Source organism: Cupressus sempervirens, chromosome 3 (genome assembly GCF_028749045.1).
Source record: "Cupressus sempervirens isolate cs-2001-9-10 chromosome 3, ASM2874904v1, whole genome shotgun sequence".
NCBI classification, from domain to species: Eukaryota; Viridiplantae; Streptophyta; class Pinopsida; order Cupressales; family Cupressaceae; genus Cupressus; species Cupressus sempervirens.
Genome location: NC_143120.1, coordinates 123,095,991 through 123,168,079, shown reverse-complemented (window position 1 = coordinate 123,168,079; position 72,089 = coordinate 123,095,991).

Genomic DNA, 72,089 nt, shown 5'->3' with positions numbered 1-72,089 from the left:
TATTTTATGTTCCATATTTTTCCTCTAACCTTCTCTCTATTTATCAGATTACACACAGTGGGACAGGGAATATAGTTGAGTTTGCATAGGATTTAGTGCACATCAGAGATAGTGGGACAAGAAATATTATTACTATAGGGACTGTTGATCATGCTTCTTGCCTATATTCCTTCTCACATTTTGGTCCACTATCTCCACTATCGAAGACTCACTTTTTTTTTTCATGAGAGTCTACTAAGGTGAAGTTAGGTCACTTGAACTTATGTGTTGTTCCTAAGACCAATGTTGTGACTTCTACACCTCTAGCTCCTATTTAGATTCCATCTCTTGCACATGATTATTCTTCAACATTGCCTACTATTGTAACTCCAGTCATTGAGCTACCTACTATAGTTGTTGAGGATATATCAGAGGAAACTCATCTCCTCTCTGATGACATATTCAACACACTTGTTATCTCACCTTCATTGGAGATTCCATTTTAGTATTCTCATATTTTCTCCTTTGAGCATTAGCTAGGATTTCTAGCTGCACTTTACATACATGGGTCTAATCATCCTTGTCAATTGCCTTTGTTTCATTCAAATTGGAGCCACATTAGTATGTTTATCAACATAGGAGTTCTGCCATTCTGAGGGGGCTATGGAGTCTCAAGCTTCTATCATGGAGGCTTTCATTGCACTTATGGTCTTGAGAGATTCTCTTGAGATGTTTCATTTGTGCATCCTTTTTCTATCTCTTTTTGGAGTAGAGTTTTTCCCACTGGGTTTTCTCTATTTCTCCATTTTATAGAGATTTGGTTGTGATTGGGTATCTCATTAGGCCTTATTGCCGAGACCCAAATTTGCTTTCACATCATATTGTAGTTTCCTTGCTCTTTTTGCATTGTTTGTAGCTACATTGTTGCTCATCTTAAGGGGGGGTGTTAGAGAAAAAGGTTAATTTAATTTAATTCATTAAATTACCTTTTCTCCCTTCTTAAGATTTCACTTTATGCACTTATGCATTGACACTTAATAATTAATTAGTAATTATTAAATGGTTTTTCCCTTCTAGGTTACCCTTTTTTAGGTTTTGATCTCCTTCTATAAAGATTGATCTTTTGTAATTATCTCTTATCTTTTTCATTTCTAAGAATACAATTTGCATATTTTAAAAGTAAAACCCTTTCCTCCTCTTGTCTTTTTCTTCTCTGTGACAGGTTTTTACATGCAGGTATTCTTCAGGCTTTGTGGATTTGTATTGCTCAAATCCTTCACTGACAGTGATCTTGAAGCCATTAAAGCATTGCTCGCAAGGAGATATCCTAATGGAAAAGGAAAATACAAAGGTAAAATTCCTCTAATATATTTTTCTTATGAAGAAGTTGGTCACATTGCTTCAAGGTGTCCAAATAGAGAAGACAAAGATGAAAAGAAGAACGACAAGTATAAAGGCAACAAAGATTTAAAAAGCTATAAGGACTACACAGGCAAAGGTAAGAAGTCTTGTTTTATGGCTAAAGATTTAGATAGTAGTGATGATGAAATGGTCTATATTGTTGTAAAAGATGAATCTAATAATGAAGAAGATAAAATGACACTTATCTCTCATGTTAGCAAAAATGATACATGGATTATTGATTGTGATTGTTCTCATTATATGATTGGTGAAAAAACAAAGTTTGAACACATGGAACACTATGATGGTGGAAGTGTAAGAATTGGAAATAATGAACCATGTTGCATAAAAGGAAAAGGTTGTATTTCTCTAACAAATAAACTCAGATGTGATAATGCTTATTGAGTTGAATGATTGAAACTTAATATACTGAGTGTGGCAAAGTTGAATAACATTGGATTCAAGGTAGAATTCATGAATGGGAAGACCAAGCTTCTAGATGGAAAATGAAATCTAGTAAGGTCTAGTAACCAAACAAAAAGTAACTTATTAAACCTAGATCTTAGTGAAAGTTCATGTTTCATTGCTCAAGTCGAAGAAAGTTGGTCAAGGTTATGTCATGTGAACTTTGATAACTTGATCAAGATAAGCAAAAACAAAAGAGTAATAGGTATTCCTAGTTTGAAGAAACCTGATATGGGCCTATGCAAATATTGTTAAATTGGTAAGATAGGCAAGACAAGTTTCAAGAGAAAGAACTATAATTTTGAAGAAGTCTTGGAGCTGGTTCACACAAACATTTGTGGACCTATTAGCATTGAGAGCTATAGTGGAGATAAGTACTTTATTTTATTTGTTGATGATTACTTTAGAATGATGATAGTAATGTATCTAAAAGATAAATTTGAAGCTTTTCAAAAGTTTTGTTGATGATTACTCTAGAATAATGACAATAATGTATTTGAAAGATAAATCTAAAGCTTTTCAAAAGTTTAAGTGGTCTTTGGCAAGAGTAGAGAAGGAAACAAGAAAGATGTTGAAATGTTTGAGATTAGATAGAGGAGGTGAATTCATTTCTAATGAATTCAATGAGTTTTGCATTGAAAGAGGAATCAAAAGACAAGTATCAGCCCCTGGTACACCCCAACAGAATGGCATAGTAAAAAGAAGGAATAGATCAATCATAGATTGTGCAAGAACTTTGATGATAGAAAAGAATGTTGCAATCAAATACTAGAAGGAAGCAATCAGTACAATAGTTCATACCTTGAACAATGTATAGCAAAAGAAAGACTCAAATAAAACTCCTTATGAACTATGGTATGGCTACAAACCTAATGTAAGTTAATTGAAAATATTTGGTAGCAAATGCTATATTTTGAAGGAGACTAGGAAAGGTAATTTTGATGTCAAAAGTGATGAAATTATATTTCTAGGATACTCCAACATAAGTAAGGCATGCAAATGTTTAAACCTAACCACTCATAAGATTATAGAAAGTTCACATGTGAAGATTGACGAGTTTGCAGAAAAGAGTGAAACAAAGAGCAAGAAAGAACATGAAGATTACAAAGAGTTCATTTACTTTGAACCTGATACATTTTCTAATCTAAGTGGAAGTCAAAAAACTTCACCACTCGAGTCCCCAAAACCTCTAGAAGCACCCAAGTTACAACTAGTGCAACCTAAGTCATAGTTTGAAGGACTCAAGTCACAGTCAAAGGCTACCGAGTTGGAACTAGTGCAACCTAAGTTTGAATCTGAAGGACCTGAGTCACAAATAGTGGGACCTAAGCATAATGCAAAAGATCATGTTGAGGTTAATGGAACAAGTTCTAAATCCAAAGCACATGTATTAGCAAGATATGTCAGAAGGCACCATGCACCTGAGTAGATCATTGGAGATAAGTCAGATGGTACAATGACAAGGAACAAACTAAAAGGTACATGTTTGCTTACTAAATTTGAACCTAGATTAGTTAAAGATTCTTTGGATAATGAAAGTTGGATTGAAGTAATGAATGAAGATATAGAACAAATAGAAAGGAATAATACTTAGACTCTTGTTCCTAGACCCAAGTAAAATAATGTGATTGGCATAAAGTGGATTTTCAAAAATAAGCTGAATGAAGATGGAGAAGTTACAAGAAACAAAGCAAGGTTAGTATGCAAATGTTATTCTCAAGAAAAAGGTATTGACTATGGTGAAACTTTTGCTCCAGTTGCAAGATTAGAAGGTGTTAGGAATTTACTTGCTTTTGCCACATTTAAAGGATTTAAAGTATATTAGATGGATGTTAAATTTGTATTCTTGAATGGAATTCTTGAAAAAGTTTACATAGAACAACCTGAAGGTTTTCTAGATCCTAGGAAAAAGGATATGGTTTGTAAACTGCACAAAGCATTGTATAGTCTCAAGCAAGTACCTAGAGCTTGATATGAAAGACTTCATAATTACTTGAGGAAGATTGGTTTTCAAAGAACAAATGATAACACCAACCTATACATCAAAGAAGGACTAGAAAAGAAGATTGTGTTGGTAGAAATCTTTGTGGATGACACATTGTTTACTAGAAATGATGATTTATGCAAAGTTTTTAAAGAGGAAATGAGAAAACAATTTGAGATGTCAATGTTTGGAGAAATCAAATTCTTTGTTGGCTTACAGATTCAACATAAGAAAGATGGTATCTACATTACTCAATCTAAGTATATCAAGGAGATAATGAAGAAGTTTGGAATGGAGGATTTAAGACTAGTTGGAACACCTATGCCAGCTGAACATAATCTTTCCAAAAATGATGATTCCAAGGGGTAGATCAGACCACATATAGATAAATGATAGACAAACTTCAGTATGTTATACATACTAGGCCTGATATTGCGCTTGCAGTTGGTATGGTGGCAATATTTTCAGCTAATCCTAAAGAAAATCATATGATGGCAATAAAGAGAATCATAAGGTATCTAAAGGGTATTGAAGACTATGGATTATGGTACACGAAATGATGTGTTGAGCATTTGTTTTGCACGAGGTCAATGGTAGGAATCCATTGCATAATTCCTATCTTGCAAAGTAAATCTTTTTAAGGATCCACTCCAAGGTTCAGTATTTGTCTTGAGACATACCAAAATCCGCTCAGTAGAAGATAAATGTGAGTGTTCAGGAGGAGGCCTTTGCTAGTTCTAAAAAACTCTTTTATCTTGGAATTGAAGTAAAATCTGTTTGTTGTCTCAAAATATCACACCAAAAGAACAATATTTTTTGTATTTTTTTTTGTTTTTCAATGTATGCAACTTCAACAATGGAGCTAGTATGAGGTCCTACTCTAACAAGGGGTTAGCAAAGAAAATAATGAAACTGAAAGAAAATAACATGAAATCAAATGAATTTGAAATTGAAATTCCTAAATGGACATAAGCTATAGGACATAACACGCTGTGAGTTAAACCTTCGAAGAAATCAGTAGGAAACCAATGAAAACAAGAGCAACGCTTCCTAGAATCCACTGATGCAATCGTCAGTGAGAATCTTTAACAAATCAAATAATGTTTCACTCTTCATCAAATCACAAGGCCATGGAAAGTGTGCTCATGCGAGACAAAAAACTATGTAGACAAAATCGGGTGATCTCTTCTCAAGCTCGTTACGTCAGTGGAATTCATATATCTGTAGCAAACACCAAAACTAAAAGATCACACATCTAGATACAATGCAATAAACCTTTGGCTCAACCAAAATCTCATGAATAAAATCCACAAAACAATGACACATTCAGGCAAGAATAACTACACTCCGAATGCTAGCACCAAAAGCATAATTTTATTGCATAATAACGACGACCCTTCTTACATTTTACAATGGGGTATTTATAAGAAATCGTCTCCTCAATTTGTGTTGAGAGTGAAAGATATCTTGATGCAATAAAATGCTTTTAAAACATTTAAACAAACTAAATATATACAAATTGATAATCTAACTAGTGCTTAGAGGGACTCTATCCATATTTTACTCATTATTTGGATGCACGAGTCCTCTACATGTCAAAAATAAAGAAGAAGTGAGAGAGAAAGTAGGAGGAGGCCATCAGTCAAAGTGGAAGTGCATGAAGGCATCAAAAATGGAAACTGACCCTTCACTAGGCATGTGTCAGAGTTAACTTGCCATCAAAATGCGCTCTCGATGCATGGAAACTGCTATTTTTCAAACTGACAGTCAATTGTCTGTGCACCTCTGAATTGTGAAGCTGTGGACCTACATAGTTGCAGAGCTAAAAAATGAGGAGCTGTAGACTTGCGTACCTACAAAGCTAAAAAATGTAGAGCTACAGACCTGTGTACCTATGAAGTTGCGCACCTCGATAGCTCAAATCACCAAAAAATCAAATTTGTTAATTTTGAAAATAGTTTCTGGATTTTTCTCAAGTGGGGTTTGAGATCACTTTTTGTATATATTCTTTGCCCATTTTTGATGATTTATACCCTCTTTATAGCCAATCACTTTCATAAACTTGAACTCCGATCTAAAATCCTAAGGCACCTGTGTTGAATCTTGCCATTAATAACTGCATAAGATGAGGAGCCTATTCTACTTCATGTGTCTAACCTTTATATCTTCAACCTTTGTCTTCTCTCCAACTGCCCTATCCTTCCCGACAAGAAACCAAGTGATCCAGATGATCAAATGTTTGAAAATTTTTCATATTTTTTTGCAAATTTTTCTAGGCATTTTTAAATGGCTTTTTCAGAGGTCTTCTGCTCAAAATTTCAAGTTGAAACTTTTATCAGTCCCTAAAACTAGATAACCAAAGGCTCACTATTTTAGGGATGGAAATTAGATCTTCAGTTCTTCTTTCCAATGGTGTAAACAGTTCTGAATTTCGAGCTCTGAGTCAAAAGTAATGACCCTGACAAGTTGAGGATACCTTTTTTACCTACAAAAAGAAGCAAACATTAGTTTGGAGAGATGAAAAAATACTTAATTTAAGGAAAACCTTAATGACACCAGAATTAAAAAAACACTAAAAAACTAGTTGCATGACACATTATGGCATGCATGGTGCATTTGAAGTGCGTGTGTAGCTTGAATGAAGCCCGCGTGGCACTTGGCGCATGTGCACAGCATGAATGAAGTGTATGCAGTGTGTATGAAGCATGCATGCGGCACGTGGGACACATTTTCACATGCACACATTTGAAGTGCGCACAGTGCTTTTTGGGGTGTGCATGCATTTGAAGCGCATGTGGCACCTTTTCATGCGCGCATGACGCATTTTGGCACTCGCGCACATTTGAAGGGTGCATGGCACTTTTTGGTAGTCATGCACATTTGAAGCAAATGTGCACACATTTGAAGCGCATGTGGAACCTTTTCGTGTGTGCAGTGCTTTTTCTCGCACGCGACGCTTTTTGTACTTTTTAATTTTTTTTTTAAAAATAAATTTTTGATTTTTTTTTTTTTTTTCAGTTTTTTGACTCTAAAATTCTAACTTCTAACCAAATTTTCTTCTCCCGACTCCTGATCTATGAGTTCGGGAGTTGAAAAATGTAGGGGGTCCCCATTCCTAGTGAGGAATGGGGCGTGTGTTGTGGGCAACACAACATGAGGCAATTTGGATTTTAAAGCCTTCGCTAATGCAAAATGGGTAGGAAGTGTTGATGATAGGTAGAGCACCAGTGGTGGAGCATTATTTCTTGGTAAGAGACTAGTGTCTTGGAAAAGTAAGAAGAAAAATTTCATTTCTTAGTCTACTGTAGAGGCTGAGTATGTTGTAGCAATAGTTAATTGTTCCAATTTTGTTTGGTTCAAGCAATTATTGGCGAGTATGAAGGTAGAAATCAAGGATCTAGTGGTTATCTTCTGTGATAATAGAAGTGCAATTAATATATCAAAGAATCCTATGATGCATACCAAGACCAAGCACACTGCAATAAAATATCATTTTTTGAGAGAATTGGTGCAAGACAAAGAGGTAAGATTGGAATATGTGAATAGTAAAGAACAAATTGCAAACATATTCACAAAGCCATTACCTAAGGATGCATTTTTGATTCTAAGAGGTAAGTTAGGGTTATTCTCCTATCTAAAGCTCAGTAAATGAAGTTTAGTGATGCATCAACCAGAGCATGTTAAAGATCAGTCAAGTTGATGTAGTAATAAAAGGGTAGATCACATATGAATCCATACATCAAGCACATTAGAAATTCATTGTATACTATCTTTGGTATGAGATGTCAAAGAGGGAGAGTTCGCTGTCATATATCACAAAAATTATCTAAAGAGGGAAAGTATACATATCACATAATTCTTTTTTGAAGATGTCAAAGTGGAAGAACTTGGTCTGATATCAAAGAGGGAGAGTTTGCTATCAAAAGAAGATGTCAAAGACAAAGTTTTCTAATAGAGGGAGAAACTAAATTCAGAGAAAGTTCACACTAATAGAGGGAGTTCTTATGGATAAGGATCAAAATGAAACTAAGTATATTTTCCTTACTTTATTTTTCTCTAAAATTTCATTGTATTATGACATGTTGTGTTGCCATCAATGCCAAAGAGAGAGATTATTGCAAATGTATATTGTCTTTGATGTTACACAAAATGACATATCTTTACCAGTTAGTGTATACTGAGCTCACTTGGGCAATGAAGATAATTTCTTGTGTCTGTCAAGCATTCCAATGTTTTCTAAGTTTAGAAGATAGTGACTACCAAGTTCACTCAGGCGTTGAAGAGAAGTTTGTAGAAGTTGAGTGTTAACTGAGCTCACTCAGGTAATGAAGGAAAGTTGGATGGAACCAGTACTAATTGAGCTCACTAAGTTACCAAAGGAAGTTTATGAATATGCAGTGTTAACTAAGTTCACTTGGTTAACACAAGAAAATCATTTTAGTGGTAGTGTCTATCAAGTAGGTTCAATTAATAAAGGATTTTCTTGTTTTGACATATTAAGTTTAATGGATTTGTTTGTTAGTTATAGCTGACTAAGGAGATGAATATTAATCATTCTAAGTTGTATTCAAGCCAACTTGAAAATGTTAATGATATAAGGTTAAGTTGAGGATTGAATGAGTGAATGAGAGTGTGAAGATAAGAAGATTCTTAGAGGAAGTGAATTGGAAAAAAATAAACATAATATCCTTGAGGAATTGTAAGATACATTTGATCAGGAAGGATCAAGTATTTGAACCAAAATTGAGATCTCAAATCAACAATACAGTTGCATCAGAAATTAGGTCATATAATTGTTGCTCTCTAACCATTGTAGTAGTGTATCAAATCTCTTAACCAAGTTGGCTTAACAACTATTTGACAAATCCTCTAACAAGGTAGCATTTCTAGATTGAAGTGTTTAAAGACCTCTAACAAGGCCACTTCTAACAGGGTGATTAAATCTTCTAATAGGGTCAAACCTAACAGTGTGTTTTGTAACCTTTAGTAGGGTTGGCTCCTAACAGGGCTCACTTCAGAAAAGTGAAAATTAGTAACTAGTTGCAATTGATGGTTTTTCCCAAATTGGGTTTCCATGTTAAATCTTGGCATCACTTGTGTTCGTGCTATTTCTTTTATGTGTATGCAACTAAGTTAATTAAGGTTAATCACATATAATATCTTAAGATCTACATGTTTAATATTTTCCAAATAATAGTTGATATTATAGTGCTTGTCGAGTTACAACATATTGTCAATATTAGCTGAGTGTCCATGTGTTAATCGAGTAACAATAGTTTCAATACAGTTTATGTTTTGTATTGACATCTAAGAGATCTAGGATTTATTTTTGTGGTAACTAATTCACCCCTCCCCTCTCAATTACTCCTCTTATATTTCCAAAATATATTCCATTTCTTGGTGGTATATCCATTAGGTTGTTCCTTTCAAATCACTCTCTAAAATCTGCTATGACATGTGTTACTATTTGATATTCACCATACTTTTCTTCCAGGTTGAGGATTTTGTTGAAATCTCCTCCAATACAGAAGTTGCGCATGTGGTTAATTTCCATAAATGTGTTGATTTCATTCCAAATCTCTTTCTTTTTTGTAGTTTGAATGGGCCCATATACATTAATGAGAGTCAATTGGATATTGTTTCTAATACTTTTGACTCTTCTCCCCATCCAATTATTGTAGAGACTAATTTAATAAAGTCTATTTTTCAAGGGTTCCATACAATACCAATGCCTCCTAACACTCCATTAGATTCTACTTGTTCTAACTTCCAATTACCCATTTTTTCCCTTAGTTTAATTCCTTCTTCTTTGTTTATTTTAGTATCTTGGATTAAGATTATTTCATAATCAAACAGGGATAAATTGTGCTTTAATAAGAACTTCTTTCTAGGGATGTTTAGTCCCATAAAATTATATGTTGTTATCCTCATTGCTATGTGGGAAGGAGCCTCCCCTTCCCTATATTCAAAACATCGCTAATCTTTTTTTGGTTCTTTTCCGTCCCAATGGTAGATTTCAATTGAATAAGAGTCTTTCTTCCTTACTTCATTTTTTGCTTTTCACATCTTGGAGCCTCTAGACCATTGTGGTTGACTAAAATTCCTAATTTTTCAATAAGTTTATTGGTATTGTTGATACTAGTAGATATCAAATCATCCTGTATTGCCTCTTCATCTTCTTCCAATTCTTGCAATATATGGTCCCCTATATTAGTTTCTTCATTCTTTGTTTCCTTTTCTTCTTCATTTTGAGATTCCATACTTTTAATATTTTATCTCTCATTCTTTTCTATAACATCTAGTACCCTAAACTCCTCCCATGAATGTCTTTCCTCTATCTCATTCTGTCTTATTTTTTCCTTTATCCTTATGGTTTCTTTGTTTCGTGGGCTCGCTCCCATAAGCCTGCTCATAAATGTCTCTACCTCTAATAGAATAAGAGATCCCCTATTTTTGTCTGAGTTTCCATTATTATTGATATTTTGAACTCTATCTATCTCCTCAAATGGATCTTCCCTATCTGAGGGGGTTTAATTGAATTCATGCGATTTCCTTTTAGATCTTTTTCTAATGGTGACATTTCCCTACAGTTTTGAAGATGCTGGGGGATGGTAGTTGTTTGAGATTGAATGACTGCTTGTTAGGTTGGTTCATTGTTTCTTTTCCAATTTTTCCATTTATTAGTATTGGAGTTTCAAAGGAATTCTTCCCTTGATTTGAATATTGCCCATTCTTGCTATATGTCCCTTTATAAACCTCTTGGTAGATACTTTTTGTCTTTATTTTAATTTCTCTTTCTTGATCCATGTATTTTATTAATCCACTCTCTTGCTGATGTTCTAGTGATTCTCTGACCTCCTCTAGATCTTGTTGTTTACCATTTTTTGAAGATGTCTTTTCCATGGAATTTCCCATTTTTGACTTCTTGTAAACCCTCGGTGTTATCATATTATTGGAAGTTGGGAGTCTCAATGCTATATTATTCTCTTCTTGAGTTAAGTATGCTTCCATGTTTGCTTCATGAGTTTTTGTTTTGGTTTTTTCTCCAAGTGTGTTCTCTCTTAGGTTTCCATTTGGTGTTTACTTAAATACTGGTATTATTTTAATTGTTATGTTTGTTGCTTCCTCCTATATTCTATCTATTCTCTTGCTCATTTTCCTTATCTACTATCTGTATTTGAATGAGATTGCTATGGAATTCCACATAAGCTTGTTCCCCAAATTCATTTGATCATGTATATCATTCTAAATTAACAAAAGGTTGTGGGTTAACCTATTATGAGACTTAATGTTGTTGCTGATGTCCTCAAATAACAAGTTGTCTTTTTGGCATTGAATGCATTGTTGTAATCTAGATATTTTTCACTGAATGCAAATTTTGAAATCCATGCAATGACCTTCCTCTTGTGAGTTCTCCCTTCTTCCCTGGCCTTCTTCTCTTCTCTTCTACTGATAATAAGATTGAGATGTGGTCTTGTTTTCTTTTTTTTGGTTCTCTGAATTATCCTTCCTTAGGTTTTTCTTCACTATCTCCCATCTTGTTGTTTATTATGATATTATTATGGCCAGTCTCTATTATCTCTTTATATTTTTTACTAACAAGATCCTTTTCTTTTAGATGGATTATCCTGAAAGTGTCTTTAATTTTTGAAGTTTTATGGATGTGGTTTAGGGTTATATTATAGTATTCATTAATGATGCCTTTTATTTTTCCTTCATACTTATAGAAGGATGGTTTATAAATAGATCTATTTATTTATTTATTTTTTGGTGTTGAATTCCTTTTGACCTATTTCTAGGTTAAGGAGGAATTTAATGTTTTTAGATGTATTGAAATTTATTTTGATACCTATAAGATAGCCTAAGTATTTCCCAATTTTATTAAGGATTTGAATTTGGTTGAGTTTAGGAGGTAGGGTTTTACATATTATCCAAATAGGAGAGAAGTATTTATTCACCATTTATTCATTGAAGTTAGGTTCCCATTTTAGAAATTTTAGAGAGTAACCCTTTTATAAACAATAAGATACTGAAAGAAATTCATTCCTAATATGTTTATTTTGGTGATGCAAGTAAATCAAATGATCGAAAAAGGTAGAGATACTTACTTGTTCCCTATAGAAGTCCTATAGCCATCTTACTAGATTGAGGATTTTAGGTTCAAAGCCATTCCAACATACATACAATCCTAATTCTTGACATGTTGTCCATATGCTCTCACTGAATTCATTGTCAATGATTTGGATATTTTCTAAATTGGAGTGCAGGTGCCTTGATGAGTTAGAGTCTTCATCTAGGTGCTCTTTTTCTTTGGCCTTAGGATCAAAGTTGAGGGATTCCAAGTTAGTGGTGCTCATGGGTGGTTTTATATGAGGATCTAGCCTATTTAGATAAGTCTCTACAACAACATATTGAGGTAGGATATAGGCACCTACACTTTTATTTAAGGAGTTGATCTTTCTTGGCTCTTGGGATTGCAAAGGGATAATACTAGTAGAAATAATAGAAGAATATCTAGGTCCAATTAGAATGCTATTGGCTACCAAAATAAATTTAGGTAGGGGCTTTCTAGGGCTAGGGTTTCTATGAATTTCTCCCAATTTAGATTTATTTTGAAAGGATACCTCTTTCTCCCTTGCATACTGTCCATTGTTTCTATAGGAGAAGTGTGTTTATTTCTTCTTCATGTGATCTATTTCCTGATCTTCTAGGGCTCTATGAAAGTTAGTTTCTGTGATACTATATTTTTTGGTTGTAAATTGGTCTAGAAAAGTGGCCTTAATTGGATGATGAGATGTGCTTGTTGACCCTTTTCGTGCTTCTCTATTACAAATAGATTATCATCCTTCTTCTTGCCTTTCATTGCAAAGGAAATTCATGATATTTTGAGAGAAAAATTTACCTTGGATTTGTTATTTGTTCTAAGTATCTATTTGCCTTTGCCATGAATGTCCTCTACTTTTTGTGCTTTAGAGATTTCTTTTCCTTTGATCTCATGAAGTTTGGTTAGGGCTACATAGCTATTAGTGCACATGATAGAGAATTCTGATAATTGTTTGGGTTTTGTGAGAAATTTAGAAACAATTTCTTGTGATAATGGAGGCCTTCCTAAATTTAAATTTATGTACACCTTACCTTGGTCAGGTGGTTGTCAATACTGTGCCCTTTCCATGACAATGAGATTTATTGTTGGAAACAGGTAAATCTTTTGTTGTCACTTGCAAAATTGCAAACTTGTTTGAAGTTTCAAGATGGTTCTGGATTGCATATTTTGTGTTACCAAAGATTGATTTTGCATAAGATTTTGAGTTCATAGTGTGTGGCTTCTTTGCTAAATTCACATTATTCACGAGTTTGGTTGACTTCCGTATGTTTGCATTATTTGCTTGCAGAGCAGAGCACTTTGCCATTTTTTAATCAAATTAACATAATTTAGTAAAGTACTTTACTTTGTAGTTTAAAATTATTTACCAACAAAAATTTCATGTGAGTAATTGGGTTAATTGGGATTTAAAGGTTTAATTGGTTTTAAAAATAAAAAAAATATTTCATAATTTTGATGTAAGTTATTTTATTGCATTCTATTATTTTCCAAAAAGATCCCTCTTAACTATGAGAAAAACTCTATTTTTGTTATTGAAGCAAACTAAAGTGTATACACCCAATTTATTAAGTCTAGGATTTTGAGAAAACTAAAACTCCCTCGGAATGTGAATCAAGGAGCATATTAAAAATAACCTCTTTAGTCTTGTCCTCCCTCTTCTCTTTCACCACTTTCTAATCTTTCTCATTCTTAGCAGCCACATTCTATCATGCCATTGTATCTACATAAGAAACAACAATCTCCCCTCAACTTTTTGGATTCCTATCTTGGGCCCTTTTAAAAATAAAATAACTATGATCAACACTCTACTAATAACCACTAATAAATAATAGATTTAATAATTTTATCCATCACATTCTTCTCATTGTCCATCATTTGTAACCTTAGGGTCTCTACCAATGCTCTTTTCCTTTATGATCTCTAGTGTCTTGAAGATTTTTTCTTCATCACATAAAACTAAGGGAAAATAGTTTTCATTTGACTAATGCTTTTGGTACAATGTGAAACCACATGTCATTCTTGGAAGACATGTGTCATGCCTAGAATCAATACTTGCACATAAATAAAATGAATTAGCCAACTCCCACTTGCATATTTTAAACACATGTCCACAGAAGGAGCCTTCACAATTGTCTCTGTGAGGATGTAGGCATATGTAGTATTAGTGGAGTAAAGGGATCTCTTTTCTACCCTTAGTAATTTTCCTAATGTATCTCTAATAGCCTTGAAACAAGATTAAAATAAAAAATGATGTAGAAGATATGGAAGTCTTACCCAAAGAGGGATCTTTTCAAAAGACTAAGTGGTTAGGGTTGAGGCTATTAACAAGTTTTTAACATCAACAAGAATTTGTACTCCCAAATCCATTTGTAAGCACACAAGACCTCATTCTTTCCTTGCTTGTTATTAAAAATTACCATAGACAAGCACAAGGTATAGGCTAGATATGAACATCTCCTTCTAGAATGGGGGGGTTGTAGAACACAATGATACAATTATACAAATCCTTGACACTTTGCCAAAATTCCATGAATCTCCCTATTACAGTGAACTCCAAAAAAGTCATTTTCATCTACATCTCTACTAATATCACCATCTAGACATAGTATCAACCTATCATCCATAGGCTTGGTGCATTCCTTGCCTATTTTACTATTATTGTTCTAAAAAAGACTAGGGCATCCCTATCATGGGTGAGTATCTACAACCCCATAACTATTGCTATGTGGAGCCTAATTAGACTTAGAGGTTAAATTTTTCCTAATTCATTTAGTGTGGTTCCCCCCCAATTTTCTTCTATAGGGGTTTGTGGAAACACCTCCAAGATGGGATCAAAGAGTAGTCCCCCTTGTAGGGTCCTAGGATTGAGTCCCAAAATGCTCCCTATTGTGATATAGGGTGGGGTCAAGGGGCAGTGCCCATGTAGGGGGTTTTGGAGGCATCACCCTCAAAAGCTCAAATGACTTTAATATTGTAAAAGGTGTCAGAGCTATTTTTCTATTGGAAGACTTATTCTAGCCTTAATATTATAAGTGACAAAAAACTTGTATAAAATGGCTAAGGGTTAGGGATTTTATTATGTGTATGATGATTTAGTAGCTTCTTGTGATTTTATTGAGTTGAAAGGGATTACAAATTGTAATTAGATTATAATCACTGGATAATAAAAATATTGGACTCATTTTTAGTGGACATAGACCAAGGATTAGGTGAACCACAATAAATCTTTGTGTTATGATTTCTCTTCTATGTGGTTTATTATTTTTTGATATTATTTGCATGTAATTGTTATTTCTATCTCTTTAATCCTAACAACAACAAGAATAAAACAACATTGGGGACACAGTCTTCATCATGGCCTCCTCTATGATCTAAAAACCTATCTTCTTAGTCATTTTCTCCTATCTCTTCCCCTATTTGTGCACTCTAATTTCATTGAATAAAGACAATTCACATTCTTCAAAACCTTTGACCCTATGCACTAATTAATCATTTCCAGTCTCCTTTTTATGGTCACCACATTTTTCCTATGTAAGAGAGCTCCAAGTAATGCTAGAATTGGCCCTAAAAACTAACAACTTTGACAAAACCATCCTAGTTGAGCCTCTTACAAATCCTCTCAAATGATATTGCTAAGGAGCTTCCCGATGGATATTTTGTAAAACCCTACTTGCAACAATAGAATATGGGAGCTACAACATATTTTAAACTATCCCAAATAACTATGGCAACTTACTTCACTTATTATTTTCTAATTCTCTTGGAGCTCTAAAACCCTCTTGTTAAAGAATTAGATTTTTTTTCTGAATTGGAATTTTGGATTGGAGAAATTTTGTGGGTATTGCCTCTTTGGATTGATACCATTGATTTCTTCATGTCCTCAAGTTTTCATATCATCTTGTGGAGAATTTTTCCATTTCATCAAATTTTGGGCATTTTCTTGGTTTGAGGTAAGTAATTCTTCATTACTCTTTTGCTTCAATATAATGGCTATTTATGTGTTTTAAATGATTTATGAGGTGGAATTAGTCATGGTTCTATTTTATAGAATTGAATTTGATTTCCAAGAGTATTGAATATTTCTTGATTGGAATTTAAAATGAGGGTTTTTCTTATTAGTTTTTTGCCTATTTCAGATTGGATGGATGTTTTGTGGTTTTCATTTAATTTGTCGGATGTTGGAAATATGCAATCCAATGGAGTTTCCTAGAATATGTATCTATCAAGTTTGAATTTTTAGAGATAACTAGGTGGACAACTTCCACAACTAGTTTGGGGTCAATTTTCTATTTGAGTAAAAGTTATGTGTTATGCTTGAGAGATGGTCATAAATTTGTGAAATAATGATATTACATATGTTATTCATCTTGAGATCAATATGGATTTTTACTCTTGGTTTGGAACCAAAGCTGTTAATATTTTGGGCATTGTTAGCAAGTGTATATTGTAAAAATAAAATATTGTGAAATTGTTAGAAATAGGGATTACTTGGCGGGGGGGGGGTGAATCAATAATCTACAAACTTTAGTCACCAACTATATATTATTTATTAAATTAAACCATACATAACAAAGCAATAAAGTCATGTTGAACAGTAACAATAACCATGCACAAAGATGACTCATAACACCATATTTTGCTAACTAGGGAAACCCTGGCCAAGAGAAAACCCCGATGGGGATGATACCCACTAGATAATATACTAATATATATGTTCCTTGTTAGAGGATGGACCATGTTAGGAGTTAATGAGAAAATTCAGTATAGAGAGTCCCTGTCAGGAGATTCCAACCCAATTAGGAGTTGTAATACAATAGATGCAAGATGAGCCCATTGCCCAAACATGCACTTCCAATTACAAGAAGAGCTCACTACCGAAACAAGTAATCAAACTTATAGAATAAGGTACTGCAACTTCTTCCTTAATTGATGTTTGATCTTCAACTTGATCTCAAATAACAAAAATAGCTTTACAAAACTTCACATATATCACTTTCACAAAAGTTTGCATATAATCGCTCAACACAACTGCTATAATACTTCAGACTTCTTATCACAAGATGTCTTTTGCATAAATACCATGCCTTTTCATAAATTATTGTTGGGTCAGCTAAGACTACAATACACTTTTCCAACCTATAGTAAACATCTAGGATGTCGGCCCTAATTGGTCAAGTAATTATTTTGTAAACAAAATAATTCCTTTCCTTCAATTCTGCTATCCTATTTTATTGGTAAAACACGAATATCTCTTTTATGTATAGTCTGTACTGACTTTTGAGGTTATACACATCAACATGAGCATGTATACTATCTCCATCTAACTTTTCTAGTCATAATATGACATCGGTAACAAGTTACATACAAAACAATACACTGCTGTATACCAAATTCATACTTAGACAATTCTTGAGTACAAAAAGCTAAGTATCTTTATTTCTGAGGTTTCTTGTAAGAATGTACATAACGTGTTGCCATAAATGACAAAAAATACATATCTTCATTAGCCAATTGCCAACAATCTCCCCCCTTTGGCATTGATCCCAACAAAATAGGGAAAATTGGCTAAGTATCAAAAACTTAAAATAAATAACACATTAACATTACATCTATTACAACTTGTCCATCTTGCATATGATCCCTCTTACAATATGTTTTCATACTTTACGATATTCTTCTCCTCTTTTTGATTTATAATTTTCTTATGTATTTCTCCCCCTTTGACATCAATGACAAAGGTTAGAATGTCAAAAACTATCCAAAAACTATCAAAATATTTGTAAACATTTGCCTTAAACTGATAGTATCTTCATGCAATCATTAAAAATTTCCTGAAGATTGTTCATATTATAGAATTTCAAAGTTGTAAGTCCTCTTCTTGAGCTAGTGCCTTCTTTTCTATGAGTTTCTCATAGACCTTTTGGTTTTCCATGCCTTCAATATCTTTAAGTTTCAGATTGTTGGCTATTAAGTATCTCATAGTAGAGATATCAATATGATCTTTCTCAAAGTTATTATACAAGTCATAAAATTTGTTCATCTGAACAAATTTGCCTTCATTAGTAATATCTGAATTTATCTTTTCTATCTTCAACTTCTAAGGTTGCTAAGCTTTTCTTGCTGACTGCTTAGAAGTCATTACCTTCTTTGCCTATTTTCGTTCTTGTTATTGTTCTTCTTCTTCACTAGACTCAACAATTGTCAACAATGTCTTTTTTCTCTTTCTTGGTCCAGTGGCTTGTTTCTTGACCCTTTTAGTCTTTGTGGTTACAACTTCCACTAATCTTTCTAATTTCCTCTTCGACTTACTTGGTTGAACATCTGTTACTATTGCATAGTGAATGCTCTGTTATGAAGGTGTCTCTACAATAGACACTAACAAAGGTTGCACATATGTTATACCTTGCTTCATGGTCTGCCTGACTGCTTGTGATTCACTCTTAGTCATACCAACTTCTGTTAAGGCTTTCTTCATTATACTTCAATCTTCTTGTGAGATGCCTTCTCCAAGGATGCCTAATGAGTTGATTGGGTAATCTCATCATAGGTTCCAAATTTATATTCAGCTTGGTCCTTCTATGATTTCAACAATAAATCAATGTATCCAACTATTGTTTCATCATTCAATTCATAACCTAAGGGATCGAGGAATATTTCCAGAGGTTCTACTACTTGAATATAAGTAAAATCTATATCAACCATAACACACATATCTTCTTTGAATCTATCTACAATTGTAGGTGCAATTTTGAATCTTTTCCTCATTTCATTCTAAAATGTTTTCATTATCAAGTTTCCACTATCCAATATTTTATTTGCTGGATGTCTTCTACATACATCTATGATTTTCTCCATTGTACACCTCTCATTACTCATAATCTCTGTGATTGAAAAATATGGAAATCTCTTAAGCACATGAAAGAATATGTGATTGATCAGTGACTAAAATCTAAACACACCATTCTTAGTCCTTTTGATCTTCTCTAGGTTCTCAAGAAGTTGCATTCTTAGAATTCCACTAAGATTAACTTGTTCCTTCTCAACACATATCTTGTAGGCTGCATAGATGAATCTGACTGACAGTTCATCAATTTTGGAACTTGCACATATAGAGTAAGCAACGATTCTACTCAGAAATCTTACATCATCTTGTTTAATAGTGCTGATCACCATGGCCTTTCCATTATACACTGCTTTGGTGTAGCTCTCAACCTTCTTCTTAACCAATTTCTCACCTATAGGTACATTGCCTTGTTTACGAAGACCAATAACCTCATGAACAAGGTTGGCTAAAATATCAACTACACTATCGTGCATCCATAGTTTTCCATCATGTATTCTACTTAATATGATCTATGTCCACTTATCTGTGTCCAGTTCTTGATAGAAATGATAGTTGAACAGGTCTAGTTCCTTCAATTGTTCAAATCCAAGTTTCACAATCATATCGTGATTAAAGACTAATTCCATATCCTTGTTCATATACTCACTCCTAATATATTCAAATTTACTGGTAAGATAACTTCCTATATCTTCCAAATACACTACATTGTTCGAAGTAATGGATAATGTTGAGTTAGGGTTTCCTTCTATTTTTGAAAATAGGGTTTGCTTTGAAATCACCTTGTCAAGTTGCTTCTGAGTGCTCTATGCTTTTGATGTGATCACAATGAAGTGAAAATCAAATATGTACTCCATTTATTCCTTCAACTTGAACTTTCATTAATTGCATACTTTGTAAACACGAAAAAGCTATCAATTACATTTTGACATTAGATATTTGCTCAAGATCTACTATCTGATCTTTAGATGCCACTCAAGGTTTACTATAGCTTCCTCCCATCATGAAAATGCTCCATAAAAAAATGCATCACAAAATTCTCTAAAAGAACATAGTTTTCATCTTCTACTACAGAATTAACTTTCGTTGTAATAACGATAACTCTTAATTCCTTTGTAACTATTTTAGATAAGCTCCATATCACAAGCAAGCTTAGATACCATCTAAACTTATCTCGATACATCTTTTCCCAAATTTGCTACCCAAAATTTGATCTCTGAATGAAGGTATCATATTTTGATACTATGAACAAGCTCAATTCAAATTAATTGAATCAAACTCAATTACTAACTTCGATCTTCCTATCTCACCATCATCTAACTTATCTTTTGAGATGTCTAATCCTTTTACAAATGCCTCATTGAGTTCTTCTCAAATTTCACTAACTATATTTCTTTATTCCTCATTGTCTTTCTTGGTTCCAGAGTTCCTCTCATGGCTCCTTCTACCATTTTCAACATTTCTTCCATCATTCCTTTTGTCTCCAAAATTTCTTCCATTTTTTCTTCTATCTTTGAAGTTTCTGTCCATTCTGCAATACTTTGCTATATGTTTGAAGTTGTTGCATAACTAACATGCTGGAGTTTTGCTTCTAGGATTCTATTGACCATTAGGTGCATGACAATATCAAGCTATGTGTCCAAAGTTTTTACACTTATAATACATGATTTGTCTTCTTTTTTCATAAGGTCTTCCTTCTCTCGTTGTCCTTTCATTGGATCTTCTTCTATTTGCAAGGTTATTATTTTTAGACATTCTACTATTCCTTCTATCATTATCATATTTAGGTTTCATATAACCATTTTCTCTATGACCCATACCATGAAAATTATGACAATAAAAATCTGTAACATGATTAAATGACTTATTTTTACAATCCCTTTTCATATGAACTATTTCATTAGATGAAAAACACTTACCTCTAAATTCATACTTATTTTTCTTAGGAGGTTCCACTTTCTTTAGTTCATTCAAATCTTAACTTCCTTGTCTTGTCCAACTTCTTTAAGTTTATTAGAAGATTGACTAGATTCAATCTTATCATTAGATTTATCTTTTTCTTTCAGGTCTGATGTAGTCTCAAGTTTCTTTGGAGAAGATTGACTAGATTCAATCTTATCATTAGGTTTATCTTTTTCTTTTAGATTTGATCTAATCTCAAGTTTCTTTGCAGACATGCTTAATAGATAACCAAGACTAGTCTTATCATAAGTAGGTCTCTATATTGACATTAAATCATCAAACTTTTCTATGCTAGAATAAAGCTTCTCAAGTTTTTGCTTGCACTAAGTTAATTCACCTTTCACAATAGTATTGTACTAATGTAGTTCTTCATGATCATCTTTCAATGTTTCAAATTCAGATGTCTCCTATGCCAGACTTGCTCTAAGATCTACATTCTCAGTCTTCAAATTAGTTTTAACTTTGCTAGGGTCACTCTTCAAAGTTAACTTCAGATTCATGATCTTTAATTCATGCTTCAATATATTGTACTCTATCTTCAGCTTTGAATAATCATCATTACTAGTTTCAGATTTAGTAGATTCAGACTTGGATTTGAGATGTTCAATCTTTTCCTTTAATTGTCCAATATATACTTTGGAGTCTTCATATCTGTCCTTCAACTTATCTCTTTCTTTAGTAAGGAGATCAATTTTTTCAAGTGCCTCTTCAAGGTTCTTCATCAACTGCTCCATATCCATAGGGATCTTACTCAAGTTGTTAAGCCTCTTTTGAGTAACTGTGCTCTAATAACAATTGTTAGAAAAAGAAATTATTGAGAGGGGCAGTGAATCAGTAATCTGCAAACTTTAGTTGTCAACTGGATATTGTTTATTACTTTAAACCATACATAACAAAGCAAATAAAGTAATGTTTAATAGTAACAATAACCATGCACAAAGATAACTCATAACACCATATTTTGTTAACTAGGGAAACCCTGGCCAAGGGAAAACTCGGTGGGGATGATACCCATTAGATAATATACTGATATATATGTTCCTTGTTAGAGGATGGACCCTATTAGGAGTCAATGAGAAAATTCAATGTAGAGAGTTCCTGTTAGGAGACTTTGAATCCCAGTTAGGAGATTGCAACCTTGTTGGTAGTTGTAATACAATAGATTCAGGATGAGCCCACTGCCTAAACATGCACTTCCAATTACAAGAAGAGCTCACTACCCAAACAAGTAATCAAACTTCTGGAATGTAGGTAATATAACTTCTTCCTTAACTGATCTTTGATCTTTAGCTCAATCTCAAATCACAAAAATAACTTTACAAAACTTGCATATATTGCTTTCACAAAAGTTTGCATACAATCGCTCAACACATCTGCTACAATACTTCACATTTCTTATCACAAGATGTCCTTTGTATAAATACCATGCCTTTTCAAAAATTTCTATTGGATTAGCTAAGATCACAATACACTTTTCCAACTTAGAGTAAACATCTAGGATGTTGGCCCTAATTGGTCAAGTAATTATTTTGTAAACAAAATAATTCATTTCCTTCAATTCTGTTGTCATGTTTTATTGGTAAAACAAAAATATCTCTTTTTTGTATAGTCTATACTGACTTCTAAGGTTATACACATCATCATCAACATGTATAATTTCTCCATCTAACTTTTCTAGTCATAATATGATGTTGGTAATAAGTTACATACAAAACAATACACTGCTGTATACCAAATTCACACATAGACAATTTCTGAGTACCAAAAGCTAAGTATCTTTATTTTCAAGGTTTCCTATAAGCATGTACATCATGTGTTTCCATAAGTGAAAACAATTACATATATTCATTAGCCAATTGTTAATAGAAATAAGATCTTTATGTATTGTGATTTTTTGGTCTTTTTTATTGTGAATTTGGGTTGGGTATTAGATTAAAAGTTTGGAAGTGGCACTCAATAGGGGATCAAGGCACAAAGTGAACAATATGGTAACTCATTAAGAGTTGATAAAATGATAACTTAATAAAACTAATAGGGTAAACACAATAATAAGACAATGAGAATCACTCTTTTATTTCTTGAGTGCTTGTTTAGGCTAATGACATTATGGAGAACATCTAGCCATATACAAGTGTTGATCTTGTTAGAATGATTTAGAATTATTGGGGGGGATGAATAAGTTATCCTTAGGTATATATGTACCAATTAAACTTTTCAACACTTCAAACAACTTAGATCTAATCATTAAGTAGCCTAGCCTTTATAGAAACTTATTAGTAACATAAATGTGCAGTCCACTATCCCAATAATAACTAACTTTCCAAATGGAAAACATTAAACAATAAACATCTCAAATAACATCCACACAAGTAAGAAACCAAGATTTAACATGGAAACCCAATTTGGGAAGAATCACCAACAACATGCCACCAATTTTTTACTCTTATGAAGTGAGCTCTATTAAGAGCCAACCCTGTTAAAGGTTACAATACACACTATTAGGTATGACCTTGTTAAAGGATTTAATCACCCTATTAGGAGTGGCCTTGTTAGAGGACTTAATAAAATTCAATTAGAATGTCACCTTGACTAAAGGATTTACAAATGACTATTAGGTCAACCTTGATTAAAGGATTCCAACTGATACAATGGTTAGAAAGTAACAATATGTTGATCTGAATAAATAAAACTCACTTTGTAAATAAATATCACAAATTTAGTTCAAAATTTGATTCATTGACTGGCCTTCATTGTTATCTTTGTCACTGATTCACTTGGCAACCCTTCAAGCAATCACTTTTCACCTCAACTCTTCAATGTTTAGCCTTTTGCTCAAGTTCGCCAATCAACAAAATCAATAATTATTCCAACCTTTTTAGGTTTTATTAAACTCTATAGGCTAATCCTTATGCCTCCTTAAATATGTAGCTTGATCTTTTGGTGCTTAAACACCACCATTGATCTTAGGGTTAGGTCAAATTCATCGAATCCTTCCACATCTTCATTCCTCCTTCTCATTCTAGAAACTTCTCCAAAATTCTCTTTGAATCTATGCAAAGAAATACATAAACATGACTGCCCTTGCATTAAATATTCCCTCTCATCAATTCTTATCTTCAACACACTTTACATACTTCAGAAATTCAACTATGTCTATCAAGAATTTCAATTCCTTCACAAATTAACCAATGTTGACACTCGGCCAAAACTATGTTCCTCGACCTCAGTCATCACTAGATAACTCAATCAATATTATCTTTCCTCTCTCATCTTATGCTATCTTCATTTATTCTATTTACTGGTGCTTGATCTAGATTTTCTAATATTCCATGTTATTGTCACTCAGTTGACACTAAATTTGCTCGGCTTCTACTATTTACTTGATTGACACTAGCATAGATCGACTTCAACTATAAGTTCCTTAATCTTCTACTTTGAATTTTTTTTAGGCCTAAGTATTTTTTCTTCATTGATAATCTCTTATAGGCTTCAACACAACTAACTCCTTTACTGAGTGTTATGTTTAAACAACACATTATCTTGTCAAGGTCCAACTGGTCAAGTGTCCATGTTGTAATTCCACATAACTCAACCTTTCCACTAGGTTCTCTTGTTATCTTTTCTTCTCAAATCCTCTTCACGAATCATCTTGATATGACACTATAGTAAGGTAGGAAACTATCTCACCAATAAGGTTTGACATAAATGACAACATAACAATAGTTCCAATTGTAGTTTCCAACAATCTCCCTCTTTGACATTTATAGCAACACCTCTAGTTACCATGCAATCCAAAAACTCTTGACTTGATTCAATCAACTCTCTCTGTGTTCAGTATCAGATCTTCATTAATATCCTTAGTTTCATTTTGATTATCACTCATGCAACTCTAATATGCAACACCTATATTAAAAGTTTCAACATCTCCCTATGTTATATCAGATCATGAAAGCAAGTAGGTCCCTCTTTGATATTTATCTTTTGAACTTTTTCACTATCTCTTGATGGAAACACCTCTCTCTCTAATTATGACATAGGTAACTTCTAAACTACCCCCTCTTACATCTTATATATTCTATATTCTCTCCCTATTTTACTCATGTTTTACTGGTAACTATTCTCATATCTCACTCTTTGAAAACAATGCCAAAGACACTTCCATACTCAAGTATCAGTAATATACTTCGACATATTTAACATGTAGATATATTTGTATCAATTCTTTGAATTGGGTTTTTCTTTTGTCATCTTGCTTATGACTTGATTCAACATCTTATGCTTCCCACTTCACAACTTTAATTAGATCCTAAAGTGTGATCTTCTGCATCAACTTGTAAGATATTTTGATTGAAAAAAAATTTGATGTAGAGCTTCATCATAGCTTAAGTAGCCTTATTTAGAGGAATCACCTCTAGTTTACCTCTTAGATATTCATGAGCATTCTTAGGTAAAACTTTTGTGAATATATCAACAATCTATTCCTTTTTATTCACATACTCCAATGTCACTTCTTTGTCTTGTACCAACTCTCTCAAGTAATTATACTTGATAGAAATATGCTTGATCTTCGTATGAATCACATGATTTTTAGCTATGTTTATAGCACTTGTGTTATCATAGAATATGACAACTGGTTCAATGATCTCTTCCTTCACTCCTTTCAACAATTTCTTGATCCACACTATGTTAGAACAATTAACTACTACAACTACATATTCAACTTCTTTTATAGATTGGAAAATACAATTTTGCTTCTTGCTTCTCCATGAAACTAGCTTCTTTCCTAGAAAGAAAGATCCACCACTTGTACTTTTTCTATCATCAACATTACCAGCCAATATGCTTAGTATTTGGATATCTCAGTATTCTTTTCATAGCCATCATGTGATTTTCCTTAGGATTTGAAGAAAATCTAGCAAAAATCCCAATTTCTAGTGCAATATATGGTCTGCTATGAACAACATATTGCAAATTGCCAATCATTGATCTATATAAGGTTTGATTGACATTAGCAGAATCATCATTCTTTGAAAGTTTATGTCTAGTAGTCATACGTGTTCCAACTGGTCCCAAGCCTTCCATACCAAAATTTTTGAGTATCTCCTTGATATATTTTGATTGTGTGATGTAGATAGCTTTCTTCATTTGATACTCTTGCAAACCAACACAAAATTTGATCTTTCCAAACATAGACATCTCAAAATCTTGCCTCATTTGATATACAAATGACTTGCACAATTCATCCTTTCATCTAAATATGATATCATCAACAAATATCTTAGCTAGTATTATCTCTTAGTTAGGTTCAATCTTCAAGTACAGATTTCCATTATCATTTGTCCTTGCAAAACCAATCTTTGCCAAATATGTGTACAACCTTTTATACCAAGATCTAGGGGCTTATTTCAATCCATACAAAGCTTTTTACAACTTACATACCATATCTTTGTTGTTTGAATCGATAAATCCTTCAAGTTGTTCAATGTAGACTTCCTCTTCTAGAATTCCATTCAGAAATGCAAACTTCAGTGGAAATCTAAGAGGAGTAACTAAGAGGAGAGGGGTGAATTATTTACCACTAAAATAAATCCTAGATCCCTTAGATGTCAATGTAAATCATAAAATAAATTAAAAATACTGATGCTCGGTTAATACATAGACACTCAGTTTACACTACTAAATGTTGCAACTTGGTAAACACTGAAATAGCAGTAGTAACTTGAAAAATGAAAATTTCAAGATACTTTTTGTAATTAGCCTTATTTAACATAGTTATATACATAAAATAAATATCATGAACACAAGTGAGACCAAGATTTAACATGGAAACCCAATTTGGGAAAAATCACCAATTGTAACTAGTTACTATTTTTCACTCTTCTGAAGTGAGCCTTGTTAGGAGCCAACCTTGTTAAAGGTTAAAAAACACACTGTTAGGTGTGAACTTGTTAGAGGATTTAATCACATTGTTAGGAGTGTCCTTGTTAGATGTCTTTAAACACTTCAATCTAGAAATTCCACCTTGTTAGAGGATTTACAAATAGTTGTTAAGTCAACCCTCTTAAGAGATTTAGATCACTGCTACAATGGTTAGAGAGTAACAATGAGATGACTTGATTTCTAATAAAACTAAATTGTTGATTATAGATCTCAATTTTGGATTATATACTTGATCCTTCTTGATTGAATGTATCTTTGCAACTCAACAAGGATATTCTGCTTATCCTTCTAATTCACTTCCTCTAAGCATCTTCAAATATTTTGTTATATTACACACATTCAATCCTCAAATTGACCTTATATTTGTATCTTACACATTGTCAAGTTGACTTGAATACAACTTAGAATACTTAATATTCATCTCCTCAGTCGACTAGAACCAATGAACAAATCAATTGAAATCAATATGGAAAAAAAAGAAAATCCTTCATTAGCCAACCCTGCTCAATAAACACTAACTTAGAAACAATTTTCTTGTGTTAACCAAGTGAAATTGGTTAACATTGCATATTCACAAAGTTCCTTTGGTAACTGAGTGAGCTCGATTAACAATCAACTTTTGTGAACTTCTCTTTGTCACTTGAGTGAACTCGGTAGACACTATCTTCTGAACTTGGCAAACTTTGGAATGCTTGGCAGACACAGGAAATTGTCTTCATCACCAGAGTGAGCTTAGCTTACACTAACTGAAAATGATATGAGATTTTGTGTAACATCAAAGACAATACACAATACACAATTATTTTTAATAGACTTGACACTATTTTAGAAAAATTAACTGCTGCAACTACATATTTACCTTATTTTGTAGATTGGAAAATACAATTTTACTTCTTGCCTATCCATGAAACTAGCTTCTTTCCTAGAAAGAGAGCTCCACCAATTGTACCTTTTTTTCATCAGCACTACTAGCCCAATCCACATCAATATACACTTTTAGTTCAAACTTTCCATTCTTCTTGTAATACAATCCATAATCCTCAATTCCTTTTAGATATCTTAGTATTATTTTCATAGTCATCATGTGATTTTCCTTAGGATTTGCAAAAAATCTAGCAATGATCCCAATTACTATTGCAATATTTGGTCTGCTATGAATAACATATTGCAACTTTCCAATCATTGATCTATATAAGGTTTGAGTGACATCAATAGAATCATCATTCTTTGAAAGTTTATGTCCAATAGTCATAGGTGTTGCAACTGGTCTTGAGTCTTCCATACCAAAATTTTTGAGTATCTCCTTGATATATTTTAATTGTGTAATGTAGATACCTTTCTTCATTTGACACACTTGCAAGCCAATTTTTTTTTTGATCTCTCCAAACATCGGCATCTCAAAATCTTGCATCATTTGATTTGTAAATGACTTACACAATACATCCTTTCATCCAAATATGACATCATCAAAAAATATCTTAGCTAGTATTATCTCTTAGTCAAATTCATTCTTCAAGTATAGATTTCCATTATCATTTATCCTTGCAAAACTTATCTTTGCCAAATATGTGTACAACCTTTCATACCAAGCTCTAGGGGCTTGTCTCAATCCATACAAAGCTTTGTGCAATTGACATAACATATATCTATTGTTTGAATTGATAAATCCTTCAAGTTGTTTAATGTAGGCCTCCTCTTCTAGAATTCCATTCAAAAATATAGACTTGACATCCATTTGGTATACTTTGAATCCTTTGTAAGTAGCGTATGCAAGTAGAGTTCTCACTCCTTCCAATCTTGCAACAAGGGTAAATGTCTTCCCATAGTCAATACCTTCTTGTTGTGCATATCCCTTAAAAACTAGCCTTACTTTGTTTCTTGTGACTTCACCTTTCTCATTCAACTTGTTTCTGAATACTCACTTTGTTTCAATAACGTTCTTGTCCTTTGGTCTAGGTACCAGTGACCAAGTATTTTTTCTTCTCTATGCTCATTTTCTTTATTCATTGCTTGGATCTAGTGTTCATTATCCAAAGGATATTTCACTGATTTAGGCTCAAATTCAATTAGTAAACATGTGTGGCTCCTTACTCTTTTCCTTTTCATAACTCTAGAGTCCTTGTCTTAAATGATTTGATTAAATGCATGATTTCTTCTCACATATTTTGCTAATGTAGATTCTTTCCTTCTTTCTTCTACTTTAGGTTCATCTTGTAGATTTGCTTTAGGTAGTACTTCTTATATTTCAAATAGTTCTTCTATTTTTTTGACAATTACTTGCTAATGCTCAACATGCTCTTCTTGACACTCAACATGCATTTCCTGATGCTCAACACCAACTACCTGATGTTCAACATGCTTTGGCTATAAATTGACATGTATTGGCTACTGCTGCTCAATAAATTTCTTCTCAGGTTAAACTAAGGTGTTTGGATCAGCTTTATTAATGTATATAAAACTTTTCTAATCTTTAGGTTCCTTCTTGCTTTCAACTTCATTCTTTTCTACATATTCATCAACTTTCACATATGCACTTCCCACAAATTTGTTAGCGTTAGAGCTCAAACACTTATATGCTTTGTTCTTAGTGGAATAACTTAAGAATATGCCTTCATCACTTTTTGCATCAAGTTTTCCTTTTCAATTATCTTTTACTATATAACATTTTCTACCAAAGACTTTGAAATATTTCACATTAGGTGAATAACCATATCATAACTCAAAAGGTGTAATACTTGTATCTTTCTTGACTAGTACTCTATTCAAGAAGTAAAATGTTGTACTTATAGCCTCTCTCCAATATTTTGGTGCAACATTCTTCTCCATCATCAATGTCCTAGCACAAACCATTATTGATGTATTACTCCTTTTAGCTATACTATTTTGTGGAGGGGTCCTTGGTGTAGACATATGTCTCTTGATTCATTGACTAGCCTTCATTGTCATCTCCATCACCGATTCACTTAGCAACCCTTCAAGCAATCACTCTTCACTTCAACTCTTCATTGTTTAGCCTTTTTCTCAAGTTCAAAAATCAATAGAATCAACAACTGCTCCAACCTTTTCAGGTCTTCTTAACCTCTATAGGTTAATCTTTATGCCTCCTTAAATAGGTAGCTTAATCTTTTACCACTTAAACATTACCGTTGATCTTAGGGTTAGGTCAAATTCATCAAATCCTTCCATATCTTCATTTCCTCCTTCTCATTCTAGAAACTTCTCCAAACTTCTCTTTGAATCCATGCATAGAAACACACAAACATGGTTTTCCTTGCATTAAATATTCTAGCTTATCAATTCTTATCTTCAAAATGCTTTACATATTTTAAAAATTCAACTATGTCGGCTAGGAATCTCAATTCCTTCACAAACTAAAAAATGTTGACACTTGGCCAAAACTATGTTCCTCAGCCTTGGTCATCACTACATAAATTGGTCAATATTATCTTTCCTCACTTTGCTTACATTGTCTTTGTTCGGTCCATTTACTGGCACTCAATCCAACTTTTCTGATATTCTATCTTATTGTCGCTTGGTCCATCTTTTCTGATGTTTTGTCTTACTGGCACTCAATCGACACTGAATTATCTCAACTTCTACTATTTACTCAGTTGAAATTTACATAGCTCAACTTCAACTTTAAGTTCCTTAATCTTCTTCTTTGAAGCTCGATTAAGTATAATTATTTGTTCTTCATTGATCATCTCTTCTAGGCTTCAACACAACTAAATCCACTGAGTGTTATGGTTAAACAATACATTATCTTTTCAAGGTCCAATTAATCAAGTGTCCATTGTAATTCTACATAACTCAACCTTTCCACCAGGTTCTCTTGTTATCATTTCTTCTCAAATCCTCTTCATCAATAATCTTGATATGAAACTATACTCAAGTAGTAGCTATCTCACCAATAAGGTTTGACATCAATGAAAACATAATTTTTTTTCAATTGTAGTTTCCAACAAATCTAAGGTACAATACATAACCACTTATTGTACATTATTCTAGGGCATTTTTGTTGACCATATTGTTAGAATGATTACAATAACTAGGGGGGGGTGAATCAATTATACTCAGGTCCAGATGTACCAATTCAAATTTTAACAACTTAATCAAACTCATAAATCCATCCAGTCCATATAGAAAATCATCAGTAACTCAACTTATTCATATCAACACTTAGCTCTTTGTTTTAGTGTTAACTGAATTACAAAAACACATAATAGTAAATAACATGAAATATGAAAATAACATTCACACATGTATGACCCTAGGATTTAATGTGGAAACCAAATTTAGGAAAAACCATCAAGTAACATGCTACCACTTTTGTACTCTTTTAAAGTGAGCTCAGTTAAGAGCCAACCTTGTTAAAGGTTACAAAACATACTGTTAGGCATGACCCTATTAAAGAACTTAATCACCCTATTAGGAGTGGCCTTGTTAGAGATCTTCAAAAACATTCCATAAAAATGTCATCTTGATTAAATGATTTACAACATGACTACTAGGTCAACCTTGTTTAAAGGATTTTAATGCCATAATCGTAAGAAAATAATAACTAGGTTGATATAATAAATTACAACTCACTTTGCATGTTTAGATCTCCATTAAACTCATTCCTAGTTCATTGACTAGTCATGATCACATTGTCCATCTTTGATCTACTCGAAAACACCTCAAGCAATCTTGCTTTCACCAAGTTATCACTTTCTTCTACAACTCTTGTTCTTCACAAATTTTCAAGCCAACTAACTTCGTAAAGTATCTCCTATGCCTCCTTAAATAGATGGGTTTAATATTTTTCCACTTAAAAATAAATGTATATCTTAGGGTTTGATCAAATTCATTAAATTTATTCACCATTTTTCCTTTAACTTCTTTCCTTGAAACTTCTGGAATTTTCTCATTGAATCTATTTCTTAGATCCCTTAACAAACTCAATTCATGTATTAAATATGCAAGCTCATCAATCCTCATCTTTAACACATTTTGACTATTTCATAAATTCAATAGTGTCAGCCTTAAATCTTGATTCTTTCACAAACTGTTAATTTGTTGTCACTTAGTCATCACAATGTTCTTCAACTCGATCATCACTAGGTAGTTTGGTCACTACTAATGTGTCTCACTTGGCTTATATTGGCTTGCGCCACCACCATTCTGCTTAGCCATTGCTTTAGTTTTCTTCATCTTGCTCAACCATTACCATCACTCAGCTAATACTTAAGTTCCTTAATATTCTACATGATAATTCTTAACTTCTTCATTGATCTAGTAATCGATTGCTTGGGAAAACTAGTGTTTTATACAACTTCTTGAATTCTGTCAGTCATCTCTTCTTCTCTTCAACTGATCTTTCTTCTTTACTTGATAAAATGATAAAAACACATATTATCTTGTCAAATACTAAATGACCAAGTGCCCTTTATAGCTCCATTATACCTACTCCTCTTTACTCAACCACTTACTAGCTTATCTTGTTATCTTTCTTTTCAAATCATCTTCATCAATTAAATAATATGGCACTCTACATCGTTAGAAAATGTCGTACTAGTAAGGTTTGACATCAAGGACAACATTACAATTGTTCCAATTGTAGTTCCAACATTCTCCCTCTTTAGCATTGATGGCAACACCTTTAGTTACAATACAATGGCAAAAGAGTTATCTAAATTTTTACTGTCAACTCCCTTTATGATCTATATTAGATCTTACATAATATCCTTTGTTTCATTATGATTCCATGCAATCTCTGATATGCTCCCTCTTTGCACTTCATTAAAATTCTTCCGCTATGATACCAATTGTGATTCTTCATTGTAACTAGACACACATCTCCCTCACACATCTTTAGATATTGGATGGTAACTTGGCACACATCTTCCTCTTTGACAACAATGCTAAAGACATCATGTACACATCTCCCTCTTTCATCTTTGTTTATCTTTGTCCTTGATCGTATCACCATGTACCTACTTGAAACTTTGTCTCCTTTATTATATCACCATGTACCTACTTGCACCTTTGTCAATTCATACTTTTGTCCTTCTTTTCACATCTTTAGGAAAATCTTAAAGTGTGACCTCTGACATCAATTTGTGAGATATAATGATCATAACAATTGATGCATTGTTGCATCCCTTCTTAGTTTTATTTAGATAGGGGAATGAACCCTAACTTACCCCTTAGATACTCAAATGAATCCTTGGTTAATGCCTTAGTGAATATATTAGCTATCTATTCCTTTGCATTTACATATTTCAGTCTTACTTCTTTGTCTTGCACTAATTCCCTTAAGTAATGATACTTGATTGCAATGTGCTTTGTCTTTGTGTGCATAATAAGATTCTTGGATATGTTTATAGCACTTTTTTTATCACAATATATTACCACATGTTTAGTAATATCTTCCTTCATACCTTCTAATAATTGCTTGGTCCACATTATGTTTGAGCAATTAACTCATGCTGCAACATATTTAGCTCATGTTGTGGATTATGAAATACAAGTTTGCTTCTTACTTGTCCATGAAATTAATCTATTGTCTAGGAAGAAATATCCACCACTTGTACTCTTTCTATCATCAATCTTTCCAACCCAATCAACATCTATGTAAACTTCTAGCTTAAACTTGTCATTCTTTTTATACCATAAACCATAGTCTTATTGTTAGAATCTGATAAGATTAATAACCCAAAAAACTAGTGCAAAGAATAAATATCTAAACTATGAATGCAAATGATACAAAATCAAAATAGCATCATAGAGTTAGTCTCCAAGAGAGTAATGCAAATGCTGGAAGCAAAATAGCATTAAGAGGATGCAAAAACAAGAGATACAAATACAAGCCAGGTAGCATGCTTATATAGGCTAGGAAGAGGGAGGAGGTGACAACAGCAACCAATGAGGAGCAACCATCTATCAGACTAAAGATAGCAAAGTATCTTCCCAAGATAGCTAATGGATGCTCACATGTAGGAAGGTGACACCTCACAACCATTCACCTAATAAGACATGCTTTATTAACCTAAGTGAGATTATTAAAAGTGTAGGAAAAACCTAGCAAAATAGGAAAAAAAAAATTACACTAACACCCCCCCATAAGTGAAGCTTAGGTGGATGCTAACCTAGCAAAGCTACGAAAGCAGGAAAATGAGTCCCGGCAACAAGGCCTGATCAGGTACCCGATACAAGAAAAAGAACTAGATGAAGGAAACTAAGCCTCCAATCTAGAAAATTTCCCAAAGAGAGGAACAAAAAAGAGCATGAAGCATCTCCGAAGCATGAAGCTGCAAACACTGTCAGAAGAAACTGCTAGAACCCCCATTGAAATAGTGCATGACCAGGTAGAGAAGACAAAGTCTGAAGAGCTGATCAATCGAAGAGGTGACCTCCAAAGGTAGGAATGAATGAGTGTCTATATAGTAGATGAACCATCTCACTAAAATGCATAGGTTCCTAGCCACTGCATCCGCCTAGTACATAGGAACAAAAACTTAATACGTAGATCACTCATTCATTCCTACCTTTGGAGGTCACCTCTTCGATTGATCAACTCTTTAGACTTTGTCGTCTCTACCTGGTCATGCACTATTTCAATGGGGGTTCCAGCAATTTTTTCTAATAGTGTTTGCAACTTCATGCTTCAGAGATGCTTCATGCTCTTTTTTGTTCCTCTCTTTGGGACATTTCCTAGATTGGAGGCTTAGTTTCCTTCATCTAGTTCTTTTTCTTGTATTAGGTACCTGATCAAGCCTTGTTGCCAGGACCAATTTTCCTATTCTCATAGCTTTGCTAGGTTAGCATCCACCTAAGCTTCGCTTATGGGGGGGTGTTAGTGTAGTTTAGACGACTTTAACAGTAAAAAATAGCTCCAAAAATCAAAAACCAACCCCGGCAACCAAAATATGACATGCAAATGCTCGATCAGCTTCCTAAGTCCATCAATGGCATGCTGGAACCTGCAATACTGATTGAAAACTCCAAATATGAAAGTTGGTTGTCAGATTTGAGATTGAAACCCTAGAGAAAAATTATTTTTGTCAAAACTTTTCTGATTCTCAGGATCATCCAAAGATGCAAGAGAAGAACATACTTCATTTTTCAAAAAACTACAATAAAGTTTATTAGCCCCCCCCTGAATCTCTCAAATAAGGAAATTAAAATCTACCCTTGCACATAGAAAAGTTCTGATACCATGTTAAAATCTGATAAGATTAATAACCCAGAAAACTAGTGCAAAGAATAAATATCTAAACTATGAATGCAAATGATACAAAATCAAAATAGCATCATAGAGTTAGTCTCCAAGAGAGTAATGCAAATTTTGGAAGCAAAATAGCATTAAGAGGATGCAAAAACAAGAGATACAAATACAAGCCAGGTAGCATGCCTATATATGCTAGGAAGAGGGAGGAGGTAACAACACCAACTGATGAGGAGCAACCATCTATCAGACTAAAGATAGCAAAGTATTTTCCCAAGATAGCTAATGGATGCTCACATGTAGGAAGGTGACACCTCACAACCATTCACCTAATAAGACATGCTTTATTAACCTAAGCGAGATTATTAAAAGTGTAGGAAAAACCTAGCAAAATAGGAAAAAAAAACTACACTAACACTTATGTTCTTTTCAAATATCTCAATATCCTTTTCACAACCATCAGGTGGTTCTCCTTAGGACTTGCAAAAAATCTTGCAACAATTCTAACAGTTAATGCAATTTTAGGTCTTCTATGAACAACATATTGCAATTTTCCAATTATTGACCTATACAATGTTTGATTTACTTCAATAGAATCATCATTCCTTTAAAGTTTATTTCTAGTAGTCATAGGTGTTCCAACTGGCTTGAATCTTTCATTCTAAAGGTCTTCAATATCTCCTTGATATATTTTGATTGTATAATGTATACCTCCTTTCATTTAATAGACATGAAAACCAAAAAAGAATTTGATCTCTCCAAACATTTACATCTCAAATTATTTTTTCATCTCATTAGAAAATGATTTACACATTAAATCATGTCCTCCAAATATGATATCATCAAAAAATATTTCAGCTAACAATATCATATCCTTAGATTCAATTTTGAAATACATAATGCAATTATCATTAGTTCTTGCAAAACTAATTCTCATTGAATATGTATGTAACCTTTCAAACCATGCTCTAGGAGCTTGTTTCAAATCGTAGAATTCTTTGTGCAACTTGCATACAATGTTCTTCTTGCTAGGTTTAACAAATTCTTTAGGTTGTTCAATGTAGACTTCTTCCAAGATTCCATTGAAAAATGTCGATTTGACATCCATTTGATATACCTTGAATACTTTGTAAGAAAAATATGAAAGTAATTTTCTTACTCCTTTTAACCTTGCAACTGAAGCAAATGTCTCTCCATAGTCAATTCCTTCCTCTTTTGCATATCCCTTGCAAACCAATCTTGCTTTGCTCCTTGTGACTTCACCTTTCTCATTCAACTTTTTTTTAAATACCCACTTGGTTCCAATCACATTATTATCCTTTGGACTTGGTACTAATGCCCATGTTTTGTTCTTCTCTATTTGATCAATCTCCTCATTCATTTCTCTAATCCAATATTCATTCTCCAATGCATCTTTAACTGTTCTTGGCTCAAACTCACATAGTAAACATGTATCATTCTTCAATTTGTTTCTTGTCATGACTCCTAAACCTTTGTCTCCAATAATTCGATTAGGTGTATGGTGTCTTCTCATTTATTTTGCCAAAATAGGTTCAAAACTTCTTTCTCCTTGTTGTAGTTCACTTGGTCCAACTTTCTTATCTTCTTTAGGTATCTCTTACTATAACTCAACTTCCTTTCTCTAGTTTTTAGTATTTTTTATCTGTCACTCAACCTCTATAGCTTGATGTTTGATAGCTTGCTAATGCTCAACAAAATTTTTCTACTATAACTCAATAGTGCCTATTTGCCAATGTTTGAAAACCCCTTTCTCTTGTTTAGGTAAAACACTTGGTTCTCCTTCATTGACATAAACAAAGTTTTTTTGATCTTTAGGTTCCTTGTTGCATTCTTCATTTTTTTTGCAAACTCATCAACTCTAACATTTGTACTTTCCACAATTTTTTTATTGTTAGTATTTAGACACTTGTATCCCTTTCTTTAAATGGATTATCCTAAGAATAGACCTTCATCACTCTTTGCATCAAGTTTTCCATTCCTTGAATCTTTCAATATATAACACTTTCTTCTAAATACTTTAAAATATTTGACATTAGGTGCATAGCCATACCATGGTTCACAAGGCATTTTGTTTGTACCTTTCTAGAATTGAATTGGGTTAAGTGTATGAACAATATTACTTACATCTTCTCTCCAATAATTTTGTGAAATATGCTTTTTCATCATTAGTTTTCTTGCACAATCCATGATTGATCTATTTCTTCATTTAGCCATCCCATTTTGTGGTGGAATCCTTGGTGCAAACAATTGTCTTTTGATTGCTTTTTCATTGTAGAATGTATTGAACTCCTTTTATATGAATTCACCTCCTGTATCTAATCTCAAGCATTTCATACTTTTACCTATTTCCTTTTCAACTCTTTCTAAATACTAGCTAAACATTTGAAAAGCATAATATTTTTCTTTGAGAAACATCACAATTGTCATTCTTGAGAAATCATCAAAAAATATGATAAATTACTTTCACCATAATAAATTTTTACTCCAATAGGACCACATAAATCAATATGAACCAACTCCAAAATATCATAAGAATAATAGTTCTTGCTCTTGAAACTAGACTTTTTCATTTTTCCCATTTGACATTGTTTTACATCACTGTATTAGGTTTTCTCAATCTTGGTAATCCTCTTACTCTATCCATCTTACTAATTCTTACCAAATTATCAAAGCTCACATGACACTACCTCTTATGCCATAACCAAACATCTTCAAATTGTGCAAATAAATATGTATTTTTAGATAGGTCTAGATAGACCAAGTAATCTCTTGTTTTCTCTACACTTCCAATCAGTTCATAGTAGCATCATAGATTTTTTCCTTCTTGTTTTTAAATTCACCTCAGTAGCCTAGACTAGTCAGGTTTGCCACACTCTATAGATTATATTTCAGTCCATCAACCCAATATGCATTGTCACATTCGATCTTGTCATTCAATATAACATATCATCTACCTTTTACATAACATGGTGCATCATCTCCAAAATTAACACAAATTCCATTATGATGTTCCATCTTTTCAAACTTACTTGTATCACTAGTCATATGATGTGAACAACTAGTATCAATAATCCATCTATCATTCTTACTAACATGTGAAATAAGAGCAGTTTCCTTAATCTTTTCATCTTCATCAAATTCATCTTTCATTGCAACATCAACAACTTCTTCATCATGTTCATCTGAATCACTTTCAAAACTGTCTTCTTCAATAATGTAACAAGATTTCTTACCTTTTCCCTTGTAGCCTTTGTTACCTTGGTTATCTCCGTTGTCTCTCTTTTCTCAGCATCTGTTGTCTTTCCTTTCCTCCTTTTTGTCTATGTCATTACGCCTTGCAAAAATATGACCAAATTTATTGCATGTAAAAAAAATTATAGGAATTTTACCTTTGTATTTGTCTTTTCCTTGTGGTAACCTTCTTGCTAATAATGCTTCTAGAACCTCAAGATCATCATATGATTCACTATCATTGTTCACAGGCTTACTTTTTGAGCTTTTTCTTCTTTTAGATCCATCAAGGGTGGGTTAGTACTAAAAACTATAGTCAACACTAGAAGGTGTATACTTATCAAAATTTGACAATTCAAATTTAGTGAGTCTACCAATTAGACTATCCAGGGTTAGGTCATTACCGTGTGTACATCTTAGTTCTTGTACTATATATATTCTAATGGCATAAATAGGAAGTAAAATTTTTAATACCTTGTTGATCATAGTATCTTTAGGTATGTCTACTTCAACACCTTTAATTGCATTCACCACTTCTTTGATTTGACCCCAATACCAAGCAGTAATTTCACCTTCTTTCATTCTTAGGTCATCAAACTTGCCTCTCAAACTTTCAAATTTAGCCCTTAACACATTTTTCTCTCCTCCATGAATTTGTTACAACTTATCCCACATTTTCTTTGCAGTAGTGCAATCCTTCACATCATCAAACTCAACATAACTTAGGGAAGATGCCATATCTATCATCATTTGTTTGTGCTACTAGTTTTCTTTAATTTGCTCAATTTTCATGGGTCTAGGTGCTTCTATGTATTCACTATCCAAGTAGTATAATGTAGAATATCCAAATCTAGATAGATGCAATATCATCATATGTTTCCATGTTGGGAAGTTCTCTTTGTTCAACTTGGGTACCTTTCTCTTGTACATCTTGATCTTTTAGCTTAAGTCCCTTCAAAATTTCCTTGCAAGCACCAAATCTCTAATACCAATTATTAGAATGATAAGAATAACTGAGAGGGTGGGATCAATTAACCTTAGGTCTAGATGTACCAATTCAAACTCATGAATCCACTCAGTCCATAGAGAAAATAATTAGTAACTCAACTTATTCATATCAACACTTAGTTCTCTATTTTAGTGTAACTAAATTGCAAAAACATCTAACAATAAATAACATGAAACATGAAAACAACATTCACAAAATTATGACACCAAGATTTAATGTGGAGACCCAATTTGGGAAAAACACCAAATAACATGCTACCAAATTTTCACCCTTCTAAAGTGGGATCAGTTAAGAGCCAACACTGTTAAAGGTTACAAAACACATTGTTAGGTGTGACCTTGTTAAAGGATTTAATCACCATGTTAGGAATGACCTTGTTAGAGGTCTTAAAAAATATCCCATTAGAATGTACCCCTAATTAAAGGATTTACTTAGATCAACCTTGATTAAAATTTTTTACTAGCATAATGGTTAGAAAGTAACAACTAGGTTGATCTAATAAATTATAACTCACTTTGCATTTTCATATCTCCATTCATCTCATTCCTAGTTCCTTGAAAGGTCTTCATCACATTCTCCATCTTTGATCTGCTTGAAAACACCTCAAGCAATCTCACTTTCACCAACTTCTCACTTTCCTCTACAACTCTTGATCTTCACAAATTTTCCAACCAACTAACTTTGTAAAGCATATCCTATGACTAGTTATATAGATGGGTTTAATCTTTTTTTGATTAAACATAACCTTATGTAGATCTTAGGGTTTGATCAAATTCATTGAATCTATTCATCATTTTGTCCTTCTACTTCTTTCCTTGAAACTTCTAGAAACTTCTCATTGAATCTTCACCTTAGGTAACTTAACAAACTCAATTCATGTATTGAATATGCCAGCTCATCAATCCTCATCCTTAACATTTTTTTACTATTTCATAAATTCAACTTTTTTGGCCTCAAATTTTGATTCTTTTACAAACTATTAATTTTTTGACACTCGATCATCACTATGTTCTTTAGCTTGGTCATCACTTGGTAGCTCAACATTATTGATCTATCTCACTTGTCTTAAACTAGATTGGTCGACCATTATTGTGCTTGATCAATACTTCAATTTTCTTCATCTTGCTCGACCATTACCATCATTTGACTAATAATTAAGTTCCTTAATCTTCTGCTCAGTAATGCTTAACTTCTTCATTGACCTAGTAACCTGTTGCTCAGCCAAACTACTATTTTGCATAACTTCTTGACTTCTATCAATCATCTCTTCATCTCTTCAACTCATCTTTCTTCATCAATTAATACAATGATAAAACAACATATTATCTTGTCAAATACTAACTGATCAAGTACCTTTTATAGTTCCATCATACTTACTCTTCTTTACTAAACCGCTTTACTAGTTCATCTTGTTATCTCTATTTTCAAATCCTGTTCATCAATCAGATAATATGGTGCTCTAAATTGTTAGCAAATGTCTTACTAGTAAGGTTTGACATCAATCACAACATAACAATTGTTCGAATTGTAGTTCCAACACATATACAAATGTTGATTAAAGTTACGGTGTCTAATCATTTAATGTACATTGATTAAGGGTGTGCTTGAGTTTCATTATCTTCAAAAGAGGATTGTTTTATTTCCTATTTGAGATTAGATGGATATTTTATGGGTTTTATTTCATTTTTGGATTTTGGAGATATGAGAAACAATGGTTTTTCCTAGAATTTGTATTTATCAAGATTGAATTTTTAGTGATCATTGTGTGGATGACCTCTATGACCAGTTTTGGGGTCAATTTTCTATTTGAGTAAAAGTGATATTTTATGCTCAAGATATGGTCATCAATTTGTTCAATAATGATATGACATATAATATTCATCATGGGATCAGTATGTATTTGTACTCTTGGTTTGGAACCAAAGGATTTAATATTTTGAACATTGTTAGCAAGTGTATATTGTTGATCAAAGTTACAATGTTTGAACACTTATTATACATTGAATGTTGATCAAAGTTACAATGTTTGAACACTTATTATACATTGATATAGGACATTTTTTTTGACCATATGTGGATGTTGATTGAAGTTATGGTGCTTGTTCATTTATTGAACATTCATCAAGGGCATGGTTGATCTTTCTTATCTTCAAAAGAGGATTTTTTGACTTTACATGAGCCATCTGTTTGAGCTATGTGATGGTATTCTAGCTTTTGGACTCTCTAGCTAATCCCTAGGTAGATTAAGTAGTGATAATATGGAATCATACATTTGGTTATCTCTTGTAACTTATATGGAATTGGATGGAATAATGCATTTAGTTATCTCTTGTACCTTATATGGAATTGGACTCCTTGATGGATTATTCTTCTTGATTGGATTGTATTTATCTTACATGGAATCAAACTTCTTGTTGGATTGTATTTGTGTGTCTAGTGTTGTTGTGAGTCTTATTGCATTATTACTTAAGTGATTATTTTGGGTATATGACTATCTTCATGAGAATGATGGGGTGGACTTAAGGGTACTACATGGCTGGGTGGTATGATAATCCACCATTGGGGACCAATTTACAAGTTGTAGCATAGAATTGTTGATTGCTTTATATTTCTTGTTTCATTTCTTGTATTTTTGGTTGTAATTATTTAATATAATGCAATACATGTTGGAATTAGGTTATTGTATTAGTATTGAGTGAATTAAGTCTCAATGGAATGTATTTAGATATCCCTATTATATATTATAATGTACTTTGATATGTATCTTAGTTGGCAAAGTTTCATGATGATTAGCCTTAGCTTTTGGGTGAAAACTATGTTTTAGCATTTACGACTACATTTTGGAACATGAATAATATAGTACTTTTTTTTTATCAAGTAGCATTAATGCCCTCATTAGATTGAGACTTTCTTAGTCACCATGACATGCCTTTTTATGCAATGAAATCATTGTTTATATTTTAGTGAATGCACACTTTAGTGCCCTAATTATATGACATATGAGATTCATCATGGGATCAATATGGATTTATACTCTTGGTTTTGAACCAAATGAGTTAATATTTTGGACATTGTTAGCAAGTGTATATTGTAAAAACAAAATATTATGAAATAATATATTTATGTATTGTGATTTTGTGATTTTTTTGTTCATGAATTTGGGTTGGGTATTAGATTCAAAATTAGGACGTGGCCCATAGGGGATCAAGGAAAAAGGTGACCAATAGGCTAACTCATTGAGAGTTACTTTATAAAATTATCACTTAATAAAACTAATAGGGTGAAAATAATAATAAGATAATGAGAATACCTCTTTTATTCCTTGAGTGATTATTTAGGTTAAGGATGTAATGGGGAACATTTAGCCATATACAAATACTTATTAGAGGCACAATTCCTGACCACTTATTGTTTATTGATCTAGGGAATTTTAGTTGACCATATATAGATGTTGATTATAGTTATGTTGCTTGATCATTTAATATACATAGATTAAGGGCATGATTGAGGTTCCTTATCTTCAAATGATGATTTTTTGTTCAATATATTTGAGATTGGATGGATGTTTTATGGTTGTCATTTTATTTTTGGGATGTCAGAAATATGAGAATAAATGGGTTTTCCTAATATTTGTATTTATGAAGTTTGCATTTTTAGTGATCATTGGGTGGATGACCTCCATGATCAATTTTGGGGTCAATTTTCTATTTGAGTAGAAGTAATGTGTTATGCTTGAGATGTGGTAATTAATTTATACAATTGTTATATGACACATGATATTCATCAAGGGATCAATATGGATTTTTACTCTAGGTTTGGAACCAAATGAACTAATATTTTGGACATTGTTAGCAAGTATATATTGTAAAAATAAAATATTATGAAATAAGATCATTATGAATTGTTATTTTGTTAAGTAATTTGTAATGAATTTAGGTTGGGTATTAGATTCAAAAATTTGAGTTGGCCCCCAATAAAGGATCGAGGCACAAAGAGGCCAATCAGGTAACTCATTTAGAGTTACTTGATAAAGTGATATCTTAATAAAACTAATAGGTTGTGTAGGGGAAAAATGGAATCATCCAACCTAACAAGTAATAAAGGGGGAAAAGAAAGATTCACCTCTTAATGTAGGCTTGATTAACATAGATGAAGTGTTAATTAATAGCCTAATGCAAAAGGGTAAATTTCTTGGAGATTCCTCTCCCTCACCTCCACCTTAAGAGGTTTTTAGGCAAGTAGATATGCAATGGAAAATTGGAATATAAAGAAATGATAAAGTGCATTGAAATAGAAAAAGGGAATATGATATACCTTGCAAGATAAAAGCCTAGAAATGGGCTATGAAATGACCTCTAAAAGTGTTGAATCCAATGATATGGATTGCAAATGGCAAGATCTACAAAACCCATAAGTTGTTTGGTTGTCTTGCAGAGTCAACAATCCTTAACAAAGATGATTTGAGGCAACACAGATGTAGTGTATCCATGCTAAAAAATGAAATAAATTTTAAATTGATGAAACATGTAACCAAATATGCAAATTGATCTTTCTTCTAAGATCTACAACCTACAAAATAAAGGATTTTTGTTGTTGTTGTTATTTTTTTTGGGGGGGGGGGGAGTTGCCTTAGTCAAATCCCAGTTTTGGAATTAAACCTTGAATTGAGATAGAAAATAGAGAATGCTAGTAAGTAGTACAAGTATATCTAACCTAAAACAATGTAAATCTATCAATATGCTCTTAAATTATGATTTTAATAAATAATGATGATGTAATAGCCTTGACTCAACTTCAGAAACCATAAAAGAGGAAATTAAAGTAAATCAAGACCTTCACGAATGAATGGAATTGAAACTCACCTTAGGAATGACTGGAAGGATGAATCTAGAAAATTTCATATAGGATAGTGAATGTATTGAGTGAGATTTTGAATGTTGAAAATGCTAGATCTTGCATAAAATCCTTTAATTGCTTGGATGCTTGAAGAATGCTCGAGTGCTTGAAGAATTCTTAAGAACTTAAGTGCCATGGAATGTGATGGATGATATAATGCTTGTGAATGGGTTTAGAAAGGGCTTTGAGTTAACATTCTCCTTTAGGATGACTTGCCTTGAAATTAACATCGGAGATCAATCTAGACATAGGACTCAGGAAGCAGCCTAAAATAGGGCCCAATTGAGGACACACTGAATCCCTCATTGGTCTAATAGGGACACACTACATCCCTAATTAAGAAAGACACATTACATCCTTTCTAACTAGGACCCACAACCTTTGGGATTCCTTTGGGGTCCTGAAACAAGTCCTAAATTGCATAAATCATGTGTAGATTTTGAGATAAGATCATTACAATGAAGAAAATAGATTTTGAGTGTTTGGATGAAGGAAAGGGAGGACCTAAGTGGTTAGATACTACCTCATGATTTTCAATATAAAGTAGGAGCATTAAAGAGGATCAATTAGGTCCTACCCTGATGTAGGAGCACCCTTGGGCTATTGGCAATCTTGCATCACCCAAAAATATATTTATTATTTTCTATTATATATTTATCCATCTTTTGGTTTTTATTGGTAAACTCTTATTTTTTGTTTGCATACTATGCGGTCTTGGTTTCATATAGGGGACATATGATGAATCATCACCCTAAATGTACATAAACCTATGTGACATCTGGCAGAAGTTATGCTTCATCTTCTTGGATGTTGTTTTCCTATGTTGCTCTTCATGCAATATATGGTATTTAATTTAGTGTGATTTTTCATTTAAGAGTTAGCTTTTGGATCTAGGTAGTTGATTAAAATGTGGACTTTTTCCTGAGGCCACATTAAGTTATTTGATGTATTATGTATTTGGTCATTAATTCATTAAGGGTAAGTTCTACAATGTAATACCTATTTCATATTATTGGAGAGTGTAAACTTTAAGTCAACCTATGTGTCTTGATGGCTATATATGTGATGTCCTTAGGTTTTAGGAAGTATCATGAAGTATTATTGAGGTATCATAAAGTGTCATCATCTAGGAGATACATAGGGGATGCTTGAATAAATGAACTTTGTTATGTAATTTGGAATTGTACATTGCTCATAACCATGAAGGCCTTACAACCTAGTATATAATATATTTTATCATGCAAGTTGTGTCATCATTAGTGGAATAAATGGTGAACATTTTATGTAATTGAATCTATGTTATTAATAAAGAGATTTCTTGTAATTATATCTTGTGTACTTCTATTGTATTGTATTTGTTAGGGGCCTGGTCATCTCCTTTGGAGATACACCTACCTTGTACTACATCAAAGTGGTATCAAAGCTAACAATTTTTTGATATGATCATCAAAGTTTAGTTGGATATCATGGGAGTTAGTTGTTGATTTGGTTGTTTGAGTGAAGGTTGATCTTATTGGTAACTTATCAGAAGTGATGTTGGATCTAATAGTTGTTGATTTGATCTTGGTTAAGCTTGGAGAGCTTGTGAAGATTTGAAATCCTTGATTATAAGGTGATAGATTGAAGATTTGGCTCATAATTACAGAAGACTTATTCAATTTTTTTTGGAATCGTATTACAAACTCATTGATATTTGTTGGTGGATAGATCTTCGAAGTTTGAGGTAGTTGCATCTTGTTGAAAGTCAATATTCAGCCTAGAAGAATAAACCCTAGAAGATTGGGCAATATGTTTGAAGAATTCAAGGATAAGATGAGGAATGAGATCTAAAATGTCTTGAATGGCTTGAGAAGGAATCTTGAAGCTAAAGAAGAACATCTTAAAGCCATTGAAGATCTTGAAGTACCTGAAGTAGAGATCCCTATAGGAGAAGAAAGATTATTGAAAGCTATGGCACAAATGTTTAAGATTCATAAAATGGAAGTTATAAATTATTTTGGTTCTTTAAATCTTGAGGAATTGATAGATTGGATTAATGAACTTGAGGATTATTTTGAACTTAAAAATATTGTAGATCCACATAGAGTTAGGCTAACACAAACTAATTTGAAAGGTCATGTTGCCATATGGTGGAAAGAAATATAGAAGGATAGAGAAGATAATGATGAACCTAATATTAGTAGATGGGAACCCAAGGTTTATATATAGAAGGATAAATTCATCCCTAAAGACAATAAACTTGAATTATTTAAGAAGTTGTAGAATTTGAAACAAAAATATATGTCTATGATGACTTATACTAAAGAATTATACAAGATACAAATTAGATATAGACACGTTGAATCATGTAAATAAAAATTTGCACTGTGTTTTAATAGTTTGAAATTTAGTGTTTAAGATGAATTGAGTATGTTGAAACTTAGTTTAGTTGAAGTTTCTTATCACTATGCATTAAAAGTTGAAGAGAAGATGGGAAGAAAGCAAGGTAAGCAAGTTACTAAAGTTGATAAGGGTAAGCAACTTGTTTTTGAAAATAAATTCATTTTTAGAGGTACTTGTTTTAAATGTGACAAGTATGGACACCGATCTTTTGAATATCCTAATGTGAAAGTTGGCAAAAAAAACTTGGTAGAGTAGGATGGATAGAAAGTGGAATCTTTTGATGTTGATTTGGCTTCATCAGAAGTTGGCGAATCTCTTTTGATGAGGAGAACCATGTTGTCAAGGCATGAAGTTGAACCAGTGTAAAGAAGGAACTTATTCCAAACTATTTTTAAGTCTAGAAGTAAATGTTGTAAAGTTATTATGGATGGAGGTAGTACTAATAATATTGTTTCTAAAGAGATGTTTATGAAACTTGGTTTGCAAAGATTGAAACATCCTACTCCTTATAGTATTAGTTGGTTTCAATATAGTCATTGGGTGTGGGTTAGAGAATAATGTCTTGTTTTTTTAAGTGTTAGATATTTTAAGGACAAATTCTTATGTGATGTAGTAAACATGAGTGCTTGTCATGTTTTACTTGGTAGATCTTGACAATTTGATCAAGAAGCTATACATGATTGTAGAAAGAATATTGTTATAGTTAAAAAAGAATGGTAAAAAATTTGTTTTGATTCCTTTGAAGGATGACTTTCAGTTTGAAGGTTGTTGCCAATGAAAAATAGTTTGACTTAAAGTTAATTGATCTTGTGATTAAGAGAAGAGGTAAAAGAAAGAAATTTACTAATTAGATGAATGCATGCAATAGGTATGATTCATTTGATCTTGGTAGTTGCAATAGAAATAAAAAATTTGAGATCACTAATGATACAATTGGTTGCAATAGTAAGTGATGGGGACACAACAAGAAAAGGGAAATTGTATTAACAGTGAAAATAAGCTAGTACATTCAGTACAGAGAAAATAGACTTCAAAACATGCCCTAAGGGCTTACAATAGCACAAAACTAGAGACAATTTCTCCCTTTGGTACCTCCTCTCAATTTTCACTCCGAACTGCCTTTTACAATGCCAAAAATGTCCTTAAATAGACCACGGAGGGTTAAGGACTAGGAGTACATTGTAGAAAGTGCTAGTAGGCATCCACCGACCAAGTAGAAGGCTCTAGAAGCCGCGTTAGAAGTTGGTGCAAATCTAGAAGAATCCAAAAATGGTAATCAAACTTTCGAGAGGCATAACTTTTGAACTGTAGCTCCAATTGACGAACTGTTTACATTTTCGAAAAGCTCTCGAAGCGCTCTATAGCCCTATGGACAAGCTTTGCTCATCCCCCATTTTTAAGCCCTTTTTGAGGTCATTTAATGCCCCTAACCTGACTTTGAAGCATTCTTAGGAGGTCTCCAAAAATCAAAAAACTATGACAACTTTCAAACCGTGGGGCCTTTTGACCTGATTCTTTTTCTAGAATGCTCTAAATTGCAATTACATTCATCTAGCCAATTTACACCTCCTAGTTCACCAAAATGATGGTTCAATTACATACTCTTATTTTTTTGGCATTTACACGTATCCCAAGGTGTTCAAATACTCTATCCTAGAACATTGATAGTGGAACTGTCAAAGTTGGAACCTTTATTTGACCCAAATGGGTATCTAGAAATGAAAACACATGAAACATAAACTAAGTCTAAGTACATTTTTTTTTGGGTGACACAGGATTGCCCTTATACCTCTGGATGCTCCTGCATCAGTAAGTTAGAACAAACTTCTATGTTGATTGATGAAGAGGATTTGTGCATTGCAAATGAGCATGGGATTTATGTTCTGAATCCTTTCAAAAGTTCATAAGTCCTTATGAAACATCTCTTTGTCACTTTGGGGTTTCTAATGTAGGAGCATCCTTGGGTTGTTGGCAATCTTGCATCACCCAAAAACATATTTGTTGTTTTATGGTTTACAATGATCTATGTGATGGTTTGTATTGGAAAACACTTGTTTGTTGTTTCTAGATGTTATGATCTTAGTTTCATAAAGGGGACATATCATGGATCATCACCATAAATATGCATAAAACTATGTGAAATTTTTTGGAAGTTATGCTTCATCTTCTTGGGTGTTGTTTTCTTATGTTTCTCTTCATGTGATGTCTGGTATTTAATTCAAAATGGTTTTGTATTTAAGAGTTTCTTGTGTGCTCTTGTATCTAGGTAGTTTATTAATGTGTGGATCTTTACCTAATGCCATATAAGGTTATTTGATTTATTATGTATTTTTTCATTAATTTACTGAGGGTCAGTCCCATAATGTAATACACATTTCCTATTATAGGAGATTATGAAATCTAAGATGACATGTGTATCTTGATGGCTATATATGTAGTGTCCTTGGGTCTTAGGAAGTATCATCAAGTATTATTGAGGTATCATGAAGTAGAATAATCAAGGAGATACTTAGAGGAATGTTAGATGACAAACTTTGGGCTATAATATGGAATTTTACATTGGTTGTAACTAGGAAGGTGTTACAACCTAACATATAGTATATTTTATCATGCGAGCTATGCTGTCATCAGTGGAATGTATGGTGAACATTGGATGTAACTGAATATCTATTGTTAAAAAGTGGTTTCTTGCAATTATATCTTGTGTACTTGTGTTGTGTTATATTTTTTGGAGGCTTTGTCATCTCATTTGGAGGTACAACTGACTTGTACTACATCATACCCTGATTCTACCTAGGAGAAAGGAGAAGTAAGGGGTAGAGATTCAAATTAAATTGAGGTGCTTCTAATTAAAAATGTTACATTTATCCCCCACTTTAGCAAGAGTATGGATCAATCCACACTCATGGTAAAGTAGAGAAGAAAGAGAAGAGAAGAATATTACGAATCACAACAAGATAGCACATCACTTATTAAAAGAGAATAAGCCCCCAAGACCAAGGATCCTAACTCTACATCCATGCACAAGGGTGCAAAGAAAAGAAAAAGGAAATAAAAGACAAAAAAAATAAAAAAATAGAACAAGGGGTTAGTACTAAAATAAACCCAAATCAACTAGTGAAAGAGACCCCACTTGAAGAAATATCTCTCCCACTAATGCCAATTTTGGAAAGCCATTACAAGAACATAAATGATGACATAAAAATTGTAAGAACAACATCATTAATAACATATCTTTAGGATATATTTTTATTATCATGAAAGAAAAAGAGAGAAGGGAGAGAAGAGTGATTACCTTTCTTAGTAGAGTGGCCACCCTACTATGGATCATAGGAAGAGCTACTAGTAAAAGATGGCATTGAATAGTCTAATAGGGTGGTAACCCAATAGTCAACCCACTGAAGTTCCATCCATAGATCAACATCCTTTGTATCATCGTGGCATGGTCCTATAAAAAATGTGTTACCTGTGTATGGGAATTAACATGTTATGCTTGAATGCATTTCCTACATATGATATTTAGCAAACTCATATGCATTAAATGTATATAAGATTTAGAAGATGTGCTTATGTGTGCAAAAGAGATGAAGCAATATGCATTATAGATTAGAGAATATCCTAGAAAGCATACCAATCCCACAAGGCTAAAGTACTCTAATCCATTCTTGGAATCCATATTTGTTATCCCATGATTGCTAGTATAAAATATGTATAAGGAGGGAGTATGTATGCCCCCTGCTAATCATGTCTATATGATAGACATGAGATAGAAGAGAAAAAGGATACCTACTTCATGTAAAAAAGGAGACATCATTAAAGAAACAATACAAACTAAATGCAAAGTGAATGGTGTTAACCCTTACAATCTAAGAACATAATAAATTGTGAAAAAGATATATCACTTATGGAAAGAGCATCCTCAAAATGGAGAAATCTTTATCAAAAGAGATCTACCCAAGAAGAGTGCTTTATCAAGATAACATCTCCAAGAAGAGGGGAATAAGAACAAGAATGCACCTATTCAACCCCCTATGTATGTGGAATAGGGATCCTTGGATGAAGTATGTCAAACTTTCTCCCAAAGCAAGGGAAAATGTATATAATGGATAAACCTTTACTTGATAGAGAAAAGGTGATGATCTAGGAAACACACCTATTGCAAAAGAGAGAAACTATAGTCAAGACAAAATTATTCATAAAGGAAGAAAAATGTCAAATAATAAAAAAGTTTCACTTAAGCCTAAGGAAAGTATATTCTTAGAAAAAGAGATAAACATTAATATACAAAACTTCTTACCCCCCAAATGCTAGAAAAGAAAAAGAAGCCTATGGTGGATTATATAAAAAATATTGGAAGATATAAGGATGAGTCATAATAAAAAATTAATGGTCAAGCACAAAATGAAAACACCATCTATCCAAGAAGAATTATTATAAAATAATACAACACCATAGAGAAAATGAAAGCAAGAAATTGTTGACATTAAGGTCAATTTGTCTATTAGTGACTTAACACTAAGTCAATTGGTTACATTCATACTGAACTCTATAGTTTCTACCTAGCTTATCATTCATCCAACAATGTTAACCAAGTATTTTAGTTGCTATTGAGCTAAACAATCAGATTGTAGTTCATGATGAGCTTTATAGTGTCTACCGAGCATCTGAGAGAGTTTACTGTATCGCTCAAGCATAGAAAAGTCTATTGAGCTATCCAGTAGAAGTGATGAAGATCTTAGTGTTAACCGACCTCTTTTGTGTAAACCAAGTTCTACACTATCTATTGAGCTTGTAGTGATAATGAAGAAAATTCAATGTTGACCAAGTTATGTAGTGTCAACCGAGTGATTCAGTATCTATTGAGTTTCTTAGTGTTCATCAAGTCATATAGTGCTGACCTAGTTTGTGCACTCAAAGTGATCAATATGGACTGAGCTTCAACTTTAATTGAGTGCTAGATTTTTTGAGTGTTGATAGTGTTTTCCAAGTGTCAAAACATCACCAAGTTTGTCTTTTGAACTCAAGTTACAACAATGGGCCAAATTTGTGAATTATGATTTATTGTAGTTGACTCTAGTAAGTAATTAATTGGATTGATATATATATATATATATATATATATATATATATATATATATATATATATGTAATGTATTGTATCATATCCAAATATAATTGAGTATCAGTATGATAATTAGTAAGAAGTAGATGAGTGCAAATTGAAGACGACTACAAGTAGTATATGGTACAAAAAAGACTTATCTATCATAGTTAGGTGATCATGTAATTCAAGGAATCTCATTCAACAAATCAAAGTTGTAGATCAGAGATCAACCAATAATTCATTCTAATAGGTGCAATAGTCAAATCTTTTAACTAGGTGGACTTAACAATCTTTTTCTAAATCTCCTAACAGAGTGCATACTTTACTGTATGTTTATAAATCCTTTAACAAAGTGGACTTAATAGTCCTTATTGCTCCTAACAGGGTAGATCATCAGTTGTGGTAAATTATAAGCCTTAACATGATAACTTTATACTGTAGTGCTAAAGCTTGTGGGTATCATCTCCACCCTAGTTTTTCTTTCTATTTGGAAGGTTTCTGGGTCACCATATCTTGTGTCAAAGTATTATGAATGTTTTATTGCTTTCATTCTTTCATGCATACTATTGGATCACAATAATATATGAAGGACTAATTGGTGAAGTGAGTTAAAGCTTTATTGGTTCCTAATTTACCCCTCCTCTCTTAGTAACCTAGCCTACCTTATATTTCCAATAATTGGTAATAGAGCATTTGGTTCTCACATCAGAAGTTTAACAACTTGAGATAAGATCAGAGGAAATGGAGGTATACAGGCTAGAAAAGGCTATTAAGAATGAAACGTTGGATCTAGAATTAGCTATTGGACAAATCAAGAAAGAAAAGTAGCAACTCTCTCAATCATTGCAAAGAAGGAAAGATCTTGCAACAAAAATGGATGGAAATCTCTACATTGAAGAAAGAATTGAAGACTTATGCCTAGAAAGAAATTTAGATGAAGTTTATGTAGCAATCAAAGACCTACTTGAGAATCTTCAAGAAGAATTTAGAAAGCTAAAAAGAGAGAAATAAATCCAATTAGTTAGATAAAATGAAGTCATGGAACAAAAAGAAAAAGCCATAGAAGAGATAGAAGAAAAGGACAATAAAATTCAATAACTGTCCCTTCAGTAAATAGACTTTATTGATCAATTCAATGATGCAAATCAGGAGCTTACCAATCTAAGGATAGAGAATGAAAGATTGTAGAATGATCTTAGCATGAAAAAAAAAACCAATGAGAGAATGATGAAATCTCAAGAAAGCATGAATTAGTTGAATGAACAAACTCAATATAGATGCAAAGGCAAAGCTAGATTAGAATACATAGAAGAAGGTGAATCATCTCAACAAGGAGCTCAAAAGAACAAGCTTGCAATCATTGTGGTAAGATAGATCATACATCAAATAAGTATTGGAGTAATGGTAAAGAAAAATTCAATGGAAAGTGTTACAATTGCAATATACATGGTCATAGAGCAAGTGAATGCACAAAGAAACCTAGGTTTGAAGGAAAGTGTCATAATTGCAATAAACAAGGACACAAATCTCTAGAGTGCAAAACTAAGAAGTGGAACCCAACAAAACAAATTATGAAAGCAATATTTGGATGAGATTATAACACATGGTGTAGATGTCACTACTATGGTGATTTTGGGCACATTGGAGAAAATTGTGTAAAACATCACATGAGGAAAAAAGACACTACAAAGAGATGTTTTGTTTGTACAAAACTTGGACATCTTTTCAAGAACTATATGAACAAAGGCAGAGTCAAAGATGAAAAGAAAGCTAAAGCTGACAACATCAAAAAGAAAATGAGGCAACAATGGGTACATAAATCTCTAGAGAATGCAAGCCAAAGTCATGAAGTTTTTGATATCCAAGTCAATGAGTTGGGTGACTCAACCATTTCAACTTAGTTCCCTATGGAGATCACTAGAATTGTGATTCAAAAGAAGTTATCTAGCATAAGTTCCAACTAGCGAGTAAAAAGATCCATATCAATATTTAAGATGTATAAGGATCATCGAGTGATGATGAAAGTTCAAGACCTTACCGATCAAGGTTGTGTCACAAGACCTTATCGAGCAAGGTTGGGTTATATATCTTTTTTAGGATGTAGATACAAAGTTGGTGACTCTACCGATATAAAGTTTAGACCAAATGGTGGTAACCCTACTGAGTTTGAAGTTCTCTTTGAGTTGGTAGTTCCTACCAAGTTAAAGGTGTCTTTTGAGCATTAAAAACCAACCCAAGTGGAGGAAAACCTATCACTGAGCTAATATGCATACAAAGCATTAATTGTGATTGTAAATAATGAAATTTGTTAAAAGGAGGAAATCAAATGTATTGTTTCACCACAAATTTTTAGAGCATAGAGCAAAGAGTGAATTCAAAGCCCCCAAGCGATTTAAGCAGTTGCTGTTGAAGATTTCTCCTATGTTTAAAACCCTATCGAGTGATGGCATCTTCTAGCAACAAGGTTAAGAAAGGTTCTAAAATGTTGGTTCATAGAGTAGTTTGCAAGGCTCCCCCATTCAAGTTGAGTCCAATACTTGTAGAGGCACTTGACCCTACTAGAGTGCAATCTCAGATTCCACCTAAGGTACTTCTTGTTCATGACATTTGATCATTGTATCACTATTCTATTCAGGAGCTTGGAACCCTAGAGTGTGGATGGTTTGGTAAAACTTGAGCACAAACATTTGGAGACAAAGGGTTTGACACATATTTTACATATGCTAAGGGTTTTTCAAGTGAAGTGGATAAGATTCATCTTGAGTCATGTTCATAAAAAAGAGTTATGGTTGGATCATCCTATTTTGATAAACAAGAAGATGATACACAATATTATTGGATCTCCCATGTTAAACAAAGAAAAGACAACAAAAACCCTAGGTTGGGTTGAATTGGCAAAGAGGACTCTTGCCAAATGGGATAGAAGAGGCATGAAACTAAGTGGTATAACTAACATAGAATTGAAGTTTGGCATCCATGTGATAGCTCACAAAATCTATTGCTCAAGTCGGTTGAACAACTTATTATGTGAAGCAGTTGACCTGGTGTATAAAATGGTGAAGAAAAATTTATCCTTTGACCTTGCTAAGTTTTTGCTAAATCAATTGAGCAAGAACATAGACAACATTCAATTATCAAAGAACAATCCATGTAAGTTTGTTTCTCTCTTGACATGTTTATTTTTCTATGTTTAGAATTTTTTCCCTTCTAAAGGAACTATAGTATGGAAGAAATATACTCTAGTATTGTATCAAATAAATGAATTTATAATAGAGATGGGATAAAATTGTTAACCAAAATGGCCTCCCACTAAAAAATCAAATTCAAACAATAATCTACTTAATGGTTGCGTAGGGTGTTTTATGAAATAATTTGACATTAGCTATATTCCTTATATTTCATATTATGCCTTAGAATGTTTTAAGTTGCCACCATACAATTTTCCCAGATACGGAGGGTTAGGTGCTAACCAGGATCAAGATGGAAAAGGTATGATTGCCTTGTGTTTGCATCATCGTAGAGTATATTGGCTTAACCAAGGTTAGGGTGGTGAAAGAATGCTTTGCTTTGTCTTCACTTGATTGCATGGTTATATTAACATGCTATGACTTAAGTTGTGACAACATGAAAAGGGAAATATTTTAGTGTTTTAAAGATACATCTAACATCATTAGATCTTTTAAATCTATGACCAGTGCATGATCATATCAGGTTAAGAAGTAGCTAAGGTTTGAGTCATAGTCAAGTGATTGCCTTTTTCCTGGTCGCAAGGATAAAAGGTGGACCTGAGATCAAGGTGAAGAAGGTGCAAATGTAGTTAGGATCTCAGTCTTTGCAAGGTCATGGTGGTTAATGAAGAATGTTAAGAGTGGGTTACGAAGCAATGATAACCAATGGGTCAGAGTTTTTCAAGTAGTAACTATTATTGAACAAAGGTGGTGGTAAAGCTGTGATCATAGGCAGTCAATATAAGATATAAAGTTTAATACTAATAGAGTGGTAAGATGCTAAGAGATGTTTGGTCCATGTAGCAAGGTTTGATGGATAATTCTAGTTGACCAAATGAAATGACTAATTTAGCAAGTTGATGATAGCATAAGTAGCTCCTTGATGACGAATTCGATCTTTCTGATCTCCTACAACCACTTTCATCATTCCCTGTGTTCGATAAATGCAAAGAGATGCTCCACCACTACCTGTTGATCCATCCATTTAGTTAGAAGTTAATGACCACCATTCCTAACCTCTCAGAGCTTTGTTTGGTGAGGAAGTGATCTTCTCATGTATGAATTTGTGTTGTGATTAGATCTTTTTGGTTTTTGTAGTGATTATTCTCTGTAGATTTGATTGTAGTGGTTGAATTTTGTCTTACGATGGAAATTATCTAAGTTATGCTTGCACTATAAAAGAAAATGTTGTACTCTTTCTTAGGGTCAAATCTTCTCTATTTCTTTGGTATTGCCTTAGCATGCTACTATAAAATCCCTCTTTACCTTTGAGTTATATGACATCTTGTCTTATCTCCTTCAGCTATCAATGTACTATGAAAGATTTTTCTACCTCTCTTTGATGTAGTATGGATATCTATAATATGCATTTCTTTATCTTTGTTGGCCTGTGAATGATAAGAAGTGAAGCATTTTTTCCTTGTGTCACTAATGTGCTTGTCTAATCTCTATGTAGTTAATAGATTAAAGCAAGTCTGAATCCATATATCTTTGAACTATCATAATAATGGTACTATGCATATATGGGTAGAGATTGATTTAAACATGCTATTTTGGTGCATCACCTCTTTAGAATAGAGTAGGTAGTTACTTTCATGTATTCCTTCTCCCTTTTCTCTTCAAGAATTACTTAAGTGCATCTTAATGGTAGAGGAAGACAAACTTCTCTAGAGACTCAACCTCATAGTTTAAGTCCCATAGCTTGGAGATTGTTTCCATGTTTCACAAGGTTGTCCTTAGGTAAAAACTTTGGACAAGGGTGCAAGCTTTTGTGACAATAGTTTTTGGCATACTTGATGGGAAAATATATTAAAAAATTTAAAGTCTAGCATGGAAGAAAGATTCCATGTCCATGCTAAGGAGATAGTACTACCTTTAGTATAAAGCCTTCAAGAGGCTCGTTTGTTCAAAAGTACTTGGCAAGTCTAAACTTCAAACATAATCTGGTTTCCAGACCAAAGTTACTATAGTTCATGCCCAAAAACACACAAGGGCATTTTCTATAGGTAATTACCAATACCAAGAGCTTTCTTTTTCTAATCCAAGAAGAAAGGCTAGAGTATCTCTATCACTAGTTAGGAGTGCGACAGTAACACATACCCCTGTAAGATCTATCTCCACTAGTCATGTTGTTAGGTCTTAGCCTAGAATACCATTTGGTCATATCAACAGATCACTTGCTCACATGACTAAAGCTCATGCTTTCGCCACCTTTAATGGTGGGAGCCCCCTCCTATTAGCCCAAAGGCATGACATACTAGTATTAGCTTTGAAGAGTATACCTAAGTTTACTGGTGAAACCTCCATCTCCCTTGTTGAGCATATTTAGCAGGTATCTAATGTCTGCAATATTCATAGTATCATTGAGGATGATGTAGCAGTCACTCATCCTTGAAAGGAAAGGCACTAAAATGGTATAGAGGTTTGTCTCATAACTCCATTAATAATTGGGATGGGTTAGGGGCAGCCCTATGTAATCATTTTGAGGACAAAAGTGATCATCTATCACTTTTAGAACAACTAACAACTATCAAGAGGGTCCCCCATGAATGTATGCCTAATTTCAATTATAGATTTCAAAAGACATAGGACATACTATATACTGTAGTGAAGCCCTCTCTTGGTAATGCATTCTTGTATTATCTTAGAGCTATGAATAGTGATATTGCTACCACTTTGCAATCTATGGGAGGGGACACTCTAAAAAATTCTTATGAGGTTTCCATATGAGCTGAAAATATTTTGATACAGGGAGGGAAGTTAGCTCCAAGACCCCAATGCATTTTTTCCTTGACATGCCCAATCATCAACCTACTATAGCCCCTATTCATGTTCCCTCTATAAGTTATCCTCTTTTTGTGGTCCCAATAGCCTCTACATCCTCTATGGAGTTGATAAGATTGAGGCCATGATGCAAACACTGATGCAGAATGTAGATAGGAGGATGTTGGATCAAGAAAAGAAGATGAAGGACAATAGTGTAGTAGTACAAAAGATGGGAAATGATTTGGTGACTATGAAGAGGCAACAACCTCAAAATAATAAGCCTCTCAAACTCCAGAGTCAATGTCCCATCCATGGTAGACCTCCAAGCTAGAGTTATGTCCCCTACAATTAGAATAGACCTATCGACCACCCTCAGTCTTCAAACACCAACCTAACTAGGGCTTTAGTCCCTTAGAATAATCTTGCCCATAATCAAGATTTGTATCCTTCTTGTAACTATTCCTATGGATATTGCATGTGTCAGAAGGCAAAATCTTACTTGTCTTTAATTGAACCAGAGTGAGCAGTTACCCAACAACACAATGCTAATCAACCTACTGATACTTTTTAGTAGGATGGTTGTTCTTTCATGAACTGTCTAGTGGATGAACATGGTAATGTAAACTAGGATTCCTGTGCTTACAATACTAGATACAAGAGAAGAGCTATGGAAGAGGTTGCTCCTCAACCTCCTAATCAGACTTCAACATCAAGTGTAGTGCCACATGTACAAGAAATTTCCTAGCAACAAAATGAAAATCAACCTACTAATGTCCCTTAGCAATAAAGGTAGGGTGAAAGAAGAGATAATGTGGACAACCCATAGACTATCCCACCTCAAGCTTCTACTTCTAGGGCTTCTACCAAAACATTGAATGCCTCTTTTAGTGTGGTAGAGTATATGAAGAGAATGAATGTGAACATTTCTATGTGGAATGTTGTAACTACTATACCATCACAAAGGAGGTTGTTGCAACAAGAGGTGGAAAGCATTGAACTTAGAGATTAGTCACCTAGCATGGAGAATGCCATGAGTTTGGTACAACCAAAAAATGAAGAATAAAAAAGGAAAAAGGTTAGACCTCCTCCATTTTATGTTTCTCTAATTATAGGAGATAAGATAGTCCACAACTACATGATTGATTTAGGGGCTAGTAGTTTAGTAATGCCCAAATGTGTTGCTGATATTTTAGAAATGAAATATGAACCTATTGTTAAGGAGGTATTATAGTTAGATGGTAGTACTATTAAGACTATGGGAATCCTTAGAAATGTTGAAATGGCCTTACATGCATGCCTGGGTTGTACTATAGTTCAAGATAATCAATTATTGAGGTCAAGCCACACTTTTTAATTTGTCTTTTAAAGACTTCACTACTCAAATAGGTGATTACATATCTTCTAATTGGTCATATATGTTTTTTAGAACTAGATTTCAATCAGAGTAGAACCATTAGCCCTCCATCATATTGAGCCCTACACTCCTAATCTCATCAATATGAATTGTACCATCCCAGAAATAGATGAAAATGATATAGAAAATGAGCCTACCACTTGATTAGCTAATACACTTGATTTCCTCTTGGATGAGTGGGCTAATGCATATCAGTTTGATCCTATATCAAAAACCTTAGAGATAGGCTTGGGTACTTATTGTTTATTAGAAAAGGATGTTTTTGTCCCCAAATTGATGAAAATCAAAGAAGGTACAAGTGGGATATGGAATATGTATTTTGATGGATCAAGAAATAAGAATGGACTAGGGGTTGGTGTGATGTTGGTTTCTCCTACACTAGAAAGGCATTGCTTCTCATTTAGGCTTTAATTTAGTTGTAAATATAATGTGGCTGAGTATGAGGCATTGATTCAAGGTCTCTTGCTAAAAAATGAGGAACTCAAGCATTAAGTGTATATGGAGATAGTGAGTTGGTGAACAATCAGGTGAGGAATCAAAATATTACTAAGAATGGTTTGCTTAGGTCTTATAAGCATAGAGTATGGGATTTTCTTGAAGGTTTTAATGCATTTAATATTTAGAGCATCCTTAGAAGAGGAAATAAACATGCTAATAGACTAGCGACAATGGGTGCATCTTATAATGTCCCAAGGAGCCTTGAAGATGAGAAGAAGTAGAAGATGACAGTGGTAGTCAGATCCACTATCTCTGATAATGATATCAATTGGCAGGTCTTTGAATCTGATGCACAAATTGTGAGTTTCTTGTAGAATAAAGCAAACTTCTCAGATAGAAATTAGTCAAGATTGTATGAACAATATGGTGATCAAATCATCAACCTCAACTCCAATAAGTTCCTAAGGGTCTCATTACCTTATAGATTGTCTTCAATCCTGATGATCAAGCAAGGGATAGAGGCATAGATCATGCTATAAATAAAAGATATCATATGCTAGTTGTAGTTGCTGAAGGGAGAATGTTAAACATGGGTAAGGTATGTTTTGAAACTGAACAAGAAAATTTTGTTCATCTATGTCAAGAATTTAATGATGTATTTACTTGGACATATGATGATTTAAAGGGTTTTGATCTTGGTCCATTTCAACATACTATAGATCTAGTTGATAATGTTAAGCTTGTTAGGAAAAAATAGAGACCAGTAAACCCCAAGATTGAGCCCCTAATGAGAAATGAGCTGTCCAAATTAATCAAGGCCAATATCATTTTCCCTATTAAGCACTCCTCTTGGGTGGAAAACCTTGTCCCTATAGGAAAAAGAATGGAGAGATTAGACTATATGTAGATTTTAGGGATCTTAACCAAGCTTCCCATAAAGATCATCATCCTCTCCCTTCCATGAAAAAAATATTGTCGATTCTCCTTGGATTGATTCTTAGGTTATAATTAGGTGTTACTCAAAGAAACTGACAGATATAAAACCACTTTAACTACCAAATGGGGCACCTATCCCTATAGTAAAATGCCTTTTGGACTAACAAATGTAGGTGCCACATTTCAAAAGGCAAAGAGATGGCCTTCAAAAATATGATTGAAAGGTTTGTGTTGGTCTACCTTGATGATATCATAGAACATTCAAAAAATGTAGCAGAGCATTTTGGTCATCTCAGACAAGTGTTTCTAAGATGTACAGAGTATAGAGTATCTTTGAATCCAAGCAAGTGTGTCTTTTCCACTAGTCAAGGGAAATTATTAGGACATATTGTATCTAAGGATGGTCTGCCCATTGATACAGAGAGAACAAAGGAAATACTTGCCCTTTCTCTTCCTAGTCACAAGAAAGCTTTGCATAGTTTTCTTGGTAGAATAAATTTTGTGAGAAGATTTATTCCTAATCTAGCTACCATAGTGAAACCTCTTACAATAATGCTTAAAAAGAATATGGTTTTCTCATGGACCAAGGAAGGGAAATCAAGTTTTGAAGAAATCAAAGTGGCCATAGCTTCAATACCTACTCTCATCAATCCAAATTTTGATATGGATTTCATTCTTCACACCTTAGGAGGAGAGTCAAGTATTTTTTCTATTTTGACTCAATTAAATGGAAAAATGAAGAGAAACCTATTGGTTTCTTTAGTGAAGGGCTGAAAGAATATCAAAATAAGTATAGCTATGTGAAAAGTAGTTCCTTGTGGTCATAAGAGCCTTAAAGAAATTCAGACCCCTGCTATCTCATAACAAAATCCATTTGTTGGTCCCTCATGCTAGTGTTAGGGACTTTCTTTTGAGCAAAGAAATTAGTGAGAAAAGGGCTAGATGGATCACTAAGGCAATGGAGTATGATGTGGACATCCAAATTACCAAATTAGTTAGGGGGAAGGGGTTTGTGCAAATAGATGATCTCATCTCACAAGCTTGATGAGGAAGTTTTCTTGATACTAGAAGAACAAAATGAGGCAAGAAATGATAATCCAAGGAGTTGGATAGATGATATGAAGACCTTCTTAGCTAGGAATGGATATTGTCAAGAGTTGGATAAAGCTAAAAGAATATAGTTTAGACTAAAATCAATTCTCTATGCTATAATTAATGATGCTCTTTTTAGGAGGGACTTCAATGGAGCTTTGCTAAGATGTATTGACACATATCAAGTAGGGAAAATGAGTAAGGAGCTTCATAATGGTCTTGATGGTGGCCATTTTTTAGCAAGAACCACTGTAATGAAGATCATGAGAGCTAGTTACTACTGATCATCCTTGTTCCATGAATTCTGTAGACATGTAAGGAAGTGTGAAAATTGTGCCTTTTTCTCAAGTAAACAGAGACTTGCATCACTTCCACTTCAATCCATCCAGGTTGATCAACCTTTTGCCTAGTGGGGATTAGATTTTATTGATCCTATTAATCCATCTTCTAACTTTGGTCATAGGTGTATTTTGGCTACAACATAATTATTTTACAAGGTGGACATAGGCAATAGCCTTGAAGGATTCTATAGAAGCTTCAATTGTGGAATTCCTGAATGGAATTGGCATAAGATTTGGTGCTCCTTCCACCATAATATCAAAAAACACAAAATCATTTATAGGAGCTCAGATTTGTGCATGGGAAATTGATCATGGCATTTACTTAAGTACATCTTCTAATTACTACCTCAAGGTAATGGCTTGGCTTGTTGATCTCAGATTGGTTTTGACAAATGAGTTCCAAAACACTTAAACTATTTTCTAAGTTGATGTTGAGTATATTATAGATGCTGAGTTATAATATATGTTGAAAAATACATTCAACAAGTGCCAAGTCATTCAGATGCCAAGCAGATAGATAGTGCCGAGCAAGTTTCAAGTGTCGAGTGAACAATAGATACCTGGCAAGTTCAAGTTCCAAGTGAGACAGAATTTAATATGTGCCAAGCATCAATAATCAACAAGTGCTGAGAAATATAGAATCAACATAAGAGTTTGTGCCTTCACAAACTAAGATGTGAACTATTTTTGAGCCAACATACAGATAGATCTCAAAGCTTAGAGATAAGATCAAATCTATTTGGATTCCCTATGCAATCAACATGCAACCAATAAAAAATATGGAAAGATTTGAGTGAGAAAATTGGATGAATCTCAATCATAGATTCATACCTAACCCTAAGTCTCGAAATATTTTTAAAGGAGGTGAAGCCCCATAATTTAGAAAGAGAGAGAGTGTGCAAAAGAGAATGCATGCAAAGAGATAATGCCAACAAAGATTTGAAGGAAGTGAAAGGGGTGAATTGATCAAGTTGAAGGTGACTTAGAAGAAGAAAATAATTGCAAAGTCAATTTTCAGAACAAGGGATCAATGTTACAAAATTTTCATACCATATTAGTAAGGATTAGATTGGACAGAACAAGGATCTAAAATCAGCAATATTAGATTGTAAGTGCATTAGATCAAACATTCTATTGTACTTTCTAACAATTGTTACAACAAAATGAAATCCTATGGAGATAGGTTGGTTTAATGACCATTATATAAAGCCTTTAATAGGGTGATATTCCAAGTGAATGTTTTCTAAATCCTTTAGCCAGGTACACTTTTGATAGAGTGTTAAAAGCCTTTAATAGGGCAGGCATTTGACAGGATAGATCATGAGAATGGTCAAAATATGTAGCCTTAATAGGTGAACTTTATTGCTATAATAGTGAAGAGTTGTGGGTATCATCCCCACCCTAGTTTTACCTTCTCATTGAAGGGTTTTTTGGATAATCATATCTGGTGTCAAGTGTGTATGTGAATGCATTTTCTTTTCATGTTATTTCCATATGTTTATACATGAAATGTTTTAAAGTTAAAAATTTTATTGGTTAAAGTTTAATACTTCTGATTCACCCCCCCTCTTAGAAGTATACTTCTCACTTGTAAATCCCAACATGGATGAGTCATCCAATAAAAAATTGATCAGAATCATCAAGAGGACTATTGAAGAGAATTAAAGGTGTTGGCATCAAAAGTTGAAAACAATAATATGGGCTGATAGAATAACACCCAAGAGAGCAATAGGAAATTCTCCTTTCATGTTAGTATATGGTAGAAAAGCTAGACTTCCTATCTCATTTGAGTTTCCTACTCTTGAGCTGGCTCATCAGTTGGAACTAATTGAAAATGATTCTATGTATGTAAGAATAGTAGACTTGATGGAGCTAGAGGAGAAAAGAAGTCAAACAATACAAACTTTAGAAATACATCAACAACAGGTGAAGAAGAAGTTTGGTAAGAAGGCTAAGGTTAGAAATTTTAGAGAGCGTGATCTTGTGCTGAAGTGGGATGCAGACAAAGAAAAAGTAGGAGACACTCAATGTTTGATTCCTTATGGAGTGGTCCCTATGTAATCATTAGTTGGAAGCGAGCCAATGCTTTTCAGTTAAGTAGGCCTAATGGTGCAATCTTGCCTATTCCAGTCAATATATCTCAAGCCCTATTTCTAATGGAAATAAATGTTCATGTATATAGATAGTTAGTTTACTTTATGTTCTTTCTTATTTTCTAAGAAGTGTGTAGGCACATGTTTTATTTTATAGCAGAGAGTTTTGGTTCCAGTTTTTGTAAAGTTGTAAAGGTACAAAGGTATGTTTTATAGCTTAGAATGTGGTAGAAGTAGTGAATATGATGAATTCTCATGGTTTTAGAGACTCTATAGCCCAATGGATCTTTTAATGGTGATTGGCCAAATGCCAAGTAGACTTGCATCCCCTCTAAGTTGCTAGAAATGTTAACCAAAATGCTCTCTCACCAAAAAATCAAATTCAAATAACAATATGCTTAACGATGGCCTAGGGTTTTTTATGAAATAATTCAACATTGGCTATATTCCTTATTTCATATTATGCCATAGAATTCTTTAAGTCACGACCATGTGATTTGCCCAATTGCAGAGGGTTAGGTGCTAACCAAGATCAAGATTATGAAGGCGCGATTGCCTTGTGTTCACATTGTCATAGAGTATATTGGCTTAACCAAGGTCAGGGTGGTGAAAGTTTGCTTTTCTTTGGCTTCACTTGATTTCACCGTTATATTAACACACTATGGCTTAAGTTGTGATAGCATGAAAAGGGAAAGCTTTCAATGTTTTAAAGATACATTTCACATTGTTAGATCTTTCAAATCTATGACCAGTGCCTGATCACATTAGGTTAAGAAGTGGCTATGCTTTAAGTCGTGATCAAGAAATTTCCTTTTGTTTTACTTGGTCACAAGGATACAAGATGGACTTGAGATCAAGGTGGTGAAGACACAAATATGGTTAGGATCTCAGTCTTTGTAGGATCATGGTAGTTAATGAAGAATGTTAAGAGTGGGTTATGAAACAACGATAACCAATGAGTTGCATTTTCACAAGAAGTAATTACCACAGGTGATCAACATAAGATATAAAGTTGAATATTAACAAAGTGGTAAGATGCTAAGAGATGTTTGGTCCATGTGGCAAGGATTTATGGATAATTTCAGTTGACCAAATGACATGACTGATTTAATAAGTTGATGATAGTAGAAGCATCTCCTTGATGATTAATCTAATATTTCCAACCTCCTGCAACCACTTTCATCATTTCCTAGGTTTGGTAAATACAAAGAGATGCTCCACCACCACCTATTGATCCATCCATTTAGTCAGAAGTTAATGACTACCATTGCTAACCTCTTAGAGATTTGTTTGTTGAGGAAATGATCTTCTCATGTATGGATTCATGCTGTGATTAGATCTTTTCAATTATTGCAGTGATTATTCTCTGTAGATTTGATTGTAGTGGTTGAATTTTGTCTTACAATCGAAGTTATCTAAGTTATGCTTGCACTATAAAAGAAAATATTGTACTCTTTCCTAGGGTCAAATCTTCTTTATTTCTTTGGTATTGCCTTGGCATGCTACTATAAAATCCCTCTTTGCCTTTGAGTTATATGACATCCTATCTTATCTCCTTCAGTTGTTGATGTACTGTGAAAAATTTGTCTACCTCTCTTTGATGTACTATGGATATCTATAATCTATATTTCTATATCTTTTTTGTTCAATGAATGATAAGAAGTAAAGAATTTTTTCCTTGTGTTACTCATGTGGTTGTCTGATCTTTATGTAGTTAATATATTAAAGCAGGTTTCAATATATATATCTTTGGATTGCCATAATAATGGTACTCTACATATATGGGTAGAGATTGATCTGAACACCCTATTTTGGTGCATCACCTCTTTAGAATAGATTAGGTAGTTACTTTCATGTATTCCTTCTCCCTTTTCTCTTCAAGAGTAGTTTAAGTGCATCTTAATAGTAGAGGAAGCCAACCTTCTCTAGAGAATCAACCTCATAGTTCAAGTCCCACAGCTTGGAGGTTGCTTCCATGTTTCATAAGGTTGTCCTTAGGTTAAAACTTTGGACAAGGGTGAAAGCTTTTGTGACATCAAAAACTTTAATAGTATTATGGATAATTACTTTGAGACATTCAAGGAGAAAATATAAAGAAAATAAAGGATACCTAAGAAGCTAGTAGAAGATTATGATCAAGATATCTATTTTATGGTTGACCATGACAAGGTTTACATTCAAGCAATTAGGCCTAGAGCGGCATGGATTAAACCTCTAGAATATGAGATAACATAGATGAAACCAAAGATAAATTTGAAACTCTACTAAATGAGCCTGTGGATCCTAAGGTGACATATTTTGGTACATATGAAGAGGCTAAGGCCAAAATTGAGCTTGAGATTAAGTTACCCCAAGTAGTGAGTAGAGGAAGAAAATGGATAGAGAAAATAATGAAGAATACTAAGCAATCAATCTCTCCTCTCATGCTGATAAAGGGAAAAGGAGATGATATAATAGATGAAGATGAAGAGGAGAATGTAGAGGAAACAAAACCTAAGGAAGAGGAGCCTACAAAGTCTTCCCCTACTATGTTTACAAGAAGATCTACAAAATCCAAGAGGAAACTAAAGTTGAGTGAAGAAGATGAAGCTGAATAGATTATATTTTAGAGGTTTGCCCCAACCCTTCAAGAAAAATTGAAGAAATTGGAATATAGAACATGTATACCATGTTTTAAGTCTCTTAAGTATGAGACTAGGAGCCAATAGGAGACAAATAAAATTGAGGATGCCCTTGTGGAAAAATTGGGTAAGTGGAAGTACTCACTTGATGAATTAACACATCAAGTTCCTAATGTACTTTTGAAAGTAGTCAAACCTCAATGGGATAATGCAATGAAAGTTGCTAAAAACATCTATGAATGAACCTTGAGACAACTTATGCCGAGTTTCAATGAAAAAGAGGTAAATGAATCATTAAAAATGAATGAAAAGAAGCTAACACCTAAATTTAATACATGTCTAATATTGCTAAAGAACGTTGAATCTATGGTGAAGTCTAATACTACCACATGGAAACATATCTATGGGCTGCACAAGCCTATTGACTTTGTTGTGCAAGTAGATGATAAAGATGTTGAAGAAGATGATGTGGAAGAGGAAGTAGAAATAAGAGATGATGAAATAGACAATGTAGATCTTGATGATGTTGATGAGGAAGAATAATAAGAAGCCACTGGAGGAAGTCTTCTAGAAATCTAGTGTATTGAGGAATCTGATGCAGAAAAGATTGCAACTAAAGTTATGACTTCCTTTCCTCATTCTCCAAGAAAATCCTTAGTGCAATTAGACTTAGAGAATGTTTCTATCGAGTTGGTTGTGGTTACAACTAAAGTACCTAGCACCCAACCAATCTCTAAAATTTCTCTACAGAGTGTTTCAATGACTGAAGTGTCTAATACTTCATCTATTGAGCAACAAGTCTTTCTAGCATCAAGCTTGACCAAGAAACAATAAGTTATTCCTGTTGTCAATGTTATTTCTACTATTAGTACATTTGGTGTTATTCCTAATTTTTCAACTATTTTTTCCACCATGGTGAGTGCAATGATAGTTGATACTCAATCTAAACTGAGTATTGAAGGTCTAAATAAGGAAAATAAATTGTTCATTCTGCTATTCCAACAAAAAAGGTTAAAGAAGAGGAAATTGATTCAGATGAGGACATTATTATTTTGAATTGGGATACCTCTAACCTCACTCTTGATCAAATGGATACCTTGGGACAACTTTGGAGAAGAGGGATAAGAAAAAAAAGCTTATAGAAGAGAGGAAGAAGAAAAATCAAGTCCTTGAAGATATATAGAACATATATGTTGATGCTTTAAACATTGAGGTTGATGTAAAACAATATATTCTGGATTAGTTAGTTAAAATTATCCACACATACAATGAAGAAATAAATGGACAAGAAAAACTATTGTAGAGAGTTGAAAGAAAATTTGAATTTTTTTTTTTGGAGGAAGTAGCATAGAAGTTTGCTATTGATCAAGTATAACTATCTACTATTCTTGCTACACTAGAAACATCTATAAATAATGTTATTTCTTTATTTGTCAAGTTGAGTGACACATCTATCTTTACATAGGAGATCAAGGATAAATTATCCAAGATAGATGAGGATACGAAGACAAGTGCACATCAAATGTCACTTGATCCTAGTTGTAGCTCTACACACTTTACAAATATCATATACAAATCTACAAGCAAAATTGTTAAAGGAAGAAGCCAAAATTAGGGCTACGCTTGCAAGAATTTGGGGTATGATTCTTTGAAACATGGATGCATTGCAAAAATACATTGCACATGCAAAGACACTCATCCATGACAATAACTTCTCCATAGCTGACCATATGATGGAACTATCAACATACTTACAGATAGCCTTGCATGCAAGTAAGGTACTGCAAGAAAACTGGGACAAGACTAGATAATCATTTTGAAGGTACATACTAATTTCTTGTCACATTTTGGTATTGACTTGTAAATATTATACACCTTTGGAATTTATGTTAAAAAGTGGGATAATATTATTGATAAAGGGGAAGATGATTATTTATATAAGAGCTAGAAAATCTGTTTACTAAAGGAAGTTTTTGACTTGTAATTTTGAGAATTTAGATTTTTGGTATGATAGCTATTTTTGTCACTAATGCCAAAGGGGGAGATTGTTGATATTAAGGTTAATTTTTTTATTAGTGACTTAACACTTAGTCAGTTGGTTACATTACAATTGAGCTCTATAGTTGCTACCGAGCTTATCATTTATCCAACAATATTAACCAACCATCTAAGATAGTTTACCAAGCATTTGAAATAGTGTCTACCAAGAATCTGATACAATTTACTATATTTCCTAAGTGTAGTAGAGTCTACCATGCTATCCAGTAGAAGTGATGAAGATCTTAGTGTTAACTGAGCTCTGTAGTGTTAACCAAGTTCTACAATGTCTACCAAGCTCACAATGTTAATGAAGAGAATTCAATGTTGACTGAGTCATGTAGTCAACCAAGTGATTCAGTATCTACTAAGTTTCTCAGTGTTCACCGAGTCATCTAGTGCTAACCAAGTTCATGCTACTCAAAGAGATCGGTATGGACTAATCTTCAACTTTAACTGAGTGCTAGAGTTTTCTGAGTGTTGATAGTATTTGCCGAGTGTTAGAACATCACCAACTTTGTCTTCTAAACTTGAGGGACAACAATGGGATGACTTTGTGAATTATTATGAAATTGGTATTGTAACTAACTCTAGTAAGTAATTAATTAGATTGATATATGTAATGTATTGTATTATATTTGGATATAATTGAGTATGAGTATGAGAATTAGTAAGAAGCAGATGAGTACAAACTGAAGATGGCTACAAGTAGTATATGGTACAATAGAGACTTATCTATCATAGTTAGGCGATCATTGTAATTCAAGGAATCTCATTCATAAAATCAAAGTTGTAGATCAAAGATCATCCACTAATTCATTCTAATAGGTGCATCGGTCAAATCTTTTAACTGGGTGAACTTAACAATCTATTGCTAAATCTCCTAATAGAGTGCACACTTCATTGTATGTTTGTAAATCCTTTAACAAGGTGGACCTAATAGTCCTTATTGCTCCTAATAGGGAAGATCACTAGAAGTGGTCAACTGTAAGCCTTAACATGCCAACTTTATACCTGCAGTACTAATGCTTGTGGGTATCATCCCCACCCTAGTTTTACTTTCTATTTGGAAGGTTTTTGGGTTACCATATCTTGTGTCAAAGTATTATGAATGTTTTATTGCTTTCATTCTTTCATGCATGCAATTAGATCAAAATAATGTATGAAGGATTAATTAGTGAAGTGAGTTAAAGTTTTATTAGTTTTTGATTCACCCCTACCCTCTTAGTAACCTAGCCTACCTTATATTTCCAACAAAAACATCATAGGATAATAAATTATAAACAAAAAATGATGCTAGAAAATATATTACATAGGAATTAGACTATAGATTATTATTAAATGAAAAACATTCAAATCTAAGGAATGAGAAGATATTTTCTAGGAATATACACATGATCTTGTATGTAACAAAGAATGACATACAATAGATAAGAATGCATCACAAAATAGTAAAAATCTCTAAAGAAATGTGTGTGTGTGTGTGAGAAAGATGAAAGGATGCCATGTTATATGTACTTAGTTATCATGAAAGGAAAAAAAAAGGATAATGAATGACTGAGAGAAGAGAGTGTTGGTCTGATATTTTATGTATCAAATTTTATTATAATCGTGGTAATAAAAAATCCGATGAGAGTTTTCTTGTTAAGTCCTAGGGTTTAGGTGTGGTTTAATATATTTTGATACCTTTGAAATTTTTTCAAAAACCCTAGGTATGGCTTATTAAGTTCTATCTTGGTGTGAATTTTTAAAAAAAGGGGGTAAGGAGTGAATATTCTTTTCCCGCTTGCTTGAGTGTTGTTGTTGAGTCTTTTGGAAAAAGGGTTTTTGTCCTGCCCTTGGATCTGATTTAAATCCACAGTTGTCACATATTCGCTATGGAAAGATGCTCACATGTTACGCATAGTGAGGTAGTGATCATCGAAGAATTATCTGTGATACTTAAAAGTGAAATTCAGCATCGCAAAATGGGTTAACGTGAAGACATTTTGACCACATGCTATGTTCTAGGCCTGTCAGCTTCAAGAAGAAATGCACGTGGAAAAACTTACAAGTAGCATCATCAGAGTTCTATTCTATTCGAAAATTCACCAAGTCGCTATCGAGAAATCCATGTGACTTATCGGTAATGAGATAGAGAATGCTCAGAGTTTGCAAAAGATGACATTCTTGTGAAATAAGAGGTGATTTGGAGGATCCCGAGGAAGATATGGTGTAGTTTTTTCTTTTATTTCTCTGTAGGATTAATGTCATTCATAGTTTTGTTTTCCAAGCGTCATTTTAAATGGTTATCAGAGCTTGCCATATCACTAGCCGAGTTCTTGGTATTTTTGCCAGTAGCAATATAGCGACTGGTCAGAAAGTGGTGATGTAATTGAAAGTTCTCAAAGGTGGGCCCTGAATGAATGACGTGATAAGGTTGAGTTGAGAAAATTCAAATTACATGGTGGCATCCTATTGAGCATCTTTAAGCCAAAAAATTTTGATTCGTCAGAGCTTGCCATATCACTAGTCGGGTTCTTGGTATTTTTGCCAGTAGTGATGTAGCAACCCACCTAAAAGTCATGAACATGACAAGGTCAAAGACATGTAATATCATTAAAAGATTAGGAAATCTGTATGTGTGCCAGCATGTTGAGCCAACTCAACAAAAGCAGTATCCTGGACCCACTCCCCGTGTATAAAGTACAAATATTTATGATTGTGAGATCAAACTAGGATCAAGGGCCATCATCAACTCGCTATGAAAAATGCTTGGAAGTTAAGTATAGCGAGTTAGCGAAGTGATGGCTCACCACAATTCTAGTAAATTGTTGACCACAAGATCAAGTATGGATCGACAATGCTTGTTAACTCGCTATGAAGAGATGCGCAGAAGTTAAGTATAGCGAGTTAACGAGTGAGGGGCCCACCTTTTTTTCCTCCAAAGGAAATTTCAAATATTTGCCATGTGATCAATGCAAAATTAGCAGTTATCACTAGCTCGTTATGGAAAGGTGCTTGAGAGTTATGTATAATGAGTTAGCGAGTTGATGACATGTGTCCTTGGTCATTCGTGGGCCCAATTTGAAGTGCCAGCCTTGAAGGAAAGGTAGAGATGGAGACATTCGATTGGCTTGACTGCTAGTGTGTCCAGAAGAAAATCAAGTCAGCTTAGTTTTCATTCCCAGATCGTAGGATTTTTCAAGGATCAACTGCGCAAGTTTAAAAAGAAAGTGCAACGCCACTCTGTTTTTATGTTCTGTGCATTTATGATAAGTGAAAGCTTTGTGTGTGGGAGAAATAGAGTATAACATAGGAGATTTTCATTAATTCCATTCCCATGCGAACAAAGATTGCAAGTTTTCTAAGCACAAGAGCCTGTGGATTGTATTGTGTTAAGCTTGGTAAAGACGTGAAGCTACTCCCCTATTGTTCAAGATCAATTACAGAAGTTCAGAGAAGAACAAGTTCAACAAGTCAAGTAAGTACTCATATTACAACCTCTATGGCATTCCAGTTCTTTCAATACTATCAAGATGCCTCCTAAGAAACCTTTTTCTGGGCAAGTTAATTATATGGATAGGAATGTTCATGATGATTTGTTAGAATTACTT